General features: G+C 36.7%; 3 protein-coding genes across 5 annotated transcripts; 2 read left to right on the top strand and 1 right to left on the bottom strand.

Moving 5' to 3' along the window:
* The first annotated feature begins 13,224 nt into the window (after positions 1 to 13,224).
* Positions 13,225 to 21,575, top strand: LOC140157761 (uncharacterized). 3 transcript variants are annotated; one of them, XM_072181010.1, is made up of 3 exons: positions 13,225 to 13,416; positions 17,002 to 17,107; positions 18,774 to 21,575. In XM_072181010.1, exon 3 carries the CDS (start codon positions 18,861 to 18,863, stop codon positions 21,573 to 21,575), a length of 2,715 nt encoding a protein of 904 aa, XP_072037111.1. In that variant the 5' UTR covers positions 13,225 to 13,416; positions 17,002 to 17,107; positions 18,774 to 18,860. The 3 variants fall into 3 exon arrangements, with proteins under 3 accessions (XP_072037111.1, XP_072037117.1, XP_072037123.1); XM_072181016.1 differs by having other exon boundaries at positions 13,225 to 13,467; XM_072181022.1 differs by lacking the exon at positions 17,002 to 17,107.
* Positions 21,576 to 30,554: 8,979 nt separating this feature from the next.
* Positions 30,555 to 43,904, bottom strand: LOC140157751 (26S proteasome non-ATPase regulatory subunit 12-like). The gene is made up of 11 exons (XM_072181000.1): positions 43,795 to 43,904; positions 42,458 to 42,517; positions 41,332 to 41,460; positions 39,752 to 39,859; positions 38,378 to 38,482; positions 37,408 to 37,563; positions 36,423 to 36,557; positions 35,352 to 35,464; positions 34,533 to 34,707; positions 33,433 to 33,510; positions 30,555 to 32,800 (listed from the first exon to the last, which is right to left on the bottom strand). The coding sequence occupies exons 1-11, from the start codon at positions 43,888 to 43,890 to the stop codon at positions 32,582 to 32,584; spliced, it is 1,374 nt and encodes a 457-aa protein (XP_072037101.1). The 5' UTR covers positions 43,891 to 43,904; the 3' UTR covers positions 30,555 to 32,581.
* A 407-nt stretch (positions 43,905 to 44,311) lies between these two features.
* LOC140157744 (small ribosomal subunit protein uS4) lies at positions 44,312 to 56,323 on the top strand. The gene is made up of 4 exons (XM_072180993.1): positions 44,312 to 44,332; positions 51,389 to 51,620; positions 54,190 to 54,376; positions 55,905 to 56,323. Exons 2-4 carry the CDS (start codon positions 51,410 to 51,412, stop codon positions 56,080 to 56,082), a joined length of 576 nt encoding a protein of 191 aa, XP_072037094.1. The 5' UTR covers positions 44,312 to 44,332; positions 51,389 to 51,409; the 3' UTR covers positions 56,083 to 56,323.
* Positions 56,324 to 63,953: the final 7,630 nt, after the last annotated feature.

Genomic DNA, 63,953 nt, shown 5'->3' with positions numbered 1-63,953 from the left:
AACCAAAAGTGCCATTACTAATCTTGAAAAATAAATCCAGGACGTGTGATAGTAAATGTGATATCAAAACCCAATGTTACCTACGAATACCACTAGGATGCTTTCACTATCGCAATACTAATCAACCTAAAACAAATGCAATATTCCCATTAACGCTTTTTTTCGTGTAATGTAGACCACAGGGTGTCAGGAAAATGCTAACTCAACCAGAAAATATTTGTTTTTATTTTTATAACGCGATCAATATGATCTTAGTCAATTTATGCTAGTTTATTTTTGAAAATGAAGTTTAGGTCAGTTTAAAAATACTTTAAGAAATATTTTGAAAAAATGGGTAAAAATAGCATGTTTTGGGGTCTCTGTGCCTAAGTTTTTCACAGAAGGGGTCTTATTATATATGGCGCGAAGCGTATGATCAAGGCGAATAAACACAATACAAAAACGAATGCCAATTGATTAATACTTTTAAGTTATGGCCCTGAACATGCCGTGTACACTTTTCGTTGGATTCGACCATATACTGAGGTTGTATATTCCATTATCAAGTTATGTTAGGTTCATTAATGTTTTTTTTCTAATGATTTAGTAATGTCCACATCTCACCTTGGTATTACATTTTCATGTCATAATTTGTATTATATTAGGCCTATATCATATTATATTATATTATATTATATTATATTATATTATATTATATTATATTATATATTATATTATATTATATTATATTATATTATATTATATTATATTATATATTATATTATATTATATTATATTATATTATATTATATTATATAGTATTATAATTATTCTTATTATATGTCTATTATAGCTAGGATAAAGTGGTCGGTGGTGGTCACAATCAAGAAAGTGTGACGTGATTCAGTATGCAAATTTTATATAAACAATAGCAACAATAGGGGGATATAATTCGATTATCAATAATATATATTGTTTGGTTCATATCTACTGATATAAGAGCTTTTAACTATAGAGTATCATGATTTGAAGTGGTCGGAAACCAGGAAATTTGATCAACTTGACCAAGGTAATCAGCTCATATGCAAATGTCGCACTATATGCATAAACAATAGCAACAATAGCGGGGGTATAATTCTATTATCAATAATATTCAATAATATTGTTTGGTTCATATCTACTGAAATAAGAACTTATGACTAAATAATAGAGGATAGTTATTTGAAGTGGTCGGAATCCAGGAAGTATGATCAACTTGACCAATGTGATCGGCTCATATGCAAATGTCCTATTGTACACGCAAACAATGGGAACAATTGGGGGATATAATTCCATGAAGATAATTAAGCCTATATGATATGATATGATAATATGCAAAATATAGGATAGGCTTTTACGACATCTAATTATTAAAATATGCACTGCATACATTAATAGAAAATAATGATTTACAATATCTTGGTGTAGATTATTCATCCAGTAGTTCAAAACATTATTTTATAATTATATTCAATCCAGGCCTAGACCTATAATTTGCAACTCGCTTTGCTACGTTGCTTCCGTTCTGATGAAATCCGAAGTTTTCGGACGCAACACGAGCAAAGTGAGTTGCAAATTTTATAGTTCCAGTATGGCAGTATTAGATTGAATTTATAAAATAATGATTTACAATCTTATAAAGATTATAAGATGTGTATCTTTAATGAATGAAGGAGTGATTGAATGAATGAATGAATCTGAGACGAATATATGAATGAATGTATTGTTGAACGAGCGGATGGATGAATGAATGAATGAACTTATATATGAATGATAGACTATCACCACACCACCACCCCAAAAAACCCAAACCCCCCCCCCACACACACACACACCCACCACCACCACCAAACACTAACAACATTATAAACAGCAATGATAAAATGTAATGTATAGTTATCGTCGCACAAAACAGTAGTTTCGAGGATTCGAATAGTGCAACCAGCATTACGGTTTTCAACAAGCGTTTCAAAGCGACTGGATTGATAGACTACCGTGGCTACTTTGACAAAAATAGGGAAGTCACCATGTCTACTTTTACCAAAATGACGAAGTCGCCATGGGTGTAAAATAATGTAAAGTGAGCTCAAACTCTATTTTTCTGAATTCTGCGCTCAAAATCAAAAGCTATAAATTAGGCCCTATACATTGAAGATATAGTTGATGAACTTCATTTACATGCTTACTCCAAAAAAGTTAAGACCATTGTATACCGTACCACCAGAAACCCTCATCGGTGCTATCTACTGTAGATAGCAAGCTACACAATCTTACATGTGCTATCTCAGTAGAGATGGTATTAATTATGTATCATGCTGTGTTCCATATATATATATAGAAAATTATAATATATACAAGTGTGTATAATTATGCCCTTATAGTCCCAGTATCTACAACATGCAGTTCAATTGCGGTACCTGTACCTCTTCAGGTTCGTATATAATTTATAGGTCTTTTGGTGTCAAGTTGATCGCTAATCTTAAGGGGCACTTCGTATAATCAACATCATCATCCCCCATCATCATCTTGCTCCAAGGCCATAAGATGGTATCCCAGCAAACACAAAAACGTTTTAAATAAGTTCTATTTTGGCTTTTGGTTTAGGTAAAAACGTTTTAATAACATTAAAATGTCGGGTTATATAAAGGTCATGATAACGTTTTAAAACGTTTTGTATGAAAACACACTGCAACAATATTTTGTTAATGTTTTCAAAAAATGTTATTGTAAACTATTTTTACAAACATTTTTGCCAAATATTGTGTCAATACTTAAATAACATTATGTTAAAATGTTTGAACCCAGCAAACACAGAAATGTTCTTAAAATGTTTTTTCAAAACCTTTTAATAACATTTAAATGTCGGGTTATATAAAGGTCATGAAAACGTTTTTAAAACGTTATTGAAAATATTTTGGGCAAACGTTTTTCGCAAAATATTTTTTCAACCCCAAAATAACATTCTGTTTAGAATGTTTTGTATCAAGTTTTCAAGAATGTTTTTGGAATGTTATTAAAACGTTTTTATACCCTTGATATAACCCGACATTTAAACGTTTTTTTTGTAAAACATTTTTGTTTGCTGAGCAGTAGATTATCAAAAAATGTTTTATAAGGTTATGAAAACGTTTTATACTCTTAATATACCATTTATATAACCCGACATTTAAACGTTTTCTGACAACCTTTTATAACCTTTTGCGAATGATGTCGAAAACGTTTTGTGTTTGCTGGGATATAGCCAGTTTTAATTATGTATGACATGGTATGTACTATCATGCTTTTTAATAATAGAAAATTAGGCTATAATATGCGAGTGTATAGGCCCTAGACCCAGCAGTGTTCACGTCACAGCATGCATTTTAAGTGTTCAATTGCAATTGCGGTATAGGCCTACCACTCTATAGTCTAAGTTCACTATATGATTTATAGGTCTTTTGGTGTCAAGTTAATAGCCAATCTTAAAGGGCACTTCGTATAGTCACTGACATCATCCCCACCCGTCTTGCTCCACAAACTTATCATATTATACCATCAGAAATCTGGGAGACATAGTCATAGTCATGATAATACGGTGCTATCATCAACTGCATGCGGTATGATAATATTAATCATTAGGCCTACAAAGCGGTTTAATAGCCATATTTGGCGGTTCTCGGCCGGGCGCGATTACCTGGCTGATGGTGACTGTACCCACTAAGTTTCATGCCCAATATGACAGTTTTACTAATTTGACCTCAGAGACCCCTGGTGACCCCAAAATGACCTTCCAGAAATTTGGCTCTAAATGTTGACTGTAGGGCCTACCCACCAAGTTCCATGCCCATACGACAGTTTTTATTAATTTGACCTCAGATGACCCCTGGGTGACCTTCCAAAAATGTGGCTTTAAATGTTGACTGTACCTACCAAGTTTCATATCCACACGACACTTTTAGTAATTTGACCTGAGATGACCACTGGGAGGTGGCCCGGGGTCAGGTGACTTAGTGAACATAAACTTCTTCTTGCCAGTACAGAACTACACCCACCCACCGAGATTGAGCACCGTGCGACCTAGTTTTAATACCCATAATGACAGTTTTTAGTCACTTGACCTACCCCGGGGTCGGACGACTTAACGAACATAAACTTCTTCTTGCCAGGATAGAACTACACCCACCCAAAAAATCTAAATGATTTGATCATAAGGATATTCTTCGTATTCAGAATGCAATTTGGTGTGTCTGATGGCTCCACAAAAACACCATACAAACGTTGTTGTCCAATTTCTTAAGCCTATTTCAATATTATATAGGCCATTATGGCCCTACTTTATACTGAGTCGGTTTATAGTCTTGTCATGCTATATATCACGCATCTTACGTAGGCCTATTAGGCGTATTATAGCACTAACCGATTCGTCAAAAAGACAAAGCATGAGGATAATTATAATTAAGTATAGGCCTATCATTTATATTGTGTGCAATGTAAACGACAGGAGGATAAAATTCGATTGTGAATATAATATATATTGTTCGCTTCATATCTACTCAAATAAGAGTGTATCCCTTTCAAAGTGAAAAATGTTGCCAATATTAACACATTAAGTCCCTTCAGTTTATAGGCCTACATGAATTAACTTAACAATTTTTGTCAATTATGTGTTACTATTTATCTTCAGGCCCGGCTTATCTTCAGACAATTTTTTTTAATAACACATAATTTTCTTGAATGTTGAAGACTATAATGAGCAACCAGTATACGATTTTAATACGTTTTAAGCGACTGGGTCAATAGACTACCGTGTCTACTTTTACAAAAATGACAAAGTCACCACGGCGTAAAATAAAATGGACTTGTTATACCGCCCTCATACACGTGATCACTCTCGTGGCGACTTAGCTATTTCTGTAGGAGTTTCCATGGCGTCTTTGCCATTTCTGTTCTATATTCCGTGGAAGCTTTTATGGAGACTATGTCACTTTAGTTAAATTTACTACCTGCGGGATTAGGGTATACCAGAGAAGATGTAATAAAGAGGAGGGTCAACAGAATTATATCCTTGAGATAATCCCGTAGGTAATCCTGTCGCATCTATTCATAGTCCTTTATTCTCAAGTAGTTAAACATCCACTTGAAATATCCTATGATGTTATGTGTGTGACCGCCCATGGTTGACCGATTTTCACTTCAGAATTGGAATTATTTCCAATGTTTCTATAGAGAATTTGTTGAAAAGTATGAAACGCGTGTGTTAAGGACCTGCTGCTTGGATGGAATACCACATGTGGATAATACAAGAAAGAAATCGAGTGCTGTAAAATTTCCCCCCAAATCCGCCCTTTTTTGTAAATATATACATTTCTAAAGAAGAAATTTTTAGGATTTTTTAGAGAGGTGACGATTGTTGATCATTTCTATTTTATTATTTTATGTATTTTCCTGTCATTTCCTGCAAACCTAATAAAGATATTCTGATAATTGAAAACGTTCTTTATCATAAATAATAGAGGCTGAAAGTGGCAACAAGCAGCAAAAATTATAATTTGCCATGGAACTTCAGTCATATTTTATCCGAAATCTGACAAGATGACAGGGTCTGCATGCATGGTGTGCATGGCATGATGACATGCACACACTGACCTATCCCTAAAAGCAGTTAGCTGCAACTTGTGTATCACACCCATCCCGGGTTCAAACCCCATTGTGGTATTCTATTGTAAAGCAGCTAAATAGGGTGATTCATCATTTACTTTGAATGAGCGGTCTCACACATATTTTGTTTGAGGATAGCTTGTTCAACCTCCTCTTTATTACATCTTCTCTGGGTATACTTGGGGCAAAACCGTGTAAATATATGGCAATTATTACTATCTTTAGTAAATAGTGACGCATTCAACTCATCTGCATTAGACCGCACCGACCTGCAACTTTATTTCAATGCTATCTTCAGAAGATGGTAACCTAAATGACAATGATATGATATCACTAGATACGTAATTTACAATTTAGTTCAGTAGACACCAACTTGGTCTCACTGTCTTCAGAAAAATAGATAACTTATACCTGCAAGGCTGCAACTCATTTGAATGCATGATCTCCATTGAAGTTGAATGCTATTCAGTAGATGAATTACTCAGCTTCCTGGTTTATATACGATATGGAGACCTGCAACTTTATTTCAATGTACGCTTTGCCCTTGATAAATTTGTGACTATTTTTGCATTTTTCTCAAAAAATAATAACACACTGCATGGTATAAACAAAAGTTATATTATAGGGGCAAGGAATCCAGTTACTACACTGGAATTTCAGTGACTCAAGACAAGCGGTACATTATTTATTATAAGAAAAGAGGTACCGCTAGAATGTAGGCCTACATTATTTCTTAACATAATGTAACGGGATTTCCCCTCTATAAATAGCGTGTTTTTCCACTATTTTGCAAGCCAAATAATCACGTGTTTTGCGGCCACATCAAGGTATTTTTTGTACCACACTTAAGTTGTTATTGTAAAGTTCTCCATGGTATTCAGCGCGTATAGACGACGTTAATCCGGAAGCGGTATTGCCTTTGTGAAGATTTACAATCGCGGACGCTGATTGGTTCGGAAAGTCAGCTGATCAGGATTTTCAGGTGCGCGGTTTGAGAAACTTGTCAGACTGGACCAGGGGACTGATGCAGGACGACCAAGACGACGACGTGGGCAGACCGTGTGACATGATGGACAGGGGAGTGGAGGACGACCAGGATGGGGACAGTTTGGACAGATATATTTACCTTTGTGTGCTTTTCTGAAAGAAAGACGAGTTTAGAAGAGATGGAAATTACTGGCAATATTTTCGTGTGGAATTGGAAAAGACCAAGTAAATGGACAGCAGCGAATGGACGATTATACAAAATTTACCAAGTTGACGAGTTTTAATTGTGACGACATTCACTTCGTAGTATGCTGAGAAATGGGGAAAGATTCGCATTATTTGAGTGGATATTATCGCCTAGATTGGAGTTACATCTTCAATGGAGTTTTGGCGGCTCATGACGCACAAAATGGACATGATATTTTCAAGTGATTTAGCGAAGTCGACATATTTTCTTGCATCGCATGTATTTCTGCAATGGACATTTCGCAGTTAAAAAAGCTGGCCAGCAAAATGTCGGATTTATTAATTTCTTCGAAAGTGCACTCGCGACAACGGCAGACAAGCATGATCGACATGCGACGACATCATGGACATTGTGTGTATATTTTTAATGTGAGTTTATTATTTTGATATGCATATTTAAATGTAAACAAACAATTTGTGCTTCTTGTGGGGGGATGAGTAAAACAAATGTTTGCCAAATTGGGATGTGTTTTGAGCAATGTTTTGGGTTGTATTTGTTTTGAACATTGTTTTGAGAGTCAAAATATCTGAAATTGGGTCAGAGTTCAAGTTCAGGTCATTGTTTGGCAGGGATTGGGACAAAACCTTGTGGAAAGTAAATTGGGTTAAAATATTGTGTTTTGTAGAACAAGCAGCACAGATGATTGCAAATTGACATGACATTTTGTGTACAGAAAGTCAAACTTTGTGTAAATAAATATTTGAAGCTATTTCATCATGTTGATTGACATTTTGTAGTAAAAGTATGGTGCGCCAAAAGCGTCATAATTGCGATTGTGAGCATGGTTCAGATTTTGTGCACTTTGCGTAAAGGTAGGCCAGGTTGAAATAATGTGTGACTTTAAATAACATGTAGTTGCATAATTTACCAAATTTGTGCATGCTGATTGCGTATTCACATTTTGATTTAGGCTAAATGCTTTGTGTAAAATTACATAGTGCACCATTTGATCCAAGATTTGTAGGCCTATAAAAATGTTTTGATAAAAATGTGTATCCATGCTTTGTAAATAACTTTTGTACAAGTAAGAAACCATGTTGTGTACTTTGGCAAAACACTGGTAAATACGATTGTGTATTTATAACTTGGTTATGGCAAGCCATTGTTGACTAAATTAGCATTGAAATTGATGATTGGTGTGTGACAAAAATAGATTATTAAAAATGTGGTGAATGATGCAGCCATTGTTGAAATATTGTATAAGTGTGTATAAAAAGCTTGTTTTTATATTAAAAGATTGTCTTTCAAGTGGAAATCTGCGCAGTGGTGCAGAATGTGTTGATGTGGTTCCCAGCATCAACTCCCGAAGGTGGTGCGCAACATAGATTTCCATGAGGACATTCGCTAAACATGTTCAGTGTGTAGGCGTAATATGGTTTCAAAGATAATGCTTACAGTGTGCATTCATAACGTCATTTTTGTGTAATAATTGTAAGATGTAATATTGATGTTGGTAATTGCGCTTTTGTGATTTATGCATTAAGGAGATGCAGATTAGGCGAGTTGTGAGAGAGCTTTAGTGAGAGTTTAGAGACGCGAAGGTTTGAGGCGCTCAAATTGCGAGTTAACATTGTGTACAGTGTTAGAGTCGTAATTGATTGTGTGGTATTAAAAGATTTTACATGTACGTGAAAGAGTCGTAATGTAAATATATTGCATGGGATTGTGGATTAAAACAGTTATCATGGGTGCGGATTTAATAAGTGAAAATGGTTTGATTCATGTGTTCGCAAACTGTCGGGTCATGTGACCATTAAAATGATTCAACCTACGTGTTTTAATTAATTTCAGGTGTGACATTAAACATGGTTCGACCCATGTATTTTTGCCAACTTTCGGGTGAGACCATTAAAATAGTTTAGGCCCAGGTGTTGCGGGTAAAATTATTAAAGGAAAGAAGGTGATGAAGTTTCAAACAAGGGTTTCAAGCGAGAATATGGGGAAGCGAGAAGTACAGTTGTAGTGAAGCCATATTGAGTATAGGAGTAAGGTAAAAATAAATTGTTGGAGGTTTGGCATTTTAAATAGTTTGTGCATGAAGTTAATAGTGCATTGACCTTTGTTTATGTATTTACTTGTGTCAGGTGTTTTGATGAATCCTAAAAAAAGTACCATGTATTACTTGTCATTGTGTAGGATGCTTTGATGAACCATAAAAAAAAGTATTCTTTGTTTATGTAAATTGTGAAGCTTTATGTAAAATGATGTAATGCGTTTAATCATAACAAGGTATGGCAGGCCATTTGGGTCATAATACAAAGTATGGCAAGCCATTTGCGTCATAACAGCAGATAAAAACACACTGTTGCTAATTGTTTAATTAAACAGCTGTGCATTGTAACTATTGTAAAATCAAATCATTTCTTTCAGTCAGGTATGGTAAGCCATTAGTGACATAACTGTTATTCATGTAGTAGAGTAAGATGCATTTTGTAGTGTAAGAACTTTAATAAAACTTGTTAACAAATTAATAATATTCATTGTTTATTGTGTTTTTAAGCCTGACCAGGATTCCTTTGACGGATACCTCGGTGTGTTCTGCCACACCAACTTACCCTGATGGTGGCAGTATTTCTGTTCGCATAAATCTGCGCTTTTAGAAACCAGTTTTCGCTACTTTATATTTTACCCTAAAAGGAGGGGTGGCGCTGCTCCAATTAATTTGGCAAAACCGCTCGGCCATTGAACAAAAAAAAAAATGGGTCTGCCAGCGACCACCCTTGCGTCCCTTTCACAATAAATTATAATCAACCACTTGTCTTGAATCACTGACATTTCAGTGAAGTAATTGGATTCCTTGCACTGGTAACTTTAGTTACCATGGGCATGGTGTAGTTATTTTTTGAGAAAAATGCAAAATTAGTCACAAGTTTATCAAGGGGTGTAATGGTAATAGTCAAGAAAATAAATTTTTAAAACCAAAACGGATTAGCACTACTTTCCACTTTTCTTAACTTTGTGATGAGTCCCTGATAAATGAATTAGACCGTTCTTATGCCTAACATCTTTAAGGGTAACGTTCTTTATAGAACTGTTGAACGTTCTTTATAGAATTGTTAAAGGAGTATTTCGTGATCCTAGCTTCCTCTTTTTATGACATTTTTCAGTAGATATCCACGAAAAAAGCTTATTCCCAAAATTTCAGTTGATTTCGATTTTGCGTTTGCGAGTTATGCATGATTATGTGTATTACACTTCTCCATAGACAATGTGTTGTAATTTCGTTCTGGTATACCAGAACGAAATTTCACGATATCTTTGCTGAATGAATTAATCTGCAAGAATTTTTTGTACATAAACATTATGTATATAGCCATAGGTTTCCAGTGATATAAAAAATCTCAACTTTTTTTGAGAAAAGTGGGGGGGTGATGCTGTGGATCACGAAATGGCCTTTTAAGATTCTTTATAGAACTTATCATTGCCTAGGGTGCTGCTGTACATGAGACAAAAAATGTTCTAAGTTGCACCTTTTTTTTCTCAGAGTGTATAAAGATAGCAACGCTTACCTTCAACTGTATGATAGTATGCTATATATCTTCAGCAAACGAAAAACATTCACAATGATGAAACATTCAGCTCATGCTTTCTATAATGTAGTAGCTAGCAACTTTGACCTGCAACTTATTTGATTGTTATGTTCAGTTAACAATTCACAATGCTATCTTCTGCTATCTTCAGTAGACGGTAACGTATATCACCGGCCTATTCAGTAGATGAAACACTAGCATATACATATACAGTAGGGGCGTAACTTTGACCTACAATTTTATGTCAAAATCATGCCATCTCAATTCGGTAGATTTTATAACTCAATTCAAACTAACTGCAGACCGTGACTAGTAACTTGGCCTCAATGGGCTATAGGCCTATTCCAGAAAATAAGTGCACACACTCCTATAGAGTAATTTGTCAATAAAAGAAATGTCTGGATTTCCAAGTTCTGAAAATAACTGGAATTCGGTTTCCAATCTTACTTGAAAAGGCTTAGAAATGCAATTAAATGAATGAAAACTCACCGAAATGTCCAAAATGAACTCTCCGGGGATTTCTGATTCTGAACTATTTTTCTGCTGGACGATCTTTCATGCTAAACTTCAATTTTTAGAGCTTTTTAGACGGGATAATTATTTATAATCCTTTTTTGTTTTGAAGTGTGTTTTCGTCATCCACCCGCTGCAATAATACCTACGGGATTTATCTAGATTATATTGGGGAGGGCACTAAATTTTGGAAATTTAAAGGAGGTTCGGAATTATGCATTATAATCATTAATAAAATTATGGTCTCAGGTATAATGTTCCATTTTTTCTACTTTTTAGAGTCTAAAAAAAGAGAGAGAAAAAAACAACACAGGCTAGTGGTCCAAGATAGGAAATATGGCACTACTTATTACTCTTTCCCAAAATATTTTTCCCATGAAGAAAATGCGAACATTATAATATTTTAAGTATGAAAGAAAGTGAATAGGCCTTTTCGACCACATATCATTCTTCGATTATTCTTATTGGTTGGCCCTTTTATTGTTGTTTTATTTTTACTTGCCCAATCTACATACAATTTACTTCTCCTATAGGCGCTTTTTGCAGGTGTTTTGTAAAATTTGCTTTTGTTTTTGTCATTATCCAAAAAGGGGGACAATTTAAAAAAATTGACTCCTTTCCTCCGGGAGGAGTCAATCCCTCCCTCCGCAATTGGACGGCCAACTTTTTGAAGTTTTTCTCACATCACTATCGAAATCCGATATCGATGGCAGTTATTGATATAGGGATGCGCAATGTACCCAAACAAGTCAGCCATTTACAACTACAAGATTGAAGCGGTTCATCAGGTTTGTTAATTAATTACCTATTTTGTTCATTAAAAGGGCATTTCGTGATCCACAGCATCATCCCCAACTTTTTTCAAAAAAAGTTGAGATTTTTAATTTCACTGGAAACCTCTGAAATTTTGGGAAAAACTGAGCTTTTTTCGTGGATATCTACTGAAAAATGTCATAAAAAGAGGATGCTAGGATCACGAAATACTCCTAGCTACTCTTATCTTTTAAATGAAAAACTTAATTTAAAAACTTATGTTTTTCTGCTGTGACAGTTTCGCCAAGAACCTTTCGGTCAAGTTTCCCGCTCCAATTACTAGTAGATGGATCAATAACATCATTTTCAAAGCCAGAAGTTTTCTGCCCGGATTTCTGGCCGAAACTGCCAGTTTTCATTTGGTATTGACAAGTCTTTTAGTTGGACCTTCCTGGCTCGACTTGGAATTCGAAATGGGCCGTGACAACCGGAGGGACAACTTACAAAAATGTGTACTAGGCCTATGTATTTTTCAGAGATTTTCTCTGGTATTTTCTTAGCCTGCGGTCTCATGAGTCTTAAAACTGCAGGGAAGCTAGTTGAACAAGGGGAGACCCATCACCCATGTCTAAGGATTTTTTCTTCAAAACATTGACCATGTCCAAGGATTTTTCGTGGAAAATCTACCCATTGGAGCGCCATATGTCATGCCTGTACTATGCCCCCCCCAGGGTCTGCCTTTGGCCTCTGACTGCTATTCCAGCTTATTCTCTTCATTAAAATCCTTCTGCGTTGCGCATGCCAAATTTTGGAGATCTGAATTTGCAAACTGGTCTATAGGCCAAAGAAAATGTGTTTGCTTGCCCCCCGGGTTCTGCCCCGGCCGACCCAAAATTGGCCAAAATCAGGGTCGGTCCAGCGCGCAATGCATTCTTAATGATTCAGTAAATTTCCATCGTCAACCGTGTAATTGAATGGGATTATTTTGAAATTTTAAAACGCTTGAAATATCACAAAAAAATAGGCATATGTTAATAAATAATACAAATACAAGCTAAAACCGTTGGGGTTCGATAATGAACCCCACACTCTAAATATGGAAAATGCCATACGGCCGGGCGGTTTCACCTTGAAGTTGCCGGCTCTATCATGCCACTCGCCGCCTGGGTCGGTCCTTTAAAAAAAAAATTATTAGTTTTTAGTTTATAATTTCATAATGGTTTTTTTATTACTTTTTCTGTGTCTAAATTTCATTTCAAAGCTAGATTTTCTTAAGAAGAAAATCATTACTGTAACTCATTAACATTTACATGATTTACAACTGTCCATTCCTGCATCAATGTTTCCATTAAACTTTCCAATAAACTGTCAAAAAATGATCCCCCCCCCCCGATAATTCACCACCCAGGGGCATTGATATTAAAAGAAAACCCACATTGACAGCTATCGACACAGAGCAAAAACAGTGCAGTGCATGAAGAAGAAGTTTATACATCGATTTGCCCATCGCTAATGTTTACGTCTTTCCTCGCTGAGCCGCCGACGACAGCGGACTTGTGCTGTGTGTCTGTCTGTCGTCGACTGGCAGTGTCTAGACAAAGGACATACATTCTAGGCGTGTCCTCGGCTGAAATGAGCCATTTTATACCACAAATGCGAAACTGTGTGGTTTGATTTCATGGTACAAGAAGGACACACGATTGCTGATGTTCCTGATCGCGGACACACTGAGTAAGTGGACAAAATGAGAAGAAATGGGACAGTAAAAGAACAGCAGGATGTGTGCGTATTTCCAGTGTGAAACATGTATGTACATGTACGTTGTGCAATATACATGTACTGCAGAAACAAGGAAGTAGTGGTATAAACACGTACTTTATACAACTAAAAGTCATCGTGCTGGGAAATTGGTGCAGGCTACTAAACAGTAACAGTATTCATGACTATTCACATGATGACTATTAAAATCTAAATGCATGTAGGCCTAAAACAGGATAAATGAATTAATATTTAATTTGTTTGTCCCTGCACCACATGACCATATAAACATGATAAACATCATCATCACTATCATGTACACGATTTAGGCCTACTGATGTTTTGGTGGCAGGAGTGGGAAGTGAGGTTGGTGTCAGGAGTGGGAGATTGTGAAGAAGGTTGGTGGCAGGGGGGTGTGTGGCAATCATGATCATGGGAACCTATAAAACATGAAAAGTAAACTTCAAAAAAGTGCTGATTTTTCAATTTGACAGAAAAAAGTGGACTTTTTCAGATTGGAACCGGGTGCATCTAGTTCACCACATAGACTTGTTATTTTTGCGTTTTTCTCAAAAATTATAGCGCATTGGTGACAAGTAAGATATGTATATGCAAGGACTACAACTACTGCACTGAAAATTCAGCAACTCAAGGCAAGTAGTTATTGATGATCAAATATTGGTTTTCCCTCATTTTTGACTGTAACTCCACAACTGTTGTCTGTGCTGAAATAAACATTTCCAGTGTAGCAGTTGTAGTCCTTGCCCCTAAATATACATATCTTACTTGTCACCAGTGCTCTATAATTTTGGAGAAAAATGCAAAAATAGGCACAAAATTGGGCAGGGGTGTAGTACCCCCTTAAGGCCAAGTAAAATAAAAAACATGTTTCACATCCGGGTTTTCAACAAAAAAAAAGGAGGAAGAGGGGCCTTTTTATTTTCTACTTTTTATTGCAAAAATCGGTACAAATACCCCAGAGATGCTTTAGCGTACCAGTAGGGTGATTCACAAAAAATGAAATTGGTATTTTTCAACGGGACACCCCCTCATTTTGTTCATTTTGATAATAAAATCATACCTGCAAAATATGAAAAAATTCAAAAAAGTTTAGGGGTGCTACCGGTCAATGAACTTTTGTACACAAAGTCAATGGGATTTATGAGCCATTTTCTTTACAACAAAAAAAAAGCCATGTTAATTTTCCCTGATTGTGCCAAAAATATTTGATCATAGTGTGAGTAATGTCCTTAAAATAAATGCTAAAGAAAATTGTAAAAATGTTAACCCGCTTTCCAGAAAATTGCATTTTTGTGAAAACTGTTACATTTGGGGCAAGGCAGTTGCTGGAACAGCCAAAATATTATGGTACTTGGCTATTCAGTACCTTGCACAAGGTGTAGTGTTGAACTAGCCACTATCCAATGTTGTGACCCCAATTTATATACATTTCTTTTCAACCATGGTGAATCTAATCCTTCCTGTGGTCATTCAATTCAAACAATACAAATCTTCATCAGGTATGGCCATAATGACCACCCCTGATACAGATGTATGGATTTTGATAGTTACTATTACATAAGATTTCAAAAGCTGGTATCACCATTGGGGTAAACTAATATGTGAAGAATTTTAATCTTTTTTTATCAACAGTTCAGTTCAATAAGGTATCAATTTGGGGTGCCTGGTGGGATTCCAGGGGATATACCAGGGTATTCTTTTCTTGAGCTACACTCCCTCTGTCACTTTTGAAACATTTTTTATTATTACAGTCAACTATGAACTTTAATTTGGTAAAAACCCATGTTTTCACAAAGTTAGGTATATCATTGAACATTTACTTCAGTTTTGCAAGCCTGGTAGACTTTTTAGGCCCTGAAATAAGCGTTTGAAATTTTTGACAAAAAATCCCATTGACTTTGTGTACGAAAGTTCATTGACCGGTAGCACCCCCCTAAACTTTTTTTGAATTTTTTTCATATTTTGCAGGTATAATTTTATTACCAAAATGAACAAAATGAGGGGGTGTCCCGTTGAAAAATACCAATTTCATTTTTTGTGAATCACCCTAGCGTACCAGTATTTTTTTATGTGTGGAAAAAGGAGGTCTTTTTTATTTTATAGAACTTTCTGAGAGGGGTAAGCCCCCTCTAATGATCACAAAACCTTCTAAAAGTGTTTCTTATTTACCATACCGGTATTAGCAAGGCTAAATTGAAAGCACCTCAACTTCACAGACATATTTTTTGAAAAGTTATTTTTACTGAATTTCAAAAAATTGAAATTGAAGAAACCTCAAAAAAAAAAAAGCGGTAGGTCATGTGAAACATGTTTATTTTCTTATTTGGCCTATGATTCCCCGATTTCTGGTTGATTATAAGTCAATTATCTGAAAATTGAGATTGAAATAATCAAAATTGAAACTCTCAAAATGTCTGACATCCCCTGCTGATCATATTATTATTAGGGGTAGAGGATGTGGTAAATAATGGAAATTTAAGGATTACCTCATCATGTTTCTAGTTTTTACAAAAATTGCGAATTTCTTTTTATTTTAATAAAAACTAATTCAAATCTTTTCTCAATCTGTTGCAAAATGTCTGTAATGATGATCTAAGCATTAATACCTGTTTTGAGATGGTCTTACATCAACAATATATAGGTAATAGCCATGTAAATGAAAGTTTTGACAATTAATATTGTTCCAAAATAAGGAATAATGAAATCATAACCTCATATTTCACTGAAAAAAATGTGATGGGGAAACTATTAAATCATTGCATTTCATTAGCCATCAACACTTTTGATGTTTTGGGAGACTATGACTGTGCGGGCTCCCAACAGGCGACAGATCCTATTCTTGACTGTGTAATATATTCTTGCTCAAGGATGATAGTTATCTGAAATATCAACATTTTATAGCCTATCACTATTTTCATACAACATTTTTGTGTATTAAGAAAATTCAAGTATGAAAAACAAACAAAAACTATGATCCTATTTTTTCAGATTTTAGGGTCAGTCGAAAGGGCAATTGATAGAAATCTTTTTTTATAATGTAGAAATTTAGAATATATATAAACTTTAGAGCAAAATATAATTTGGCAACATGGGACCAGTGTGGTCTTAAATAAATGTCATTTAGCGCAAGGTGTTATAGTCAGAGACCGACATGTCCACCACAGATATTGGAACATTCCATGTGTGTCCACCCATCTTTTGGATGGGCAATCTCAAAAGTAAGTGGATGGGCACTTTTAGACAAGCAATTGCAAAAATGCATAACCTGTCCCATTAAAATTCCTGATGAGATCAATATTATTTATATAGTCAATTTCTGTTAAAAAGTCTGAATTTTGGTAAAATCAACTCGAAATGTCTGTAAAAAGGCAATTTCTGATGCATTATTATGTAGTCAAAACATAGTACAATTGTCCCAACTCACACTGCTTGGGACCTTTTTGTGCACAATTTGTAAATTTTTGAAGAAAAAAAATGGGTTAATTAGCAATTTAACAAATTTACACTGTGTACCATACTTTTTCTTTTCACATGTAGGTATAAGAAGATAACAAGTTGTGCATAGTTTTGAAGACTGTTCCTGAGATCTATCCTATTGGTTGAGAATGGTTGTATAATCCATTGACATTACTGACAGTGACAGGTAGGCCTGAAAACATCTAGATCAAAATTGATCTAAAAGTCAATCTTTTAAAATGAGTGAGGTCAATATTTGTCCCAACTTACAGCTAATTGGATTCTGCCAAATTTAAGACAATGGAGTAAGTTTGAATTAAAGTCATAATTATGCCTTTAAATCCCCTATAGAACACCACAGAAGCGGCAAATATAGCAAGTAAATTTTCTTTCATTTTACCTCATTAGTTTGGCTTAAAGTGACCAGAAAACTTTCCTGACAGTTGTTACATTATCTATTCCAACACAAGTGACACCTCATTAATTTTCCATGAAAGTCGATTCCCAGTTTCCCGTTACCCTACTCCGCTCAAAACAATTTGATGGTAAAATATTTCATTATTTGTAACAAACTTTAACATAAAAATAAATAATTGTGGTTTAAAATATATATCATAAATCTCTTTCTGTTGATTTTCAGGGATTATCTTTGCAGTAGGAGCATGGTATATGGTTAATAATGAATACCTACTCAATTCTCTGTTCCGCACTTTTGATCTGCACTGATATCTCATCCGTGCATACAAAATACTGTGAAACTTTTAATTAATCACCTTCATGTGGTTGTAAACTACATCTGTAAACTACAAACTGTGATTTATCACATGTATACATGGGTAGTTATTGGTTTACACCTGTAACAGATGCAATAATGAAATGGTATAAAATAAATAAACTGGGCATTGACTTTCATTAGCCTTATATGAGTGGCCTCTAGGGGCATTACTTGGGGGGTGAGGGAGGGTACTCAAATTACATTGACAAAGACTTTGCGATCACCAAACGATGATGATGATGATGATGAATACACCTCGAACATATTTAAGAGAGAATGGCACCAATTCATTGGTCAATCGCAACTTGACACAACCCAAGCAGATTTAACTTATCCCCAGTATGACCTATCTTACCAGTCAATAGTTCCCCCACCCCCATCATGGCATCATCATCCTTAGAAACAAAAGTTTGTACTCCCTTTTGTAAGCGTGTTATTCGATCCGCGAAGGTAGGACTTGGCATATTATATTTTACTATGGTTCTCCGTACGGCAGCATCCACAGAAAGAAGTGCTTTGTTGTCCGATTGCACTCGAAGCTCAAAACACTTGGTACTGGCTACAAGCCTACCACCCCTTACCCTTCGGGTTCGGGGTGGTAGGCTCCAGTACCATGGGAAAAATAGTTTCTTCTATTTCCCTTCATACCATGTAAACATCTACCAAATGTTTACCCCCTTTATTACGAGACAAAACCCAAAATATATGCATCAAAAAGTTGCACTAAAAAGCTAACTCAAGTCAGTGTACCATTACATTCTCTACATGACTTGTCAGGGATGGCCCGCGGTGACCATTGACGACCAGGCATCTTTTTCATTCAAAGGGTCACCATGGCAACAAATTTTGGGCTATTAAGACAAATGAGGCATCAAAATTTGCAAAATAAAACTGGGTTTCCTTTTGCTATTTCAGATTTAATAAATTTGAGTTATTATCTCTTAATAAAGGGGATAATTACTTTTTGGTAGATGTTTAGTATTTGTAAACTATCATTCAAAGCATCTCAATCTTTAATCAATAGTTTCATACTATTACTAAGTTCAATCATCATTTTTTGTCTTTTTTCTCTCCACAGCAGCAAGGATGTAATCATCTTGTCTGAATCATTCTATTTGAACAGAGAAACACTACTAGAATATGGTGCTGCAATAAAACATCAAACATGGATGCAACTACTGACCCGGATGTAGATGGCACAGGAGAGAATTCCACATCTCTGAGGGGAATCAACAAAGATCAAGAAAGTCAAAGCGAAACATTTTCTATTTCACAAAACAATGCTATAGATAATGTAAGTATTGCCTCCTCTCAAAGCGAATATGATAATGAGATGATGATGGCAGTGCCGGAAACATCAAGCGGGAAGAGGAGAAGAAAGCAACAGACTCCTCAACGATGTACTAGTGTAATACCAGGTCTGCCACCTGCATCACATTTTGATTCTGTGACAAAGATGAAGTCTGCTGCAGAGACTGAATTTGATATTTGTCATATTGAGCCCCTGTCATCAGAAAGAAAGGAGGAAGATATTGGTGCTTCATCTAAAGAAGTACCTCAAATCAAGTTACAACCGACTACTTTAAATCGCTATCTTCAGAGAAACAAGACCAAAAGTGGATTTCATTTTAAAAGGTTACATCGTCCGTACTTTAAGAAATGCTCAAAAGGTGTTGTTCGTTCACAGCCTCATCAGTGTGCAGACTGTGGTCAAAAGTTTCCATTGAGAGATTCCTTAATAAGGCACATAGGTCTAAAACACACAATAAAGATCCACCAGTGTAGCTTTTGTGGTAAACAGTACAGACTTGCTGACTCATTAAGAAAGCATATTAAGCGAGACCATTCCGGTGAAACACATCATTGTGTTATGTGTGATAAATACTTCACATCAAAGGAAAGTCTGAAACAGCATTGGAGAATTCACTCGGGAGAAAAACCATACAGATGTCAAATGTGTAATTCACAGTTTCGCTATCGACATAATTACAACCAGCACCTGCGTACGCACAGTGGGATCTTGGAAAACTGTGAGTTTTGTGATAAGCAATATCATCGAAGAGATTCACTAATGAAACATATCAAAGAAACTCACAGACAATTAGTTGATGATGGTGGGACTGATGATCCACAAATGTTCACAGCAGGTGTGGAGTTTACAGGGTCAAACGCCTCTGGTTGTGTGCCATTAGGGAACAGCACACCTGGTTCATTAAAAGTAACGGACACCAATGGGTCATTAGCTAATAGTATCAATAGGTTGTTTCATTTTTGTAGGAAGTGTTCCCTGAGTTTCACCAGTAGACAAGCGTTGCTACGTCACATGCAAAGCCGACATCACAAGGTGATATTAGTGTGTCCGATTTGTAACTTGCAGTATCATCTCAGAGATTCTTTGAGAAAACATGTGAAAAATGTACATCATATGAAACTGAAAGACGAAAGGAATACCAGAGCAGAACTGGAGATCCGTAGACTTTTTCAAAGGCCAAATTCTTGTATGCTGGTAGCGGATGTTGAACCCGATAGCAACAGAGGTAATCAACAGAGATCTTCAGCAACATCAACACAAGTTTCAGGTACGGCACCATATCCCCACATAGCAAAGTTAAAGAAGTGTCCTTTCTGTGACCGATATTACAGACTTAGAGACTCCTTGAGAATACACATAAAGAGCTGCCATATGAATAATGATACAGATTCTAAAACGGAGACTGTTGAAACTACTGGTGGTAATTTATCAGTCAATTTGTTGACTGGTGAATCTGACTTCTTCCAAAAAGAAGGACTCCCAAAGAGTGTCAAGTTTACTCAAAGTGAGCAAGAACATACTGAAGAGGTCAATTCCTCTCAAGAAGACAAGTCATCTCAAGTACAAGACCCAACAAAAGACAGCTCAGATTACAACTCGCATGAAATGATTGACAGCTCCCCTCCAAATGAAGGAAATGCATCAGAAGATTGTGAGGATGTATCATCTCACTCTGAACACAACAAGAATTCAATCATTCAGAATAATCAGAAGCTTCTTAAGCTTAATTTTTCTTGCCCTACCTGTGGTGTAAAATTTGAAGATGAAATAGAACTTGGCACCCATGCTGCAAGCCACCCAACCTGTCCAATTTGCCAAAAGCAATATACTCTTAGAGATTCTTTACGACACCACATCAAGCGTTCACATCCAGTTTACCATCAGGAGATGCTGGATAGAAGAAACAACCAGAAAGAAGGTACTAAATTATCCTCCAAGAAGGGAGCATTTGCTGAAAAAGAACATAATACACAGAGTGCACAATCTGACCAAATTGGCACTTACGGATGTGTCACCTGTAATGTGTCCTTCCCAAGCCAAGAAGAATTGGATATCCATGGGAAGATACACCTGTCATGTCCTTATTGCCCCAAGCAATACAACATTAAAGATTCTTTGAGAAAGCACATCCAATCCTCACATCCCACAGAGTACTGGGAGAAAAGACATGTTAAAAGCTACAAGAATGTGAATAATAATAAGATCAACTCAAGACATGATGCATCATCAGAAATGGGTGTAGGGATTGGACAGTCACCATCACATCACCAAGAGGATTGTAAGATTGAGGATTTTCAAGAAAGCATCACTGATCAAATATTGAGTATTGACAAGAAACCACAAGTGAATCATCAACATCATAATCTGTCTTGCTCTACCTGTGGTGTCAAATTTGAAGATGAAGATGAGCTTGACATCCATGCTGCAAGCCACCCTACCTGTCTAATTTGCCAGAAGCAATATACACTTACAGATTCTTTCACGACACCACATCAAAGCGTACACATCCTGTTTACTATCAGGAGATGCTGGATGGAATATCAAATGGTGACAAGAAACCGCACCTGAGGACTTCTACATTTAGTGGAACATATCTGTCCAATGTCGCACCTGATCATTATCAAGAACACATGGGGAATCAGCAACACAGCATAAATAACAAAGACAACGATCTGGATGCTGATAACAATGTGAGTGAATCAAATTCAGTAACCGATTTAGGAGAGCTAACATCCACCATCTCATGCAATCATGAATTTGAGGATGAAGATCTTAAAGCTAAACATCTAAGCAAATGTGCTGCATGTCCTTACTGTTCCAAGCAATACTGTCTGAGAGACTCATTACGTAAACACATACGACGGACGCATTCAATTGAATTTGAAGCTGATGGACTGCCGACAAGGGTACTACTTAAAAATTCCACAATAGGGAAGCAACCGATTTGTTCTGCTTGTGATCAAGCCTTTAAGACTCCTGCAGATCTGGATGAACATGAGAAAAGTCATCACAAATGCGAGTATTGTGGTCAAATGTATGCACTGCGTGAATCATTGAGAAAACATATTTACCGTAAACATGCAGATGTCCATAATGAGAGCAAAGGAATGGATTCAGATGCAAGATTTATATGGAATGATGCTAACCCTGATGTAATGGATGATTCAGAAAGCTACAGCAAATCAAGTGACTTATCTGGTGAAATGTCTTTTGAAGCTAATCAACACAGGGTGGATCTTTCAAGTGTTGCCATGGATAAGTACATTTATCAGGAACAAACAGAAGCCACAACTTCCGGCCAAAATTTAGAAAGTGAAAATGCAGACGATACCAACGATGCTGCCGATTGCAATATGGAGTCGGGTGGTAGTCATGGTGATGCACGTCTTGCACAATTTGCATGTAGTAATGTGTTTCCATGCTCTGCTTGCATGATAGTGTTTGAAAGCCAGGAAGCTTTAGATCTCCATATCCAAAGCCATTTAGCTTGTCATATCTGCGGCAAACTGTACACTCTACGAGACTCTCTAAGAAAACATATCAAGCGCTCACATCCTGATGAATATAATGCAATGCTGGCAGAAAAACAGAAAAGAAATGCAATGGAGATTGAACAAAGTCAGGCTGATTTTCCCAAGATGTGGGGTTTAGAAAAAAGAAGCGGTGAAAAGGAATCAAAGGAACAAGAGAATGGACCATTGAAAGATAGCGACATGGTGATGAAAAATCTCTGTTATGTTTGCTTTATCCAATTTGACAATGATGAATTGTATGAAAGCCATGCACAAACTCATCCAGCATGTCCACATTGTGGTAAAATGTACCCGTCTCAAAGATTCTTTGAAAAAACATGTTCAACGTTCTCATCCATTGGAATATGAAGAAAGAGAGGAAATCAAACTGAAAGCAAAGATGGATGCTGTTGAACAAAGTCAGGCTGATTTTCCCAAGATGTGGGGTTTAGAAAAAAGAAGCGGTGAAAAGGAATCAAAGGAACAAGAGAATGGACCATTGAAAGATAGCGACATGGTTTTAGCAGATTTTAAACAACTTCCAGATGGATTAGATGTCACCAACAGCCATCAAGAAAAGACGGAGGAGAAAGAGTTCTTTCCTTGTACTGCTTGCTTGCGTGTATTTAAAACGCAAGACCTTCTGGACGAACATGCAGAGACACACCCAGAGTGTCCGCATTGCGGTAGACGGTACAAACTAATTGATTCCTTACGAAAGCACATAAAACGCTCACACCCAGTAGAAGAAGAAGAAAGAAGGCAGAGATTATCCCAAGCAGAAAATATGGTCAGTCCAGAACAGCAGGCTTATTTGAAGCAAGGTCCATATGAATTGGATAACATTGATCAAGAAAACCCTGCTGAAGATGAGCTCTTCCCATGTACTGCCTGCCCAGAGATATTTGAAACGCAAGACCTTCTGCATAATCATACCCAAACACACCCAGCATGCCCGCACTGTGGTAAATACTACAAACTTATTGATTCTTTACGAAGACACATAAAACGTTCACATCCAGCTGAAGAAGAAGAAAGAAGACAAAGTTTATCCAAGGGAGATAACATAATTCTAACCAGTCCAGTTGCAAGTACCTATGCATCCAAATCAAACATTTCCAATATATCAATGGATAACCCTGATACAGACCCAACAAACCCAGTTCCTGATGCACCTGTAGATATCTTGTTTCCCTGTCCAGCTTGCTCCATGATTTTCAAAACCAAAGAAGCTCTGAGAGTCCATGCCAGCAGCCACCTGTCATGTCCATACTGTGGCAGATTATATTCTCTGAGAAACTCTATGCGTAAACATATACAACGTTCACACCCTGATGAATATGAGGCAGAGAAATTAAATGAGAGAGTAAACAATTACAGTACTGGCTTTTATGATAAGTTTGCTGACAATTCATTCACTGCTGATGAAAAGGATTACCCTGACATGTCACTTGGTACTGATAATAAGGCTACACAAGAATCAGATATGATGGAGCCTGTGGTTCCAAATGTGAAAACAGAAATAACTGATTAGGAATAACAATTTTGTGAGGAATACATTGTCCTATTATTTGTAAAATATTTTTACACTGGGTCTTTTCAAGCTTTGCATTTAAGGGAACAAACTAAAAGTTATGAATGAAAGTCTTTTGTTGGGGGAGGGAGTCAAAAAGTCAAGTTGATTTTTCAGGTGGGAATTTTCAACACCTTTTCACATATATGTTTCATTTTCATTTATAGGATATCTTCAAAAAAAACCTTTTGGTTTGTTCCTTAAGTTGTCTTTAAAAGTCTACTGTTTTGCTTGAAAAAACTTACTAATGATTGTGTTCTTTTCATAAGAGTTCAGATGCAAAATGCAATAATTATATATCCAAAGGCTGCATTGTATTTTCATGATTTTAATGGGGTATATCGCTGTTTACATCTGAACTCTTCAAATACTTGCAGCTTTGGGTTAAAATTATATTACTGTAAGAGCACTGAAATTAAGCACATAAGTACCAAGTTATATTGTATGGAGACCTGCATACAATTGTATAGTTTAGCAGTAGTAATTAACATTATTATGTAATCATTTGGAAATCAATCAACTTCTACATGTAGTTTTGTAGAAATCAAGATTTGCAAGTCACCAGCCCAGGCCTGTAGTAGGCCAGGATATATTTTGTTGGAGGGTGGGGGCTAAAACATAAACTGTTTAAAATTGTTCCTTCAAACGGAATGATTTCAATGTTTTTCCCAAAAATTCAACAGAACCTTTGTGGAAAAAAAAGCAGACCTCTTCCTCAGGTTGGCATTTGGGGGGGGTATTGTTGAGTGGGTGAATAATCTACTCAAGATTTCATATTATGTATCATGATGACTTGTTATTTGTAACTTGTAATAATGACATCACAAAATCTGTAAATGATCAGAAATGTAGAGCATAATGGTGCTCATCACAAGTTGAGTGTGCTGCTCGTAGTGCCCGGTAGGAAGCCTCAAAGTATGATGGGATTTTTTGAAAATAATTTTCATTGAAATTTTTTATGGGGAAAATTCTGGAGAAGGAAATGAAATGTGACATGATCAAGCGAAATGAGTCTATTGTTGCTCATACTGATTTTGAGTTATTGATAAAAAAACAGGCAAAATACATACTTCCAAGTTTTTTAAATTACAGAATCACTACCTTAAAGTGTGAATGAATAAAAAAAAAAGTAAGATCAAAATTGAAGTGTCATCATTAGACTCATTCTTGTCGATTTTGTCACAAATAGGAACCCAACAATGTCATCCAGGGTGGGCACAATTTAAATCAAATTTGGAGGAAAGAAAGTTTTAATGATTTTTTGATATGAATGTTGATATGACAAATTACATATCCGCATAGAAATTGTAAGAAAACCTAAAAGCATATGTTCGGATCACATTTTATTCAAAATGGACCACTTTCTCTCAATTCAAAATTGTTTTTCTTTTCTCCAAAACGGGTAATTTGGTGTATGTACAATGTAGTTGGGCCCCTTGTACCATTTCTTTCTCAAGATTCAGCATCATGTGATTGTTAATTAAGCTAGATAAAAGTGATCAAAGTGAAGTTTACTGTGACATGTAATACGTACTGAAGGTTTTTGACACAAACATGTTTAGTTTGGGGGGGCACTCATTTTGTAAGCAGAGGCTTTCCTCCAAATTGGACTCGTAAAACATAAGTGCCTTATTTTATGCAATGACATAATTATTAGGAATCTTTAAGTAAACTTCTGTTAATGCAGACGTGTTTTTTTATCATACCTTGGTTTGTACAAAATTGAGATCCATATACACCCTCTGTGGAAGACTTGTCCTTAATCTTCCACACGGAGTGTGAATTTCAAATGGGTTACCTGAATGATACGGTGACCATTTGAAATCTACACTTCACATGTGTGGGAGATTATTAAAGGTCATGTCTTCCATAGGGGGTGAATAGAATTGAACTGAAATAGCCCAATAAAAACTAATTTGTCAGGTTATATAAACCACTTTGGTTAACTTTGTCCCTTATTATACATATAAACCTGGCGTAAATATTTTGTTGGGGAAGGAGAACTATAACAGGGTGACTGTACAATATGTATATATATGTTTTACACCTAAAGCAAAATCATACCTTATTTTAGAAATTATAATATTATATAATTATGTATTTACCAGTAACCCTATCGAAATGATGTTAACCCCATCCCTATTATGTATGCAATACCCGGATTCAGGGTTTCTCTAGCGGAAGTCAATTTGTGCCGAAATTCCTCCCCACAATGCAACAAGCGTATTGCATAACAATAGATACAGTTCGGAGGTTAATCCATCTCCTTTGTTATGCAATGCGCCTATTGCATTGTGGGAAGGAATTTTGGCACAAATTGACTCCGGTAGAGAAACCCTAAATCCACATATTCAGTGCTGTTGTCAACATAAGGAATATCCTGACGTAAATTAAGAGATGTCAACATAAAATAGCTAAGAAGTGCCAACAAACCTGCTGCAGTGCTGCGTAGTAGTTTCACATATTTTATTATATTACTGCTAATGATCGCCCAAATGAGTGGGGATATTATTGCATGCATCAAATGCTAGTCCATAGCTTTTAATATTTTGCCAAATTATGATGACTTTCATTTATTTTGTTATTAACGTGAACAAATTTGAATGACACCCAGTACCCAGCTCTACTCATACCAAATTTATGTCGACATCAGGATTGTTATTATTCTGACATATCGACATGAGAAAAAAAAATATATTGACCACAACACTAATGCAATTTGACAATGTACAGTGGAACGTTGTTGGCAACCAATTCTGATTTTAGTCCATGTTTTAAGGACTTTGTTATCAGGTCACTTAATATATAAAGGTATTCGACTTGCAACACTGTAATCAGGTGTTTTTTGGAACCATTTTGGAACATGGTTCCAATGCATTTCTAATCACGATTCTAATTTACCTGCAATATATGCTTGGCCCCCTATTACAAAAAAGTTTGCAAACTGTTGTCTTTTGCAATATTAAAAGGATTTTTAAAAGGAACATTCAATTTTTCACAAAAAATTGTGAAATTTGTGTCTGATATTACCCATCAATTTGCCAATATTTTTGTTGTATTGTTTTTCTTCATCCAAACATTATCAACACTATTAAATGTTATCAAAATCCTATATTGTGCCTTTAACTCAAAACCATGTATTAGTAGTTATAACCCAATAACCTTGAGAAATATGTATGCGTCTTTCAGTATAAATGTATTTTGAATAAAACCCAGATAATTTGAAATCTGTTGTAATTTTATTCCTTATTTTGTGTGTAGTTTATGCAGTAGATACAACCAGGTGAAACATCTTGCAAATGGGCTTTTCCAGCTGAAATATAGGGTCCACAACTTATAAATTCCCCCCTAAATACTTTTTTAAATAAATCGAAAAATATTTGACGAAATGAAAATGTGTAAAAATGTATTGGTAGCCTTATTTGTTTTACACATATGGACCAAATTATAGCGTCACTGCGTTCAGTCACAATGGTTCATTATGTTAAAAAGGAGACTGTTTTAAACAGTGTTAAAAGTTGCATCTGAGTCCATAGGAATTAGCTCTCAAACAATACAGTACATGTAGGACAGGTCTATTCATGTGTTTGTTAAACAAAACCCGACTGCTATGGACTCCGGTGCAACTTTTAAAACGGTCTCTTTTCTTACACAATTAACCATTGTGACTGAACGCAATGACGTGTGACGCTATAAATTGGTCCACATGTGTAAAACAAATAGGGCTATACATACATTTTTACGATTCATCAAATATTTTTGGACTTATTTTAAAGTATTAGGGGGAACTTATAAGTTGTGGACCCTATACATACACCCCCTATGAAAGACATGACCATATAATCTCGCACACAGGATTAGTCCGACGAGTAGGACCTTTTTTCTAAGTTAACAAACTATACTCAGTTCAGACTATGATTACATCTCACATGGCGCAAGAAAGACAAATCGCAAATGTCCAGTGACCACTAGTGGATTTTTGTGGTTAATCGTTCTTGAGCGATCAGTCCGAGTATAATGGTATAAGAAAGAGTGAACAGTTTAACCAACCCAAAGTGTTACAATTAAACATGACAACAAATAAACACAATTCCCGACCGGCACACAACCCAACTTGAAAAAAAGCAAGGGAATGTGCGGCATGGGAATCGAACCCACGACCTTCGAACTCTAGGCGGACGCCTAATCCATTAGGCTACCAGCTCCCACTGATAAGCGGTGGTTAAAGCTGGGTCTAATGTTATAGCAGTCATGGTATACAATACACACACACACAAGTATTACGCAAATACGCATGTGCAGGAGATCATTATTGATGCTTAATCGTTTCCCCAGTATAATTATAAGTAAAGTAGGTAATGGGGATACGCATCAACACTTTGGGTTGGTTAAACTGTTCACTCTTTCTTATTAAATATATTCAGTTTCCTCTTGTAGCGAGCAATCGTTCCCCATTGTGTTTATTTGTTCTTGTGCAGGATGCGTATCCCCATTACCTACTTTACTTATAATTATACTGGGGAAACGATTAAGCATCAATAATGATCTCCTGCACATGCACTTGCGTAATACTTGTGTGTGTGTGTATTGTATACCATGACTGCTATAACATTAGACCCAGCTTTAACCACCGTTTATCAGTGGGAGCTGGTAGCCTAATGGATTAGGCGTCCGTCTAGAGTTCGGAAGGTCGTGGGTTCGATTCCCATGCCGGCACATTCCCTTGCTTTTTTTTCAAGTTGGGTTGTGTGCCGGTCGGGAATTGTGTTTATTTGTTGTCATGTTTAATTGTAACACTTTGGGTTGGTTAAACTGTTCACTCTTTCTTATTAAATATATTCAGTTTCCTCTTGTAGCGAGCAATCGTTCCCCATTGTGTTTATTTGTTCTTGTGCAGGATGCGTATCCCCATTACCTACTTTACTTATAATGGTATACTAAGAAAAAAAACCAGGTCGTTTTTCATAGGTGTATTTACTATTTAAACTGGAATGGTTAAACTGTTCACTCTTTCTTATTAAATATATTCAGTTTCCTCTTGTAGCGAGCAATCGTTCCCCATTGTGTTTATTTGTTCTTGTGCAGGATGCGTATCCCCATTACCTACTTTACTTATAATGGTATACTAAGAAAAAAAACCAGGTCGTTTTTCATAGGTGTATTTACTATTTAAACTGGAATAGCCCAATCAAGGCTCAAAGTACACTGGGGAATAAAATGTTTTGCCAAATCCAATTGGGGTTCGTTCTACTAACCGTCCAGTGTGTATTGTTTTACACAAAGTCCTATGAACACACTTGATGTCACACCTCACACATGTTCTACAAGACGACTTGCTACGCATAAAAAGGATTTGGCAAAACATGGGCGATTCACCCCCGAAAATAGCATCAGAATATATGGAGTAGGCACAGTTGCAGGTTTGATTCTACACAAACCCACAGCCAATGTTAACATTACAAGCCCTTTTTGATTGGCTGAACTCCTGGCCATGATGTCATCTACAATCCCGGACAAAAGTAGTTCGAACACTTGTGTCAATGTAGGACTGTTTGAGACCGTATTTCTGATATACTTGACATATTAAAATTGCTTTCTTTGACATGTCTGAACCATTTCTACAACCCTCCCCTGCCCCACCAATCAATGTTGGATGTTTCTAGGGGTTCATGACCAAAAAAAAACACACCAACAACATGGATGGGGGCATATTTGAAGTACCCATGTTAAAGTGTTCGAACAATTATGACCGGGATTGCAACAGGACTTGAAAAGAGGCTTTCAATATGTTAATCGGCTAATTAATATTCATGTCCATCTGTGACCATAGTCACGTGGAGTGATTATATATAGCGCCCTATTCATGGCATTTCAAATATCTAACTCAAAGTTCCCGGATATAACTAAAAATTGGCCTAGGGTTTGTGTGGAGTGAGCAGAAATCAAACGACGTTTGCTATATAGATTTAATTGTTCAAAGCAGCCCTTAAGTTGTAATAAAAAACCCCAATATTTTGAGTCTTGTTGCAAATAATTCAAATAATAAAGCTCTTTCCCGGGTTACAAATTTCATTTGTGCAAATATTAGAATGCCTATCGACGGCTCGACACCACATTAAGAATTTTTGCTAACATGAATGATTTTTTCTTTAACTTCTCAAATACATTTTTCAAGGTTTAGATTCAACCAATATACAATTTGCAGAGCATTTGCAACTTAGCACCCTGTCTTAGCTCCCATACATTAGTCCTCTGTATATTTTCAGGGGTATATAAATATTCTGTCAAGTCATAGAAGAGTAAACATTTCTTGAAAATTAAGGGATGGAAAAAAATCCCCCCTTGTATATTACACCCTTGTATAATTTTGAGAGTAACACGCTCCCAGCAAGTTTAATGGTTGTTAACAATACTGGCTCTAGATATCAGTCAAAACACAAAGAAGGACAACTACTCACTAGGCTTTGTACATGTATGACATGTTATTTGTTAACATCTTTACAGATTTTCTATTTTGCCTGTAATACAAAATTAATCACTGCAGTTCACAATGGCCTACCATTACAATCCATACACGCCCTATGGAAGACACAACCTTTACCTTCTGTGAATTCCAAATGGGATTACCTGAATGAGTGACTCCATTTCAAATATAAACCCTGTGTGGCAGATCAAGGTCATGTCTTCCATATGGGTGTGTATGAATTTCAACTGTATAAATAGCCCCATGGCATGTATGGTGGACATGTTAAGCTGCTGAATTTTGAAAGCGGAAATAAGTCAGTTTTCATTCTTAAGATTCATTTATGCAATGAATGAAAGCTTGCACTTTTAAAGTTACCTTCTGAGAGACTGCAAGAGCTTTGTATGCCACAATTCCAGAAATCTGAAACTCAGTCCCTATACCTCCAGCTATAATCAAATTAAGTAATTCTTGGCCAAACTGGAACATGCGCATTGCGTCCATGTAGTGTACTAAGTGTGTACCCTGGTGTTGTCACTTCCTATTCAAAGGCGTAACGCATGATCGTTCCCAAAGTCAAAAATACCCCCCTATTTTGCGCGGTTTCAAGAACATTTTCAGCATTTGTTACCCCTATTTTACACAAAAACGGGTACAAATTAGCCTTACAAATTACCCCTATTTTTGCATTTCAAGTACACTTTTACAAAAGCACCCCTTTTTTAACATTTCTAGAACACATACCAAGAACACAGCGGCCAAACTGGGAAGTGAGTTCCTGAATATTACTTGGAATGCACAAAAGTTTCACAAAAGTGAAATCCGGGAGTAAATTGAGCAAGAAATGGTATAATGATTTCAACATCAGGATTCACAAAATATACCATGCCCTATTTTTTAATTTCGAGTACACCGTCGTCAAAAACAACCCTATTTTTTAAATATCGCGAACATTTTATGTTCGCGAACATAGTTTAAACATAACCCCTTTTTTTCTCGAAATTGCGAACGATCATGCGTACACATAGTCAATGTTAAGTGATAACACCGGGGCGTGTACGCAGTGTAAGGCGTGTGTATACTTTCTTCTGTACCGCGCTATATTCGCGTGTGTTTATCGCGGAGCCACTAGCGTTCACAGTGTTCCAGTTTGGCCAAGAATTACTTACTTTGATTATAGATGGAGCTAACATAAACAGATAAACCTATGAAGTAGTAAACACATACTAGGCAACCAACCATTTCTTATGTCTTAATGCTTTACATGCTTATGGCCTTAAATGAATCCTTTCTGGAATGTCTATGATACAAACCTAGTTTTAAAGTGCATGTTTGTGGCCTAATCAGAAACAGTTGGCTTGGGCCAGATTTCACAAGATTCAAAATAGCTACACCCACCCCATGGTTGTAAATTGTGCTCTTCCAGTCGATATCCATACACCCCTGGAAGACATGACCTTACTCTTCTACATAGTAATGTGAATTTCAAATAGGGTTACCTGAATGGGTGGACTCCCATTTGAAGTCTTTCAGAGGGGTGTGTGGATTTCAACTGGATTAATTTGGGTCCTGTCTCAGAATCCCAAAGGTAAACAAAGATGGACTGTATTGAAAGAGTTGATCAATTCCATGTTTGGTTGAATCTTGTCAAATGAGGTCTTTCAAAGTCTGCAACCAACTGTTTCTTATGTCTTGATGCTTTGCATGCTGCTGGCATTATAGGCTTCAACATTAGGAGTCCAAGTTTGTGATATTTTCTCAAAATTTCAAGAGCTATCTCAAGAACCAGTGAACCAATACTGGGCTTGTTTGTACTCATTTTAATGCATTTTTCATGCCAAGTCCTACTATGGTCATGAAACTCTACAATTCTGACATTTTTGAATTTGGAACTTGTCGTCTGCAGTCGATACTTGTGTGGAGAGGGTTACATATCAAACTGATAAATCAATAGTTCCGTTATGTTTTGATTCTGTAGTACAAGGACATGTAATTTTATTACATGAGACAAACACAACACAAAGGATCACTTTTTGGGGACAAACTGGTGTAACATTTCCTCCTTGTTGATGAGATGAGTGGTCTTGTTTACTAATTGCATCAGTTCGTTAAGATTCCCTGACCATGCATTAAGAATCTCATTAGGATCTTTGTGTGGTGTGAAGTTGATGATACCGGCCAGACGATCCACTTTGGCATAAATGGTTTTCTTGACCACTAGCTGGGAAAGGAATTCTTCTCCCTCCTGAATGGGATAAAAAAGAAAGGTCCAACATAATTAAAGACTGCAGCCAGAATTATCTAAAAGCAACGAACAACTTCATGAAATCAAAGGGTAGAATGAACTGGCTATCTGAGTGTATAGAAAAGTTTACGCAACAGTTGGCAGGTAGATATGGTCTTGTAGGTCTCCGGTTCAAGTTCTGGTCATGGATCATGTTTTTTTCCCTTGGCCAACTTGTTATCTTGTTAAGATAATCAGCAAAGGTAATTAGATATGTCAATTTGATGTCACAAACCCATGTGCGCTATAATAAGTCGTGAGTCGTGATGCGATCAAGCTAAATGTGTCAATTGATACCAAAGAGATTTTGAGGTACTTGTACCCAAATAATATGATCCATTTCTTTATATATTACTGCGTATCTCAGAAACTGGAAGCCCAACTTGGATGAGATTTTCACTTAATTGTGGCCTGTACTGTTTTGCACATTGCCAATCAAGAATATACGATTAATAAATTCAAATTGATTTTTCTTCACAAATGCCTCATTTTTTGTAAAATACTTGGAAGTATATCATGCACAGGTGTAGTAAACCTGGCAGGTAATCCACACTATCTTTGGTAGGACCATATTAATTTGAATGTAAACTTACATTTTCAGATAATTCTAGTAATTCTGCCATTCTCTGCATTCTGATACGTGTGTAATATTTGGCCATAACCCTGATATTCTGTTACAAAAGAGAATAAAGCAAGATGTAAGCAAATAAATCAAAAACAGTTAGAGTGACCTTCATCAGTGATCTCTGTGAAAGCATGAAAATATTTGAAATTTGTTTTACTAGTTTTAAAGTGAAGAACAAATCTATATATTTCTCCACGTAGATTTTCTTATATGAAAATGTAACAAAATGTGACACGATCTGGTCAATGGGGGCCAATGGCGGCAAATTTGAAACTGAGATAAAGGTAAAAATATGGAGTAAAAAAACAATAAAATACATAAGAAAATAGACATAAAAAAACATCAGAATTTCAGAACCAAGTATGCTAGGCCTTTGGTGTTTTCAGTAAATGATAGCCTATTGTAAGCATAATGTAATAGTTATAGTAACTCATTTGTCAAAAATGCCTCCTTTGGCCCTCATGGACCAGATCGTGTCACAAATAAGAAGAAAACAGCAGTGCAGAGAAGATGTGAAGCTCCATTCATTCATGTCTGTACAGACTGAGACCTCCAATATTGATGACAACATCTCACTTGAAGTTAGTCCCATCACTTGCAGAGTAAGTAAGCATACTTATTATCCCTCTTACAAAAATGTACAAATCTGGGTTTTTTTAGACTTCTGATTTAGTGAAGCACTGATATAGTCCATTTGGCTTCCTTGAGAGAATGACGTCAGTGCATGCTCCAGTGGGTGAAGTGTTAAATCGTGTGTGTTGATTCAAACAACTGTCATGCTTGCACACATTGTCGTAGGCGGAACACCTGTAGTGTAAACGTGCAAAGTACTGATGTCACTCTCAAGAGGAATCCAAATGGACTGTAGTGCCTGAACTATTATAGGCCTACTGTGAGCGAAGTGTTAAATCATGTGCGTTGATTTAAACAACTGTCATGCTTGCACACATGGTCGTAGGCGGAACACCTGTAAATGTGCAAAGTACTGACGTCACTCTCAAGAGGAATCCAAATGGACTGTATATAGTGCCTGCCTGCACTATTATAGGCCTACTACATTGTACTCACATGTTCAACCACTCTAACTCGCAGATCCTCCCAACGTTTTTTACCCTGCTCTGTATCTGTGAATACTTCAGTGGGCGGATTCTCAGTTGTCCCTTGTTTCAGTTCTTTCTCATAGATTGCACACACTTGTTGCCATCTCATCAGCTCAGGGGTGGTGAAACATTTGAGAAGATCCCTGTATACAATAGGGTTAAGTAGAAATACATGTAGATTTTAGAAAGTACAGACAATTCATGATCTTACAGAGGTTACTGTTCTGAACCCAGGCTACTTTCTGTACATAACAATGCATACAGCCAGTAGTAAAGCCCTCTATAACAATAGAATAAAGTGTAATCAACACTTCCTGTCAATAACCTCAGATTGAGCATGTTATGAGAAAGTAGCATTAGGGCTATTCCAGTTGAAATCCACACATCCATGTGAAAAGAAGTCTTACGTTTTTAAATTTTGTGTGTGTGTGTTTGCTGGGAAAATCATGCAATTGCATTCTACTATAGCATAATGCGCTATTCCAGTTGAAATCCACACGCCTCCTATGACATGACTTTAAATTTCCCAAACAGAGTATGTCAATTTCAATTCAAATTCACCTGAATGGGCAACTCCATATGAATCTATTCCCCCTGTGTGGGAGATTAAGTCACATCTTTCATAGGGGGTGAATGGATTTCAACTGAAAACTAGTATGTAGCATACTAGACTAACCAAGTTCAACTGGCTAGTTACAAGCCTACCCCTTCGATAATCCAATGAGTGGCACCCTAGTCCAAAACACCTGTATAATGTTGTTACAAATGATACGAGAGAGATTCTTACCTGTAGATTGGCATTTCTTCCAGGTTTTTCTCCAATTTGACACGATGGATAAGATCTGACTGTTCATTATCATATGGTGCTAACACCAGATATAGAATGGCATTCTTCAACACCTGTGTGCAGAAAATACTTCAATTACAAGTTGTTTCACTTCATAGCTAAACTAAAATTTTGTGTTTCTCGGGTTGCACGATTTTCAAGATCATTATATTCAGAGAATATTGGTGGGCTGCTTGTCGGAGCAATTAAAAGATTTGAACCTTTGACCTGGAATGACCTACACTTATTATTTAATATGTTCCTATCCTAATTCACATATGACCTCAGGTGGCCAACTGGCCGTGGTTTGATTTTTAACATGTTCCCTTCCCTCCTCAGGTTTATGTCCACTAACTCTGAGCAATTTAAAAATTTGATACAGCTACGGCAGAACTTGGTGCTGTGTTGTAAATATGAGACTCATAAAATGTTATTAAATTTATGTATGAGTGAAGTAAAACAAATATGAACTGCTAAAAATTAGTGCAATGGTCAAATATAATCACTCGTTGAAAGATATATTAGGCCATAAAAAAAAAACAGTTTCCTGTAGCAGGTCTAAAAAGTCAAATGCGAAATGCGGTGTTTTTTTTAATCCATGTCTTGAAATGGATAAAAAATACCCTTTTCCCTGCAAATTGGAATGGAAATTTACAGTGGGTCTCTCCGACACACACACAAAAAAAATCATACTTCTTCATTTATCATCTGCAGTAGTTTTTCACTATGCTTGTTTGTTGTGTAATGTGTAAATGTTTACTCCAGTAGTGTTTTGTATTATTTTTTTATATTTTTTTCCAGGGTTTTTTGTTTTTGTTTTTTCTTTGTAAGTGAAAAAAAATTCAAATGCCCAAAATAAGTCTTCAAAAACGAAATGTGAAACAAACTTTTTGTTTTGCCTTATTTATACTATCATCCATTCACATGCACATGCTACTTCTAGCAGTATACCCTGATATGGGTAAGTATACAAGCTTCAACAAATAGTCCCAAATTTAGTCAAAAATTGGTTTGATTTTCATAAAATCTTACCTTTTTCCATCTAGGTGGATCTTCTTTGATAATTGAAGTGTCATATAGAGCTCTGTAATGTTTGCATATATCCAGATATGCACCTTCATGTTGGTCCAACTCTATCATAAGCTCAAAGAAGCGCAACTTCAATTCCTGAAAAGATAATAGTCAATTATAGTCAGTCTGTTGTTGATACTTGGCAGGATTCTTGTAAAGATTGTCACTCTCAAGAGTGTCAGGTATCTGTCTAACAGTAACATGTCTAAGTTAATTGAGCATGTAATGATGTTATGCACTAGTTTGTATTAAGCCTTCAATCAAGACTTCATAATAAAGCCGAGGTATGATGTGATATTACCAATCCATATAATACCTAGCACAGAGGTTTATTTGCTCAGAGGCCGCAAGGGTGGGGGGGGGGGGGTGCCAAACACATTTCAAACATACATGCTTGAGGGCCAAATTCACTCTAGTTTCTTATGTTTTTCTTTATACGTTAGAGTTGATCAAAGACCATATATCAGTGGTTGGCACGCTGGATTTGGCCTGCAGGCTGCCTGTTGTGAAGCCCTGCCCCAATTAAAGCTGTGCAACATTAATTCATCAATTATGATATGATGATATACGTCCATCATCCACATTGTATTTGTGTAGAGCCTAATGACTAAAGTGGAGTTACGTCTATGTGCCACAGAGATCTACACAAATATAAGTTGGCTAATAGATATATGTCTGTGTTGCTGAGTTAGCCTGTGCTATCCAATTCATAAGCTGGCTAACAGAGATGGGCTATTCCATTTGAAAGTCATACACCCCCTATGGAAGACATTACCATAATCTTGCATTCTTGCACACAGGATACAGATTTGTCTTGCATAACAGGTGAAGGATTTCAACTGCAATAGCCCGATATGGCTTGCTGCCACTGAGCCACAGAGACATCCTTGTTGTAATGCATTTCTTAAACAATTACAACTTGGATGTTTGGGTGTCATTATGTTACCTGCACTTCTTTCTCGTCCGACTCAAAGAATTTCTGACTGACTTTCTTGCTGATGATTTGTGTTCTAATGTAATCTTTCTTAGCTAGGCACAGCCTCATTTGCTCCAAGATAAATTCCACTTTTTCCTTTCTCTCCATTGAGCCAAAGGTTTCAACCTATAACAAAAAACATACACAGATTGAATAATGAAACGAAACAACATTTTAAAAATATTTTCAGTTGGGTTTATTTTAATAAGCAAGTATAGTCAAAAAGTCTCAATTCTACAAATATTTTTGTTCTAAAAAATCAGAAATATTTTGGGGTGGCAGGATTGGTGACAAGAAACAAACAAATATTTTTTTTCCAGTCTTAACACAGTTCAACTGTTTACACTCTTTTTAAAAAGTACATGAAAGTCAACTTCATTCCACAGTAAATATTATGAAATTACAGTTCGTGCGCGTATACAGCGTGTAAATAGTGCGCAGTGCTGTTGCTGCAGGTAAGCGTGTTTTCAAAGTCGGCACAATGTGTACGTCCGGCGTCCGCATCGGTACTTTGTATTTCAGAGTAGACTGACTGATAGTAATTTGAAAATGTCATCTTTTAGTTTTAATTACAAGCCTTTAACTCAAAAACATGCCTGGCGACTTATTAATTTTTCTTCTTTTTTTTATTGGTTCACATAAGCTAGTGATTTAATCAGGGTTCCTGCACCTTGAAGCCTTTAAAATTCAAGGACTTTCAAGGTCCAAAAGCATGATTTTTAAGGACTTACCACAACACAAAAATCATGATGCGGCTCTCCATGCGGCACATATTAACAAAAGTGAGAGCTCCCCAAATCTTGTCAAAATTATACTTTAGGTAAAATTCCAATTTTCAAGGACTTTCAAGGACCTTTTGAAAATTTCCAGGACTTTCAAGGCCTCGGTGTTTTCAAATTCAAGGTCAAGGACCTTGGGAACCCTGTTTAATGTGTGTTACCTGTAGTTCTCCCAGTACTGTGGCCGCTTCAGTGATGTCTCCTTGGCCTTCTCTTATCTTAGACAAGATCATGGTCAGTCTAGCCCTCTCAATCTCCACATAGATCTGAAAGGGGAAAGTCAACACCATGTTATGTTAAACATTTCTAAATGGTAAAATTAATACCACTGGAGTCACCCATTCAGGTAACCCTGTTTGAAATTTGCACTCCCTGCGACTGCGTGGAAGAATAAGGTTGTGTCTTCCACAGGGAATGTATGGAATAGCTCATTGTTAAACTGCACAGTTTGTTCTTCAAAATAGCTCCAATATGTTGCCAGAGAGATTGAAAATAGAAAATACATTTTAAACACAGTACTATTACCCGTAACCACTCGGGTATAAGCCCACCTTCGGCTATAAGCCCACCCCTATTTTTCAAACCAATCGAGGAACAAGGGTGCAAGTTTTTAAATCATATCAATGCTTTTCTTTCACATTTAAGAACAAATATTTTAAAAATATCAGTTAAAAATCAACATTCCATACTTAAAATTTTAAAAAAATTGACTCAAATGATTGTCTAATCACTAATTTCATCAGATTCTTGTTTGATGATGCACTTACGGATGTTATTTTGTTGTCATGTTCCATGCGGTTCTATGTGCGCTGCCATTTTGAATTTGAACGTCCGGAAGTGAGGGATTCTTTTCACGTTCGTCTGCAATTTTGATGCTTTTTTTCCATTGAAAATTCACTTCTAAAAAACACCCCCTGTTTGGAAAATGCTTCGCCCCTGGGGCATTTAATACAAACAATACAGTATCTGCAATTGCTGCCTTATAGAGATTTACTTTCTGCATCATTCTATATATTGCACACACCTAAAATATGACAGCTGGCAGCTATTGCATAGGCCCTTCTTGCTTGCCATCAATCCTCAATATGAATATTGGGGGATACATACATGTACAAGATCTAGCCTTGTGTCATTTTTATTCACATTTTTTCTTCGACCTGTTTAGTTTCAAGCCTTTTAAATACTGAATTAAAGTGTTCTTCGCAATGTAGAAGTCATATCTGACCTGCTACCACAAAATCCGCCATAAGTCGCTGCAACTTTATACTCATTTCGTTGAGTTGGTAGCTTCATGAAATTTGATCTAAGTTGATGTTCTTTGGTTGTCGCGCACCTGTACAAGCCAGTAGTATTATCCTTAGTGAATGGCCCATTGTGCCCCCATTCACAAAGGATGTCAAACAAAGAACATCAACTTTGGCCGAATATATATCTTGAAACTACCAACTCAACGAAATGAGTATAAAGTCGCGGTGACTTATTGCTGATTTCGTGTTAGCAGGTCACATATTTGATATAGTTCAAGCTGCACTCACCTTTCCAGCTGTGACAGTTCGTAGTGTATCAATAAGTTTGAGTTTTGTGTCCAGATCAGGAGTCTGTTCAACATATGTGAAGGCTTCTTGAACCATCTTCACTACAGCCTGAAAACAAGATTCATAATAGTAAACTTAATACAGAATATAGGATTGCCAAAGGTAAATTGGGCAAACATTTTAGGAAATCTACGTTTGACCTTAATTAATGAGGATTGAGGTCACTTTGCCTGCCATTCTGTTTTTATTTGCATTTCCTCTCTTTTTTAATTTTATTTTTAAATATTTTTTTCTCATTCTGCATGAAAAGAACATGGGAAACTTGTCCTTTTGTTATTGTTGTTTTTGTTTGTTTTGTTTTGTCCTTTAAAAAAAAACACATTCTATTTGAGGTGAACATAATTATATAAATTAGAGGAAGTTGGTATCAACTTCAAAAGCTAGATCAGCATTTACCACATCGCTGAAGCATACAAACTCACCAAAAGCAGATTTATAAGTTTGAACATTAAAACGATCAGCTCATGTTGCATAAATTTTATTGTCATTTGGTGAGACATATTTACATATCCACCACAAAATCCTATTTCACATATTCCCCACCCCTCTCCCCTCAAAAAATGGAAGGTAAAATAATGTGCACCATCAGCTCAGAGAGTTGTATGCTATTTGATTTATAGGTTAATGAATGCGTAGCACTTGTTGGGAGAGAAATTAGACAAAATAATGCACGCACCCTGATGTTGATGCATCTACATGTAATGCATGAACCCGAAGGGGGAAGAAAAAAAACCATGTGATTTTTGCTGTTTTTATAACAAATTATCAATAAAAATGTTGGAAAATAGAAACAAATATTAAATGCATCAACCCACCCGAAAAATGAATCGATCCTACGAGACGTGAAAGCGCACAGAGCACGGAGTGCACATTATACATGTAAACAATCAATGCACTCTGTGTAATTTTCTAACAGCTTTTCTGATTAGCTGCTTTGATATAGGAGTGTATGAATGGTATTTGGTCAAGGTCCATATTTAGGAGGCAGTGACTTTCTTCGGAAGAGAGGGGTCCATAAAATGTTGGATCACTGTTTTTATACCATCTTATAGGGGAGTCATAATTTTATTTCACCAAAAATAGAAGGGGGTTATAAAATCATTCCTAAGGTTTGTGACTAAATGGCATTTAAAATATTTACTAAAATTACATTTAAATCTTTCCAAATAATTCTTTGTTTAAAACTGGTCAAAAAATCATAGCAGAAGATCCCTCCTTCCACTATTTGATATCGAGGAATAACTAATGTAAATCACTGTCTCATATCATTAGGGCATATTTTCACCAATTAGTCAATCTCCTGATGAAGAGATTATCTTTTCATTTTTAATATTGAAATATTAATTCAGCGCTCTTAATGGGGAAATGCCCTAAACCTTTGCTTTTATATTATTGGCTTTAACTCAAGAACCCAAGACCTATATGGAAATATTAATGCGATTTAATGGCTAAACTGGAAATATGATTCCTGCCATCTCACTCGCTGAAAACATTGTCAAAGTGTGTATTAAATGGATTACCTGTTTGAGCTGGCTTCTTCTCTTGGTAAGCAGTATAATGTGTTCATTCAGCTTATTCCAATCCTTGGCACTGAAGCACAGTTTCATGATTGCCACCAAGATTTTGGCTGTGGAATGCATGTCTGCTGCCTGCATAGGAAAAAAATATTATATGCTTACAAGTATTAAATTACATAAAAAAGAATGCTGCAAATGAGACATACGTCATTGGTCAGAAATTTGGCGAGAATCTGGTAATCCATTCTCGCACAGATTCTCGTCAACAATATTGCAAGAATCTAAATGGATTTTTATAAATATTTCAGTTTATCATACAAAGTTATATGGCGAGAATCCATGGATTCTTGCAAAATTCCACTGGGAGAATCCAAATGGATTCTTGCACTTGGTGTGAATTTCTGACCCTGATTACACATCAATCCAAATTCCAACAAGCAGATGAGGTAAGTGCACTGTATTATTTCAATGCAGCCCTCGAATTAAGGATCTGAAGGGGCACAGCAACTTTTTTAGGGCAAGTTGACAATTGCCTTGGATTTTTCACTGAAAAGGCAAGGCAGCACGGCAGTTTGTAATATTTCAAGAGGGCATCATGGCAACTGTTGAAAATTTGAGAAGGGCACCAAGGCAATTTCTCAAAAGCAAAGAAAACACACACAAACAGTCTGATAGATGATCTGATAATGAAGGGGCAGGGTGGGGCACCGACCAGGTGGTATGCGCTGTGGCTGCATCCTCTAAATTCAGTACATTTCCATCGTCAACCGTGTAATTGAATGGGATTATTTTGAAATTTTAAAATGCTTTAATATCACAAACAAATAGGCGTATGTTAATAAATAATATAAATACAAGCTAAAACCGTTGGGGTTCAATAATGAACCCCACAAAACTAACCGAGTATGGAAAATGCCATACGGTCGGGCCAGGCGGTTTCACAAGTTGCCGGCTCTATCATGCCACTCGCTGCCTGGCACTGACGGCAACTTCATTAGAGGGCACATCAGTAAAGGACATATTTTGAGGGCATTACGGCAGTGGGGATGGGCATTAACACATGGCATTATGCCGTGGGTTAATTCGAGGGCTGTTTCAATGTATTATTTTGGAACATTAGTTTACTTACAGTTCTTGTCTGTTTCTCTAACGAGAGTAGACTCTCCAAAGCCTCATCCAGCTTGTTGTCCTGCAATGAAACATCAACAAAAAGTCACCTGGAGGATTCAATTAATTTTTCTACGTACGTACGGCATTCATGGCCCTATGGTGAGGAAGGAACAACTACATGTACATGTAGGGCCATGATGTTTCTGGTTAAACTTCATTGTGCTGCTTGCTAATTTAAGACTCGGTTGAAACAAAATTAAGGATCAAATGTATTTTAGTGTCCAAAAAGGCAAAATTATCGTCAAAGTTCTGCCGAATTCTGAACCCTTGCGAAGGGTTCAGAATTCGAATCGGGAATAAAAATATCTGATCTTTGCGATCATTCAAAATCATAAAATTACAACTTTAAACATATTGGCAAAATATAACAATATAGAAATAGAATAGAAAATTTGACGTCAACTTCTCAAAATATTGGAGAAATATGCTCACTAAACATTGGGAAAGTACGCAATCCAATTCCCATTCAAACACGTGGGAAACTGAAAGTGCATAATCCCCTAGTCCGAATAATCAGACCCAGAACAAAATATTAATTTGTGACATGATCGTGTACTGGGTCTGAACTGTTTCCATATGAAATCTTGATGGCAAATTGGACAATAGAAGCACATGGTTCTACATGACAGCTTTTTAATCCTTGTTATTCAGGTTACGTGAATCACGCTATTGTGGACCATCCTTCTGATACTTGAGTGTTTGGACAAGCGGAACGGTTTTTGTCTACCTCTCTGTTTGTAAACAAACCAGGAGGTCGAAATAAATCCTCCTCGCCGAATACGAAAGTCAGCGTAATAGTACGGCACTGATAATCCCCTAGCCCTACATTCCTGTCGTCTATCACACAGTAGAGGATAGTAAAAACACAAATTCCTATCGTTTATTCTCTAAGTAAAAAGGCAGTAAGCTTAAAACATAAACAATACAATGAAATGTTTAAAACATGAAAACATTGCAGGGAAAACATGTTTAGTGTCAGTGATGTTGCAGTTGTATTGTTGATCATCATGATCATGATGATGGCCAATTTCCAAGACAAGTCAAGTAAAAAACATCAATTTGAACAAATTCTGAATTACATTATGATTATTCCTTTCATAGTTTAGGACCCCAGTTTAGGCGTTGAAATGAATGCAAAGCTTCAGCTCAGCTCAATCAATTGATCATGTTCAATGCAGTGACTTGCAAGAAATTGAGATATGACCATGATTCAGGAATGGGCAATAACTTCGGATTCGATCGTCCTATTTGTGTCTTCTTTTGCCAAATAAGAGAAAATATTAGTAGTTAACGAACCTTTACAAGCTGCTCGCATTCAGGAATCCGTCTGTCGACGGTTTCACTGTAATCCACTTCCATTTTCTGGATGCGTCCATCTCCACCGTCGGCCATTTTGATAAATTGCCAGTTTGCTGTTTGCCACTGTGAATCAATCACGACGAAAGGGTTAAGTCTACAAAATCAATTAGGTGTACGCATAATATTCTCGTACGTGGCAAAACTGTTTGATTTAGGCTAAAATAATCACCGCTAGGTGTTGCTAATGAAGTATTTTGAGAGTTTTATTGGGCGCATTCTAGTGGTATTTTATTTATTCCAATGCTGAAAAGCAAAATATTAAAGCCTTCGCACCATTTAAAGCTATAAATAAAGTATATTAGTTATATAATGAAAATGTATTCTTAACAAGAAAACTTGTTTAATTTGGATCAAACAGTCCCTCTGTGGCTGTGCTGTCTCAAACTCAATAGCCGCACTCGATATGCCCCACTAAAATCCCACAATAATGTAGGCAAAACCGGAAAACGGTCTCTTTTACCTGTGCCACCCTTGGGTAAGGAACATGTGAAAATTGTGGCAAAATAATTTATTTTTTGTCTCTATTGCAAAGAGAAATACTTATTTTAAAGGTGCCAGTAATGTGCGCTGATGTTTTAAGAACTTATTACTACCAGAGACGTTTTCAAATATGTTGAATAAATACAAAAAACCTTGGTAAATAAGTCGCAGTATGTGCAATGAAAAATGATCAAACGCTGGCTTGATTGCGAAACCCACATGTACTGCAGCTACAGCTGACCACGTGGTCTGTCACTCAGGCTGAGTGACTCAGTCTGAGTTTATTTATTTATTTATTTTTATTTTACAAATTCGGCTAAAAATACATCAAAAAACAAAGTAAAATTACGCAATACATACAAAAGGAAACAAAAGTAAAAATAGACCCAATGGTAGGCATGTTCACAACATTTTCAAGTAGGATATTTCACATTGAAATTATTTTGTTTAAAAAGGTGATTATTTAACTTAAAAAATGAGGGGTCAACCATGTCTGTAGGTCTAAAATTAGCGAAGTTATGGGCAAATATCTGTTTTTTAAAAACTGCACTTTTCTGCGCCCATCATTGACAGGGGTCGCGCTAACCTGCGTTTCTGCGCGTACAGCGCATATTTTGAAGTTTGAGCGCATATATTCATTTTTGCATACCAGTTCAGGGGTTTTCATGCGCGCTGAAAAATGACAACATGTGAAAGAAAATAAAAGCTTAGATCTCCAATATTTACGGCCCGTCCAGAAATTATGTAACATAAAATGCAATGTAACATAAATGTTCAAGTGAAGTCGCCGTAGCATTGTAACATAAATTAAAAATAGAAATCAAATACACACCGCCGGCATATTTACACAGATTGCGATATTGTCTAGAATCACTGCTGATGAGTTATTGCAGTACTGAATGATGACACGTACGTGAGTTGGTAATTTCTAATTCTAGGGATCGGAAAGAAATGCTTGGCAGGTGGTGTGTAGAGATATGTCATCGGTGAAATACGACTTAATGATATCGGCCGTAGAGAAGAAAAAAATGACACAAATTTGCCCTTGAATTATGTTTTATAGTCAAAATACTCCAGGAATTCAGTAAATATCATGATATTTGACCTAAACTTGAACTCATTTGCAATGAAATGTCATTTTTTATTGAGTAAAGCATAGCTTTCATGTGCTTGCAATGGTGTTGAATTCTGCACTTTGCCGACATGGCCGAAGTTGAACTGCGTTTTATGGAATTCTGCGAACTTTTATGGCATAAAGCAACACTTTTATTAAAGTACACTGCTTGGGAACTTTCTTAAAAAGTGCGATAGTTGGTTAATAGCGAGAATCGCGGCATGAAAAGCGTGAGATTGTGTTTTTGCGGGCCTTGCTTAACTATGGTACAGGTAACACATCATTTTTCATTGTAACCAAAATCACAAAATCTGATACTGATATATTAAAGCGGTACATTCAATACTTGACAGATTAGAGAACCCCTCATTTTAGGATTTGAGCGCATATTTTTAACACTTTCAGGGGGTTCAGGGGTTCTGAGAACCCCTGGTTTTAAAACCTAGTGCTACCCCTGATCATTGACAATGCCTTACACGGGCTATTTCATTATAAATGACACGTTCACAAAAATGGCTTTTATCATATCTGGTTGATATAATTAGGGTGATAATGCAGTGTTATTAACTTAATTCTAAGTATGCCACAAACTACAAGCTACATGAGCATTTTTACAGAATTCTGTCTATTTTTGTATAAAAAAATTGCCAAAAGGTACATTTTAACCCAATTTTGGAGTCCCATTTCATTTTGCCCATGTATTCTGAATTAATTCTTTGAAAAATTAGGTACATTCTATGGCAATGTGCTTGTTGCAATGAAAATATGATATGTGTGGAACATCATGCAAGTTGAATGGTGAAAATTGGTGCAAAAATGTTAAAATTCCGTTAGATTCTTGCAAAATTGGCATTTTGCGTTAAATAAAAAAATGAGTGTCCTCTCCAATTCATGCCTCCATTTTTGTTAACATTAAAGAGGAAATATAAACCCTTACCCTACCTGTATAATCTGTGTTATATTACCAATTGATGGGACAGGGCACTGATTGAGGAATTCATTTATTTTACATACAGTAGATCACTTGTTCTTGATACCACAGTTCCGCGTTAAAAATTTGTCCTCTCCAGAACTGAAGTTAATTACTAATTGTTGAAATAAGAAGGATTATATCATAGAATGTGAAATTTGTAGAGGAAGAGTGGTCTTCCTTCTACCAAGGTGGCACATGATTAGGTATTTGTTGCATTTTTGCAAGCCTGTATCCACGATTCTGTTTGCAATTTAACAAATGTCCTCTCCAGCACAATTATGTCATTTCCATGAATTGGTAAACAAACTAAAAAATAAAAATTTCAAAGAGCCAAACCCACAAGAAATTTTTGCATTTTATTGCAAATTATGCTTACAAACCACTTTAGTGTTCAAATTATTGTCCAGTTGTTGAGAACACATATGATATTATTCTGCATTGAACTTGGTTAGCTAAAAATTGCAATATTCCTAATTTAACCAGAATATTAACCCTGTTTGTAGTGGATTTTAAATGCTGGGGATCTTTTATGCAATAATATTGATGCAATAATATTGATGCAGCTATTTCTAAAGTTAAAGTATGCTTTATTATGTGTTAAAAATGTGTCCTATCCAGAACAAATGACACAGGAGGGTCTTTTATTTTAGGTTTTCCATGACTAGTACAACAGATTGACGCAGAATACTCACTTATGCATCAGTGTAGCTATTGGGCAGGACAAAATGACTATTTCATGAATTTTTCATGTGAAGATAAAGTTTATCCTTAAAATATGTAGTAATTTTGCACCATTTATCTGGATTAGTATCAATTTACTAATTGTTTTATATTGAAACTGGCATATTTAAGACACTGAAGTGTAAAGGAACATACAACAATTATTACAGACTAAATATGAATAAGTATGAACCCAATGTTGGTTACATATACTCTTTCAAAGTTGTGTATTAAATTGTTTAAAAAATGTCCCTCCAGGCGGCAGCTATGTTTTTACAGCAAAAATTCAATTTAATTTTTTAATGGTTCCTGAGGGTTTGACGCTCTAATATTTTGAGAATTATTGACACACCATCTGAACTTTGAAATGATAATGAATTTGCATGAAATAAATGAGTTTGAATTTTGACCCCTTTTGGGACTCAATGTTGTCATTTATAATGAAATAGCCCACACTGACTTACTGTACAAAAAAGCATTTAATGCACCATTTTTTACCACGATGATCCATTTTACACAAAGGCGATTTTATTTTATGAAATCTAACTTTCACTGCACACTTTCACTGCATGCTGACTTCTGTATCAAGGATAAAGTACCAGCACTTTTTAGACTGCGTCGTCAAGTTTCTGGTGTCCAAATTTCAATTTTTTGTATTTCCCTATGGGGATTACACAGTTAAGCCATTGACTGTGAGCTACTGTGGACACAACTTTTTGGATTGAATGTCGCCCTCTATAATAAGCAATGTGGACATGTCTACCAATGGGCTAGCCAGGAAGAGTCAGAAGCATCAAGACACTGTCACCAAAAGGTGTGACTCCTCCAACCCATTGGGGCAATTACATAAAAAGATATACTATTGCACTGTTTAAACACATTGTGTGTACATCCACATTACAAGGATGCACCCGCCAGCCACCACATGTGTCTCCCCCACCCACCAGCCAGGAACAAAAACCAGACCCATGCCACGTGGAGGCCACTCCAAATCATCCCCAAGCCACATTGCCTACATGAAGGAATACAGAAAACATTCCCAAACCAGGCAACCCGGTAGCGACCGGGACCCGGGACGAGTCCGGCATCCACCCAAGGCCAACAAATGAAAAGAGACACATGCAGCAGCCGACAAGCCCACCCTCCCGATATGGATGTACACATCATTACATTATTACAAGATGGAAATCTGCTCAGTGACCCCTACCAATCAGACACATGGATTTACCCACCCCTCCTCCCCGGCCCACCTGAACCCAACCAACCCACCCAGCAACACCCCACTCCCACCCACCAGACCAACACAGGCCATAAAGACGGATGAAGTAGGTCACTGAGCAGAAAACCGAGACAACAAAATTTAAGAGTCCTGCTCTTCAGTACTATTATTTACTAAATAAGTTTTCAAATGTTTTTTAAAAGACTTTGTGCCCATGTACAAGATAAAATATTGGGAGGTCCCAGGCCCGTACGCAGGATTTCATTTGGGGGTGGTGCTGATTTTGAAAAGGTGGACTTTTTTCCAGGGGGGGGTATAAAAAAACCTGATTTTTTTTTTGCTCGCTACGGCACGCTCCCAAATTCTCAATTTTTGGGATTTTTTGTATACTTTTTAATACACATTTGGGAGGATACGTCCCCGGGGGGTCACTCCCATTGTGGCCTGTACACCATCCGCGATAACGAAAACGCGTAAAAAGGGGTAGTTTTTCGTGGGTAAGCACGATACGCGTATAGGGTGTCAAAAACATGAAATATTGGGAAAAGGGGTAGGAAAATTTCGCTAATTTTATACGCGGAAATGAAATTTAGGGTATGAAATTTGATGCAAGGAATAAAATCTAGACTCGCTTGCCAGTCCTATATATGCAGTACCTATGTATATTAAGGACTGGCTTACGTCATTTTGGATGTCAATGGGAAATACACACTTAACGATTTGCGCCGGTTAAAAAATCTTTAAAATGTCGTCAATGTATATAAAAGTGGTACCAACCTTATTGTGCTTGCTAATTTAAGACTCGGTTGAAACAAAATTAAGGATCGAATGCATTTTAGTGTCCAAAAGGTAAAATTATCGTCAAAGTTCTGCGAAATCGGCACCCTTGCGAAGAGGTCAGAATTGAATCGGGAACGAAAATATCCGATCTTTGCGATCAAAAACACAAAATTATAACTTTAAACATACTATTGGCAAAAGACATTATTACTAAACAATATAGAATAGAAAATTTGACATCATTTTCTCAAAATATTGAAGAAATTTGCTCACTAGACATCGAAAAAGTACGCAATCCAATTCCCGTTCAAACGCGTGGGAAACTGAAAGTGCATAATCCCCACTAATAAAATCCCTGTTTAGGGTGTAAAAACACCTGTTCAGGGTATTGTTTTAGCCAAGGGTTAAATCCTTGTTTAGGGCAGGGGTAGCATTAAAGCCATATTATAACATTTGCTGAGGAAGACGCCCTCACTGAATTTTTAAAATTCCTTTTTTTAAACGATTAAATTGTACTTATTAAATCAATATACCCTGCAAAAATCAAGACTCTAGGTGCTGTAGTTTTGTCAAAATCCGAGATTTTGAATAAAACGCCGAATCAGCGCTTTATTATTACGATGGAATTATTAGTCGAACGCATACACGATGTTCATAACACAGTACGTGCACGGGCGTATGGGACGGTGATATACACAACAAAGGGTCGTACCACAACATGACCGAAGGAGTGGTGCGTATTGGCGACATGTGCGCTGGTAGTAAATTCCAATTTTCTTTGCTTTGCCGTAGTTGTTCGGCTCCAAATTAAAAGGGGATATATCTGACAGTAAAAGCTAACATTTTATGGCAAAGAAATGCTAATCTATTTTGTTTGAAAATGTTATAAGGCTAATGGAACTCGATTGTTAGTTTCCTATTGACCGCCCGCATCACTTTTTCAATTTGACCAAAACTTTCATTATTTTCATAAAAAAGTCAATGATCTGAAAATTGAAATGGAAATAATCAAAATTGAAACTCTCAAAATGTCTGACATCCCCTGCTGATCGTAATCAGCAGTTTTTCTTAGTTGTAGGGGTAGAGGATGTACTGAATAATGGAAATTTAAGGATTACCTCATCATGTTTCTAGTGATTACAAAAATTGCAAATTTCTTTTCATTTTAATGAAAACAAATTCAAATTTTTTCTCAATCTGTTGCAAAATGTCTGAAAAGATGATCTAAGCATTAATACCGGTTTTGAGATGGTCTTTCATCAACAATATATACTTTGGTACTGGTGGGGAACCTAAATTTGGAGAAAGTTGTTTATAATATCATTGATTTTGTTGACATAATGGATAATGAAAAGAGACCGAATAATGAATAATGAAATAGCGACCTCGTCCTTTTTTTCAAACATCCAATCGGAAACTAATAATCGAGTTCCATTGGCCTAATATGGCTTTAAGGCCCGAAAGTTGGGGGATGTTTTCCCGTGTTTTTCACTCTCGAGCTTGCAGAAAATCCAAATACACATGTACATGGGGTGAAAATTAAATCTCGGGGGTGAAAAGTATTTTGCAGTGTAGTCAGGGGTAGGACTAAGGTTCAAAAGTAGAGGGTCAGAGTTCACCCCGAGCTTGCACATTCCCAATATATGGAGGGTGAAAAATTAATATTTTTTTAATTTAGGGGGACATTCACCCCCGATCCAGGGGTTAACGCTACCCCTGGTTTAGGGTGCTTTTCAAAAGTTGATTATCGCGGATGGTGTACAGGCCACAATGGGAGTGACCCGCCCGTTCTGGGCCTTTTTTACCCGGGTCCGAATAAATTGGTGCATTTTATTCCTTGCATTCCGAAATTGACAGGCAAATTTTACCTTTTTTGACTGATCATAATCTTTGGCTTATAGTAGTCTATTGAACCAGTGGAGAAATTCACTCCTGCGACAATTTCTAAATTTTAGGTTCAGTGATGACCATTTATGCCATGGCTCTGACCCTATAGAAAATAAAAAGCAAATTGTTGCCAATTTGTTGGCTTCGCGCCATTTTGACAGGCCATATCTTGAGAACCGAATGTCCGATTGAAACAAAATTTTCAGTTTTTAGAATCTACAAGGCAAGAGCTAACATATTCAAATTGAAAAGAAAATCTTAAATTTTGCATTAGCCAATATGGCCACCTCAACATGAATTAATCAAATTACTCAATATTACAAATTGTTCTGTATTGTTTGTAACAATTGAAATACAGGTGCCAATATAACCAGTCAAGATGCCGAAAATGGTGTGCAGTAAAACGTATGTGACGCCCAGGCGTCCATACGAGAAGGAACGTCTCGACCAAGAGTTGAAGCTGGTCGGTGAATTTGGTCTGCGTAACAAGCGTGAGGTGTGGCGTGTCAAGTACACCTTGGCTAAAATCCGTAAAGCTGCCCGTGAGTTGCTGACCAGAGATGAGAAGGACTCAAAGCGTCTGTTTGAAGGTAGGTGCCCCTCAATTTGAAATTATTAAGAAGTAATTATTTTATAATAAATGGTCGCATGTCACAAATTGGTCACCCAAAAATGGAGGAGCCGTAACATGAAAATGCTTTCTTCACACTTCAAGTTTGGTTTATTCTAAAACTATAATACCTATTGTAGAAAGTTTGGTGCCATTTTGTAGATAATTATGTTCTTTGTCAAATACAAAAAACCCCAAGTCAATTGGACAACTACTTTAAGATTTATACTTCAATATGTAAGATATGTCAATGGAGGAGCCGGGGCGGGTGAGCCCCATAGGGTTGTACACAAAATTGTGAAAATATGGCAAACTTCAAACCTCTGTATCTTAAAAAGTACAACTAGCATGGACCTCAAATTGCACATATATCATCCTGGATTGTAGATCTACCTCATAGTACATGAATTGTAATAAAAGGTGTTACTAATTAATTGCCTAATTAAATACTAATTAAGACACTTTTCCCTATATGTTACAGTACAAAGTGTGCACGTAATGCTCCAACATTTCTAAATGGCCTATTTCTTACTCGAGTCACCCTGCTTATTTAAAAGTTCACATATCTTTAAGGAAATTTGATGAGGAATTCAACTATGCTATTAGTTTTAGTGCCAGACATGGAGGAAAAAAGTTATGATTGATAATGTCATAAAAATTGTAAAATTATTTCACAATTTTGACCACCCTGTATGTTTAACGCAAGGGATACCAAACTTTTTCTTCCTGATTTGTTTGAAGGACCCATGTAATGTCTTTCTGAATCCATATTTATTTTGAGCTACATAGCTTTCAGAAAAGGAAAATGTGGGGTTTACCATGATAAGAAAGATGCTAATTTTATTCATGTACCACCCTGTATATTTCTTACCCACCCTGTATTATGATGTTATACTTTGTTGATTTGGCATCCTTGTAATATAAGCTTTCCAGAAATATATACTTATAATGGTCTAAAATGTATTCATCAAAAGTTGTGTTGAAGGGAATCAAAATTGGTGATATTTTTCTCATTTTACATTATGTTACACAAAAGATGACCAATTCATGACATGCGACCAAATGTACTTTTATCACTGGAACCCTGAAGGCTATTACTATAGTCCATATGCCTTCCTTGATGTTTAAATTACTGCCTTGAGGATTTCAGGCATATGGACTATAGAAAGCAATGATATATTTTGGGTGACTTCAGAAGAAAATTTTCAGGGTCAACACCAACAGCGAGCAATGAAAGCCGAGCATGGAATCTCCTTTCTGTTCCATCTTGTCAAGGTTAAAGGAAGTGTCCGGCAATCACAACATTAGGTCTTATATGTTAGAAAAATAATTATCAAGCACAAATCATATGGTTTTATTTCAATCAAACTCACATTAACCATAAAAACGAATAAAAACAGCCGTCTCTCAACACGCGATATTCAAAATTCCCGCCCCGAAATGTTCTAGAGCAGTGACGTCATGGTTATTTGTGCTCATTTGTCGACAGGCTTCATTGAACTATTGGGACGTCACTGCTCTAGACAATTTCGGCGCGGGAATTTTGAATATCGCGTGTTGAGAGATGGCTGTTTTTATTCGTTTTTATGGTCAATATGAGTTTGTTTTAAATAAAACCATGTGATTCGTGCTTAATAATTATTTTTCTAACATATAAGGCTTAATGTTGTGATTACCGGACACTTCCTTTAACAGCAAGAATGGAATCGCCAAATTTGTTACTTATTGTATTTCCATTTTTTTTTAACAAATAAGAGCAAAAACACCAGTATGTTAAAACTTGATTTCAGATCAATTTCAGGATTGCCATGGAACAAACAATCAAACATGTAAATCAAACCATTTCCCTCAATGACCATTCATACTTTTAAAAACTGCATCAGAATTAGCCTGCAGGTTTGATTTTATCAATTTCTCAAATTCATACAACTTTGTGTCTCATTTTCTTTTCTTTTTTTTTTTAACTTTTCCTTTTGATTGCCAAACATGTACAATATTATATTAGGCACCGGAGTTTCGCGCAAAAGCGCACATTTTCGCGCATTTGGGTGTCCAAAGCGCATTTTGGGTTCCATCGAAAATGTTCACGATTTTGACCCATCGATAAGCTTAAAGTTAAAACTTACGATTTTATGCCCCAAATCGGCAGCATTTACAAGAAAATTCACGCAATATTGGTTCTAACTTCACTTATGTACATCAAAATACAAATAACGATCATTAAACCAAGCATAATGTGGGAAATTTGCCCTTGCTTTTGACATTTCGATCGACGATTTGTTATGGTCGCCATCTTTATTTTTTATTTTTCCAGAAACTGGAAATGAACCGAAGTCGTTCAGTAATTGATTGACATGCCATTGTTTTACCGATGTTTTTTCGTGTTTTGCATTGAAAACAGGGGATCGCGCATTTTGACCTATTTTTTTTTTTTTTTTCGCGCATTTTGAAAAGTGGCCAGCGCATTTTGCCGTTTTAAATCGCGCGAAACTCCGGTGCCTATATTATATATAAGTAATAATAAAGAAATAAATTGTCTCATTGCTCAGGTAATGCACTCCTGCGTAGACTTGTCCGTATCGGTGTGCTGGACGAGACCAAGATGAAACTCGATTATGTGTTGGGTCTGCGTATTGAAGATTTCTTGGAGAGACGTCTCCAAACCCAAGTGTTCAAGCTTGGACTGGCCAAGAGCATCCATCATGCTCGTGTTCTCATCAGGCAAAGACATATCCGGTAAGTCTTGTTGGGAAAAGATTTTTTGAGCAAAATGTTAACAAGCATCACACTAAAACCTTCTACTTAAATTTGATATATAAACTGAGCTCAAAAAGAAACTTATAATTTTTTACAACTTGTGAATCACAAGGTCAAGGTCATATCTTAAAATAGTGTCAATCAAAATGAACCAAAATTACACACATGATTACTTTAATACTCTACTCAAAACACATGTCAGTAACCAAGCAGTTGTCCAACTGACACAACAGCAAAATGCACTGTCATGGGACAGCTTCCTGGAAGTTCCTCCACTTTCACAGCCCAACATTTGGCACCCAGCACAAAAAATCTGTGAGAATGCACACAAGATCCTTGCACAGATGATAAAAGCGGTGCTGCTTTCTGCTTTTCATACACTTTTTTTTCATGAAACAGGGCTGGGCTGTGAATGTGTCCAGGAAGCTGTTCCATGTCGTGCATTTTGCTGTTGTGTCAGTTGGATATCTGCTTGGTTACTGACATGTGTTAAGAGTATAGTATTGAAGTAAACCTGTGTGTAATTTTGGTTCAAATTGATGGACAGGATTTCAAGATATGACCTTGAGAAAAAATATAAGTTTCTTTTTGAGCTCAGTTTATATATTTTAGAAATTGGCAACATCTTAAATATTGTAGTGGGACTCAAAAATGTCAAATGTGCATTAATTTTTAAGATGGATGACCAGAACATTTAATTAATTTATTGTGCAATATATACAGGCACAGCAATACCAAAATAACTGCTGTTTGAAAGCAGGTAAAGGGTTCTTAAGTATGGTATGTGTGTATGTTTTCTACTAACACTAACAGCACTTGCATGTTGTCAATTTCATTGCAAAAATGTTGATTTCCTAACCATGTACTTTAACTTCTCTTTGAATAACAGACCCATGTGACGGGGTATGATATCTTTAAAAATCAAGCCCATATCAGAGGTGCTGAAAGTCTATAGAGAGCAAAGAGCTACATTTGGTTCAGTAAGACCACTTAGACAGTAGTATTGACAGGTCAACAAAGCAAAGCTACTAGTCTAACGTCTTACACAAGTTCCAATCCATCTGTACAGACCAATGAGGCAGGACCATGTCTTAAGTCTTTGGAACATTACATACAAGGCCACTTGGGCTTAAAGCCCTATGTCTTGATCACATCTTGATGAAGAACCAATTATTTAGGTACTTGTCCTGTGACCAGTAATAATTTTGTGATGTAGAAGTACAGTACAGATTCACTTTAGTACAGTACAGATCGGTGTTCAATTTTTGCAACTGTGTCTTAGTGCAAAATTTCAATCCTCGTAAGATGTTTGTTTCTGGTTTAATTTTGAGCAGTTCTTATTATGAATTTTGGCTAAATCTGTTGTTATTAATTTTCAAAAAAATTGAGTAGATGTCAGTGCACTGAATCGCAATAAAGTTCATAGAGAGAGAGTCGTACTCATAGGGTTTTCACGTAAGATACATGTACTCATTGTATGTATCATTCTTTTGTCATTTCTTTGCAGTGTCCGCAAGCAAGTTGTGAACATCCCATCCTACATCGTGCGTCTGGATTCACAGAAACACATTGATTTCTCCCTGCGCTCACCATACGGTGGTGGACGTCCTGGACGCGTCAAGCGCAAGAACATGCGCAAGGGACAAGGCGGTGGAGGTGGAGACGAAGAGGAAGATGATGATTAAATGTAACATTAATCGTGGCTGACCGTTCCTGTTAATATGCAGTCCATCAAGCTTATTGACATTTCACAGACATTGACACTGATAATTCCATCTGAACAACTTCTGTGAACAATTCTGTGGGTGTTTTATCACCCCAAATGAACAAGTAGGGGGTCAGTCAGTTCATTTCCTGCAATCATCGTAATCTTGATTCACATGTGTTCAAGAAGATGAAAATAAAACACCAAGATGTCATCCAAAATGTGTATACAATGAATCTTTATTTTTAAGGAATACAGTAAGCCAAAGAACTAAGGTACCAGTTATGTTCAGCCCTGTATATCTGAAACAAAGACAAATATGTCAAAATTAAAACATGCAGCTACTACTTGTACTTTTTAGCTCTGATTTAAGACCTTATTTGTTGAAATTTGTTAAGAATTAAAGAAACGGTGATCTAAAACCTAAGGAAGAAACGAAATCAAAAGTTGCAATTTTGTGTTCCAATTAATGGAAGCACGGGGTTAGTTTGCTTGTTCGAGAACGCCTCGTGTACAAATCAATAGGGCTTGCAATGGAGCAACTTTTAAATTAGCATCTTCCTTGGGTTTTTGGATGTTGTATCTTTATTTGAACGATTTCAACGAATGAGGTCTTATTAAATTCGAGCTAAAAGACACAGCCTTTGACTGCTTGTTCCAATTATGACATACTTGTCTTTGTTTAGGATATACATTGTATAGGGTGGGCATAACTGGTACATGTATGTATCTTAATTTTTTGGCTTACTGAAGTTTTCAGTAATCATGGTAATTGAGCAGATTTCTTGAAACCTGTGCAAAGCGTTATGTGACACAGTCTGGTCCATGGGGCCAAAGGCGGCAAATTTGAAAATGAGATAAAGGTAAAAATATGGAGTAAAAAACAAGAATTAAAAAAAAAGAAAATAAGACATCAAAAAGCTTCAAAATCAAGTATGCTAGACCTAATAATTACAGTAACTCGATTTTCAAAAATACCTCCTTTGGCCCCATGGACCAGATCGTGTCGCATATTAGGTTCCCCAAGACCACTGTTCAGTGTTCAGATCAAGCTTGAGAAAATGGTAACTGTTGGGCACTAAGAACAATGCTTTGCAAGTATTTTTGTAGTCCAATTTCGGGTGCAAATCATGTTAAATTTGTTGCATTTGGTAGAGATACAGTACAGGCTATGGGGGAATTTCAACAGCACCCCTATTTTGTGGGAAAAGCCATTGAACTTTAACAGAGGTCAAGTTCAAATTGCTCGGACTTTTTGGAATGTCCTTAAGGGGTACTACACCCCTGTCCAAATTTGTGGCTATTTTGGCATTTTTGTCTCGCCTGAACTTTGTTCAGGATGGGACTTAATAGTCACTATTTCTGTCTGTCCGTGCGTGTGGATGGATGTATGTGTGTCCGTCCGGAGCTGTATCTGGGGAACCGTAAGACCTACGGCGACGCTACTTGGTGGGAGGAAGGGTATCCAAGTTTGCTCCGTAACCGTATGTTTTCGGTGAAAAATATGCAAATTAACATAGCTAATTTGCATAATTTATGCGCTTATAAATTGATAGCGGAGTTTGTGGACAGACTATCTCAAGATCCGTCGGCGATGGTAGCGAAACCTGGTGACAGGAATGATACACACCTGCTGATCACCTGATTAGTTTTTCGTGAAAAGTATTCGCATTTAGTTGTTAATTTGCATAATTTATGCGGAACGATTTTACAAATATGGTTGGAAATCTGAAGAAATCCGCCTTGTGTCATATGGGCACGAAACTTGGTGGGTACGGTCAACATAGCGTGGTAGGGGGTAGTATGACCAGAGGATCTCAATCCGATTCGGTTTTCAGCGCAAAATATGGTAATTAAGTACCTAATTTGCATAATTTATGCATAAAATGCAAAAACCTATTTTCTCGGAGACTAGGGGTTGCACGTTTTTTCAAACTTTGTGGGTTTTGCTCGGACTTTTTTGCAATGTCCTTAAGGGGGTACTACACCCCTGTCCAAATTTGTGGCTATTTTGGCATTTTTGTCTCGCCTGAACTTTGTTCAGGATAGGACTTAGTAGTCACTATTTCTGTCTGTCCGTGCGTGTGGATGGATGTATGTGTGTCCGTCCGGAGCTGTATCTGGGGAACCGTAAGACCTACGGCGACGCTACTTGGTGGGAGGAAGGGTATCCAAGTTTGCTCCGTAACCGTATGTTTTCGGTGAAAAATATGCAAATTAACATAGCTAATTTGCATAATTTATGCAAAAATCAGCGCAAATTGATAGCGGAGTTTGTGGACAGACTATCTCAAGATCCGTCGGCGCATGGTAGCGAAACCTGGTGACAGGAATGATACACACCTGCTGATCACCTGATTAGTTTTTCGGCGAAAAGTATTCGCATTTAGTTGTTAATTTGCATAATTTATGCGGAACGATTTTACAAATATGGTTGGAAATCTGAAGAAATCCGCCTTGTGTCGTATGGGCACGAAACTTGGTGGGTACGGTCAACATAACATGGTAGGGGGTAGTATGACCAGAGGATCTCAATCCGATTCGGTTTTCAGCGCAAAATATGGTAATTAAGTACCTAATTTGCATAATTTATGCATAAAATGCAAAAACCTATTTTCTCGGAGACTAGGGGTTGCACGTTTTTTCAAACTTGGTGGGTGGGTGCATCTTCACCCCAGACAGAACAAGTTTGTATTGGTTAGTGCGTCCGGGTCACCCGAGGTCATCCAGGGGTCAAATGACTAAAAACTGTCATATGGGCACGAAACTTGGTGGGTACGGTCAGCATTTAGAGTCGAATGTTCGGAAGATTATTTCGGGGTCACCCAGGGGTCATCTGAGGTCAAATCACTAAAAACTCGTATGGGCATGAAACTTGGTGGGTACAGTCAACATTTAGAGTCAAATGTTCAGAAGATTATTTCGGGGTCACCCAGGGGTCATCTAAGGTCAAATTACTCAAAACTGTCGTATGGGCATGAAACTTGGTGGGTACAATCAACATTTAGAATCAAATGTTCGGAAGATTATTTCGGGGTCATGCAAGGTCACCCAGGGGTCATCTGAGGTCAAATTACCAAAAACTCGTATGGGCATGAAACTTGGTGGGTACAGTCAACATTTAGAGTCAAATGTTCGGAAGATTATTTCGGGGTCATCTGAGGTCAAATTACTAAAAACTCATATGGGCATGAAACTTAGTGAGTACAGTCAACATTTAGAGTCAAAGTTTCGGAAGGTAATTTCGGGGTCATCCAAGGTCACACATAGGTCATCTGAGGTCACATTACTAAAAACTGTCATATGGGCGTGAAACTTGGTGGTACAGTCAACATTTAGAGCCAAATTTTTGGAAGGTCATTTCGGGGTCACCCAGGGGTAATCTAAGTTCAAATTACAAAAAACTTGTATGGGCACGAAACTTGGTGGGTACAGTCAACATTTAGAGTAAAATTTTCGGAAGGTTATTTCGGGTTCGTCCGAGGTCAAATTACTAAAAACTGTCATATGGGCATGAAACTTGGTGGGTACAGTCAACATTTAGAGTCGGAGTTTCGGAAGGTAATTTCGGGGTCACCCAGGGTCATCTGAGGTCAAATTACTAAAAACTGTCATATGGGCATGAAACTTGGTGGGTACAGTCAACATTTAGAGTCGGAGTTTCGGAAGGTAATTTCGGGGTCACCCAGGGGTCATCTGAGGTAAAATTACTAAAAACTGTCGTATGGGCATGACACTTAGTGGTTACAGTCAACATTAAGAGTCAAATTTTTGGAAGGGCATTTCGGGGTCACCCAGGGGTCATCTGAGGTCAAATTACTAAAAACTGACGTATGGGCATTAAACTTGGTGGGTACAATCAACATTTAGAGCCAAATTTTTGAAAGGTCAGTTTTGGGTCATCCAAGGTCACGCAGGGGTCATCTGAGGTCAAATTACTTAAAACTCGTATGGGCATGACACTTGGTGGGTACAGTCAACATTTAGAGTCAATTTTTGGCTCTTAGCGGAGCTAGTGAGCCTTAGTCATTGCAGTCAGTGAGGACTGTATTTTTGCTACATATTTTGGCCACTTGCATTATTGCTTTTTATGCTAAGGCTTCTTTTGTGTATGATATCTGGCTTTGAAATTACGTTCCAAGGTTTGCTTAGTTATTTAGCAATCGATTGCACTCCTTTAGAAGTGAATTTGGGGTGGGGAAAGTACTTATTTTGAAGTGAGAAAAGTCAAAAGTCGTCATGAGAAACAAGTCATTTCTATCGTTTTGCTTGGTTCCCTGTATGCGCTAGAGATTATTTTGGTCTGAGTAATTTAAGTTGTGAGATCATGGCGGGAATTGACGGATTGCACTATTTTTCTTTGGGGAAAGTGACCTTTTATCATGAATTTTTGCGGTGATCTCACATGGATAGAAACGTGATTGGATGATTCCTTTGTCCAGATTGTTTATTGAGTTCTCGGGAGTTGTGTTACCATGGGACAACACTTCAAAATATTTAGAGACCAGCGGCGTAGTAATTTAGTTCAATTAACGCTAAATAACCAGGGTTGCCAAAAAAATTCAGCCCGAATCGCAGGTCAAATAATCGAAAAGTCGCCCAATTTTTTTCTTTACCCTTTGTATTCTATGGGGCAGGAAATTGTCCCGGGGAAAATCTTCAAAAGTCGCCTAATTGGGTTACCAAATCGCGGGTTTAACAACCCTGAAAACAACGTCTCTCGACAGCGAAGGTCACATCTGGCTATTCATTATCATTGTTTGTCTGGCACGCTTTCTACAGCGTGGGTTGGGAATTCTGAAAATCTGTAAAAATTACAATTTTGCGGAATAAAGGGTGGGTTTCTAAAAAGCGTGGGAGCAATATATAATTATAAAGCGTGTGGGTAACGCTACCAATTGAAAAAAAATATAATAAAGTAATTTGATGATCTGTTGAAAAACATTCATATTTTCTTCATAAATCTGGAAAGAAAATGTCAACAATTTATTTGCTGATGTTTTCAATTCATACGACGTCACCCGTAGTATAATCGACGCGCCGTGAGTTTTATGAATGAATATAATTTTCAGTCTCTACATCAGCCGCTTTGGCCCGCTCGCTCACACTAGAAGTGGAGCGATCCGAACCACAGCGGCCGTGTAGAGAGTATAGACTGACCATTCATGTATTCAGGATCTCACAGGTATCTCGGCCCTTTATCATTTGCCCGGAAACAGGACGGTTCGCACCCTTTCAATTTCGGACCCGTGCACTTTCGCCCCTTTCAGTTGCGCACCCGTGCACTTTCGCCCCCTTTTTAAACCGCGGGTAATGTGCTGCTGTTGATTGATGATGCACGATCGATCGCTTCAACTCCCGGCGGTACAGTGGGGTGTTGTATGTGTATAGTATTGGTTGACTTTTGAGTGTTGATTGTCTGTGTTTGCAGTACCGGTACTGGGTCCAGCGTGTACAAAAGCAAATAGTATGTTGATGGACTCTCCGGTTCGATTGAATTTAATAGGCCTATATTATTACGATCTAAATGTGCTTCGACTAAAGATTGGTATTCATTATGTTTTTGATTTGTTATTTTGTTTTACTTAGGCCTATTTTATTTTATTTCATTTCTATTTTATTTTATTTTAAGCCTATTAATTATTTCATTATATTATTATTATTATTATTATTATTATTATTATTATTATTATTATTATTATTATTATATTAATTATTATTATATTATTGTTATTAGAATTATGTTACCTTATTAGTAGTTTATAATAGGCTATATAATTTAGTATTCAATTATTTATGGCCTAGGGCCTAATATTGATATGGCCAAAAATATGATGGCTTGTTGCCGAATTGATCTTCTTTGACATGACACTAATGGAAAAAAAAAATTTAGCAAATTTCTCAAAGACAAATGCGCACAAGCAAAACAAATGCCTGCAGCAGCTTTGCGATAATGCTGTGCCGACTTTCACCACCTTTCTTCACCGCGAGTATTAGCTGCCACTAGTACGCGAAAGCGCCGGGCGTGACATGGGTTCAATCAATGCAATGGTAGCCTACGGTGACTAGGCAGTAGCACGCATATATTCGTCCCAGAACACACCCGTACCGGATCGATTACTTGACAAGTCTCCGGGCCACGCGGCCGCGTGATTGTATAAAGTGTGACTCCTTCAACCCATTATGTAATGAATGACTTACGCGAAAGCGCCGGGTATGGTGTGGGTCCAATCAATGGTAGGGTACCGTAAACAGACACGCAAAAGTGCCATATGCCTCTTGACGTACGATCGTAAAATATTATTAATCAGGAAAGTTTTCTGTTCGTTTTAATGAGAAATGTAAATAATGAACCAAATGTTTTAACTTTTATGTCTTTTAATGAATGATGTATTTTGTCTGTGTCAGGGGCGTAGCCAGCTTTCTTGGTCAGGGGGGGCAAAATAAAATTTTTGGGGCACAGACGAAGAGAAAATTGCAGATGCATCATACAATACATAGAGACTGTATGTCTTCGAGCTTCCCGAAAAGGGCCTTATCGGGATGATTTGCGCGCGTAGCGCGAAAAAAAATGGTATTTTACACTATTTTCGCCCATTATCTGGCTAAAAAAGGGCGTTATTGTTACAATGTGCGCGAGTAGCGGGGAAAAATTTTGTATTTTACACTATTTTGGCCCTGAATTTTGCTAGAAAAGGGCTCCTTGCCCTTTTCTTTTCCTTTGCCCTCCTGATTTTCTCTTTCATTTTTTTTTTGTCAGAGGGCACTTTTTTTCTTTTTTTTTGTCAGGGGGCACTCTGCCCCCCCCCCCCCTGCTGGCTACGCTACTGGTCTGTGTTCTTAATTAATTTAATATATATTTCTACAAGTGTTACGTAAATTGTATAAAACAAAGAAATGTAAATACTTTTAATGAATTTTGATATATTTGATGTATGATTTTTTGATGTTTATGCACATTTATGTTTAAAAAAAATTCTTACATAATAGGCTTATATGTATAATTCTACAAATTGTTATGTATATTGTTTTTATGACACAGAGCCCCTGTAATAGCAGATTTATCTGAAAGGTAGCCCTGTATAAATATGGTTTTAATAAATAACATAAAGTAAATAAACAAATTTGTCGAAAAATGCTATCCAATTCTGCATTGTAAATGATTGACATTTATGTGTTCATGATTCATTTTGTTTACTGGCCTGTCAATCACGGACTCATTATGACGATGCTTTATTAACACCACGGCACATCTTATATCTTAATCTGCTAAATATGCCGACAATTTTAAGGCGGGATGTTTGAACTCGAAGATGTCAATAATGTAATATAGCATCTATTTCTGAGATAATAAAGATCGTGTAAAGGAGATGAATTTCTTTCTTTCTTTTTCTTTTCTTTTTCCTTTTTTTTCGTTTTTATAGTGCCCTTTTTCTTCTTTTTTTTAATCAAGAAAGCTGCTTTGTCTTTTGAACCCTGTTTTGTTTTTGGATGTTGCTGCACATAATAAACAGTTTTAAACAATCAATTTATTTCTATAAATTAGATTTGTTCAGTTCATCTTAATTTCTTTGGATAAAAATCTTATTCCCAAAATTTCAGTTGATTCCGATTTTGCATTTAAATGCGAGTTATGCATGACTATGTGTATTACACTGCTCCATAGGCCACTGTTGTAATTTCGTTCTGGTACACCAGAACGTAATTCAAAATTGACGATATTTTTGCTAGACGAATTAAATCTGCAAGAATTATTTTTTGGACATAAACATTATGTAGCCAGAGGTTTCCAGTGGTATAAAAGTCTCAATTTTTTGAGAAAAGTGAGGGGATAATAATAATAATAATAAT

This window comes from Amphiura filiformis, chromosome 1, assembly GCF_039555335.1.
Source record: "Amphiura filiformis chromosome 1, Afil_fr2py, whole genome shotgun sequence".
Taxonomy (NCBI): Eukaryota; Metazoa; Echinodermata; class Ophiuroidea; order Amphilepidida; family Amphiuridae; genus Amphiura; species Amphiura filiformis.
This window is presented reverse-complemented; position numbering and strand designations above follow the sequence as displayed.

What these genes read in the sequence shown, in the direction of transcription:
- LOC140157744 (XM_072180993.1), top strand. Translation starts at nt 51,410, where the DNA reads ATGCCGAAAATGGTGTGCAGTAAAACGTATGTGACGCCCAGGCGTCCA. An exon ending in CTCAAAGCGTCTGTTTGAAG is followed by an intron (nt 51,621 to 54,189) that starts GTAGGTGCCCCT and finishes CTCATTGCTCAG; the next exon opens with GTAATGCACTCCTGCGTAGA. An exon ending in ATCAGGCAAAGACATATCCG is followed by an intron (nt 54,377 to 55,904) that starts GTAAGTCTTGTT and finishes ATTTCTTTGCAG; the next exon opens with TGTCCGCAAGCAAGTTGTGA.
- LOC140157761 (XM_072181022.1), top strand. Translation starts at nt 18,861, where the DNA reads ATGGATGCAACTACTGACCCGGATGTAGATGGCACAGGAGAGAATTCC.
- LOC140157751 (XM_072181000.1), bottom strand. Translation starts at nt 43,890, where the DNA reads ATGGCCGACGGTGGAGATGGACGCATCCAGAAAATGGAAGTGGATTAC. An exon ending in TAGAGAAACAGACAAGAACT is followed by an intron (nt 41,461 to 42,457) that starts GTAAGTAAACTA and finishes TTTCCTATGCAG; the next exon opens with GCAGCAGACATGCATTCCAC. An exon ending in GAACTGTCACAGCTGGAAAG is followed by an intron (nt 38,483 to 39,751) that starts GTGAGTGCAGCT and finishes TTCCCCTTTCAG; the next exon opens with ATCTATGTGGAGATTGAGAG.